The 72,089-nt window shown below is 39.5% G+C and overlaps 1 long non-coding RNA gene across 2 annotated transcripts; it reads right to left on the reverse strand.

Moving 5' to 3' along the window:
- Window positions 1-4,735: 4,735 nt before the first annotated feature.
- On the reverse strand, window positions 4,736-42,573 carry LOC117074871. Of its 2 annotated transcripts, XR_004433742.1 has the most exons (5): window positions 42,488-42,573; window positions 31,274-31,425; window positions 28,238-28,353; window positions 25,826-25,869; window positions 4,736-4,843 (listed from the first exon to the last, which is right to left on the reverse strand). It is a non-coding gene; the product is annotated as an uncharacterized LOC117074871 (long non-coding RNA). The 2 variants fall into 2 exon arrangements; XR_004433741.1 differs by lacking the exon at window positions 4,736-4,843 and having other exon boundaries at window positions 25,612-25,869.
- Window positions 42,574-72,089: the final 29,516 nt, after the last annotated feature.

Here is a 72,089-nt window from a genome sequence, read left to right on the forward strand (position 1 = left end):
CATCATGTAGAGGAAAAGTGATCTAGTCAGGGTTTTAAGTCTAACCCTAATAATTGACCACAAATAACATGATGGATATGTTTGTGGAAATCGTCACTCTTCTCCCAACTCCCACATTTTATGATGACTTCTCCCATTTTCCCTTGATGGCCTATGTCTTCCCTGAAGATTTCATATCTCATGTTCAATATTTATTCATTCATTCCAAAATTATTTGTTAACATCCAACTATTAGTCCCACTTTGTTACTCTGGGTACAATAGATAGTGAACATAAGTTACACGTTGGGGAAAACAGATATGTGATTTTTTTCCATCTCTCCACAGCTTTTGACGTGGGTGAAACTTCTCTTGGTTTTCATCACACAACCACCTAATTTACTTCTAGTCTCTGCAGTTTCTTCTTTCTCTAATTTACACAATCATTCTTCTTTTTTCATTAATTACATTGCACTAAATGATGAAACTTCCTCAAATTTCAGTCTTAACCTGTCTCTCTTTTCAATTTCTATATTCAGGTAATTATACCCATATCAATGGTTTCCATTTTCATCTATTTACACAAGAGTCACACATGTGTTAATATTTCTCTGGCACAGACCTTTCCTGGGACTTCAAGACTCATATAACAAGTTATACCCATTTTCTACTAAATGTTCCTGCTTGGCTATCTCAAAGGCGCTTCAGGCACAGCATAACACAAAACTGAACTCATTGCATCCAGCCCCACACTACACCTCCATACCTGGTTTTCTTCTAGTGTGATCATTATCAGTGAACAACATGAGCTTGCACTGGTAAGCAAGCCAGAAATCTAGGAGTCATCCCTGACTCCTCCCTCTTCCTCACTCCTGATATTGACTCTAAAACCATACCTTGTCAATTTGACTTCCAAAATATCTTCCAAATCTGTTCACTGCATTACATCTCCTCTGTTGTATCCTAATCCAAGCTGGTCACATCTCTTGACTGAATTGTGGCAATAATTTTTCCATTTAAACCATCACTTATCCATTCTCTACAATGCAGAGTGATCTTTTCCAAAGTGCAAATCTGCTCATTTTATTACTGATTAAAACTCATCTAGGAGCTTCCTGTCAATCTCAAGCTAAAGATCCAAATGCTTGACATTGTCTACAGGATCCTGCCTTTGTCTGGATCCCACCTGCCTACCCAGCCTCATATGAAGACCATCCTTTCACTTTCCCTCTGCTACCCCACCACACTGGCTTTTTTTTTTTTTTCTTGAATAAGCATTTTCCTCCAGCAATATGGCCTTGAGACAACTTCCTTGGACTCAGACAATCTCCCTACCCATATCATTCCTCTTTTGCCTCTTCTTTTAGAGTTTATCTCGCCGTGTTGCCCTTTATCAGCAACCTTAGTGTGACCTTCATTTTGAGGTCAATTATCTCTTTCCTAAGTCTCTGATCTTCACATTTATCATAGTTGTAAATTTGCATTCATTTGTAAGACTCTGATTAATGTCCATTTCCGTCACTAAACTGCGAGCAGCCTATGAGAGCAGGAACCACGTCTGCTTTTATTCCATCTTTGTATCCTGAGTCTCTCACTCATTTAACAAATGTTGTGAGGATATGCTAATAACAAGACAGAGAAGTTTCCATCTGTTGTGGTGCTTACACTGTGGTGATAGATAATGACAAATGCAAAGGACATGAGATGGAAGCCAACAGCTGGCACAACACCAGGCTCATTAGTAACATTCAGTAAAGCATTTACTGACTATTGTTATAGCCAGTTGGCAGATAAGCAGAGCTCACTGAGGAGCCACTAACCCAGGCTTCTCTTCTTCAGGCTATGAGAGATGGAGACGATGGGGAGAAACAGGTGACGTGAACAGTTCCTGTTGTAGTTGCTATTGACTGATAGATCTTCAGTGCTGCTTTTCAAGGAAATAATATATGATGCACTGATTTTTGGAATTTCTATTGTGAGACAGCGATCACTGTTCTTATTGACAAGAGTGATTCAGTAACTTGCAGACAACCAGACCCTGGTCAGGCTGAAGGAATAGCTGCACCTGCTGTAACTATTACTGTCTTGCGCAAATTATAACTGACTCCGAGACATTGCTTTGAACTAGGCACAGTAAAATTAAAACTGTTTTCTTGATTTAAGGTTGTCCTTTCAAAGTTAAGCTAAGTGTGTAAACAAATTCATAGTATCTTGAGGATACTTTGAACATAAAATATAATGTTCAAGTCTAGAATCATCTTATATCTTCTTCTTCCCAGCCCTTGGGTACTCTTGCAAATTGAAGTTGTCCTCGGTTATTTTTCTCCTCCTCTAACTCTGGAGTAACAATAAAATTGTATGCATCAAATGATAGATAAGAAATGCTCTTCCCCAGGCAGAAAATGGGATCAAAGCAAAGTATGTTACTCAAACCTTCCGCCTTTAAAAAGCAAGTGTTTCTTCACAGAATGAACTAAAATATTTAAGGTTTGGAGAAAATAACGTCTGAAAAATCCTTTAAAGTTGTTGTTCAATTGCATAAATAAATTATTCTGCTTAATAGAAATTTTAAAACCATTAATTCTCAGGTTTTTCAAAATGATTCTCTCTCTCTCTCTGTGTGTGTCTGTGTGTGTGTGTGGTGTGTGTGTGTGTATGGAAATTTTCGAAAGACTTTTTAAATAAAAGGGTCTGTGCATCTTTCATTTTGGAAGGTGACTCTTGATGACAAGACTTGAAGATGCTTCAGTTACTCCTGATCACTCTCATTAGTGAACTAATAATCATTACCCTTAAGTTAACCGAATTAACTTATTCAATGGCAGTTCCTTTGAGAAAGTTATTCTCCCTGAACCTCAACAACCTAGCCTTAATATGGTGATAATAATACGTCCCTTACATTTAGATAATGCTCAACAGCATCTAATATATCACCTACAGATCAAAGGTAACCAGAGAAGATAATTAATGTTACAATGCTATCTTTATAAGCATAAGACTTTACAGCTGAAGGAAGGCATTAGGGAACGTATTTAGATCAAATACACAGCCCACAGTGTTCTGACATCTCCAATCAGTTTATTCCCTGTGAGTGGGACCTAAGAAGTTGTTCCCCACACACTGGGACGTGTTGGAGGTGAGGGGAGAGGGAGAGCATCAGGATAAATAGCTAATGCATGTGGGGCTTAATACCTAGGTGATGGGTTAATAGGTGCAGCAAACCACCATGGCACATGTTTACCTATGTAACAAATCCACTTGTCCTGCACATGCATCCTGGAACTTAAAATTAAATTAAATTTTAAAAGAAGAAGTTGTTCCCCTTTCTAGCTGATCATCAGAATCACCTGGAGAGCATTTTTAAAAGTAAACATCTCAAGGGAATCTGATAGCCAGATTTGGAAGCACTGAGCTTGACAATATACTATAATGACTAATATTTTGAAGCATTTTTCACATATTACTTCGTATAAAGCTCATGACAACTCATGACTTTTTAAGTACCAAAGCACCTACAAATATAAAGTATAATTATTTAAAATGAGAAATTGTGTTTTATTGTGGGGAGGGGTTGTGTGTCCTGAGTGTTTTTATTATACAGTAAAACCAAATTTTAAAAAATGGGCATCTGAAAGAAGATGTGTAAGTGTCCTTGGTATGCGTAGTGTGTATATAGTATGTGTTTATAACAATATTAGAGCTATGTCAGGCAAATAAGACTTTGATGGCACTTGTTTTGTTGTTGTTGTTTGCTTTTAGGGTTTCAAAATGGTTGATTGAACTCAGGTTGAGTGTTAAAGAAAATGTTTTAGTTTTAGGCTGGGTACAGGGGTTCACACATGTAATGTCAGCAATTTGGGAGGCCAAGGTGAAAGGATCCCTGGAGCCCAGGAGTTTGAGATGAGCCTGGGCAACATGGTGAGACCTGATCTCTAAAAAAAAAAATTAAAATTAGTTGGGCATGATCTTGCACACTTGTGGTCTCAGCTACTTGGGAGGCTGAGGCAAGAGGATTATTTGAGATCAGGAGGTCATAGCTGGAGTGAGCTGAGATCATACTACTACACTCCAGCCTGGGCAACAGAGCAAGACCCTGTCTCAAAGAAAAAAAAGTAGTTTTAAATCTGAATGCTGGAAGAAAATTCCGTCTGCTAAACTAAAGAAAACATCTATCTATTGACTCATTTAGGAAAACTACTATCATTCTTTAATTTTATATGTAGCATAATGAACTATTCTAAACTTGCTTTTAATTAGAAACCATTAAAGAATTCCTACCTTTCCTCTATAAAATATTTTTAGTTGTTGATTGGTTTTAATATTTTCCATTCTCCTAAATCAGATTTTATTGTAGATGAGAGCACTTAGAAAAGAAGAGAATTAAAAGTCTATGGTTTTTAGTGCACATGCTAAAAAACAAAATGTTTTCTATGGTTACAGAATGAACTTTCATTTTTGAGTCTAGATTATAAGATAATGGCAATGGTTATGTAAAATGTGCATATAAATGCACTGCCAACTTTAAGAATGAGGTGCATTATACCTCATCTAGAGAGTAGACAGTGACCATTTAAGGTCCAAGAGTAAAATACTCCTCTATTATATTCTTAATTCTGGATCCTAAAAATTAGAAAACAGAAAGATCAAGAACATAAAAAGGACACACTCTCTGAGACTAAAAGCAATACACACAAAATAAATAAGATCCTTTGGCACTTAGAAAACATTCTAGAGGCAATTAAGAGACAGTCCGTTTAAAAGGTACTCACTGTGAAATTGGACGCTGACATTGTAAAGATATTCAGAAGGTATTGCAGTGAGGTAGAAAACTGAAATAAGAGTTGAATTTTGGGCCAATGCAGGCACTACAAAAAGGAAAGTTCAAAGACAATATTTTATCAGTTTCCCAAGCCATGTCCAGTGAATAATATAGTCTAGTTTTCTGTTTTAAAAATCCAAATTATGTAATCAAAAAAATCTAGAAAACAAAATGAGACTTTACCAGGCTAATATTCATTGGTCAAAGTTATTTCCAAAGAACATTTATTTTTTTTGCTCCAAGTCTGATTTTCACGCTATATTTGCTTATGCCATTTAGTTTCTTAAGTAGATACAGCCACAGAGAAACTTCAAATATAGTGAACCAAAAATATCTCCCATTGTAAAGCAATATTAACTTTCCAAATTACAAAACAATCTTTTGATAGTTTGCTTAGCATTAATAAATCCCTCAGAGATTGATTAAACAGAATATGTGAAAATGACCTTAGTGGTAACCATGACAACATACAGCAATCAAGAAGCACCACCTACATCTCCACAAACACACTCACACAATCATGCACACAAACATATACAAAGACCATCTTCAAATCTACAAGGACCTCAGGAAATCTTCATATCTGGCCAAACTAGGCTTCATAAGCAAAGGAGAGATAACATCCTTTTCAGAGAAGCAAATGCTGAGGGAATTCATTACCACCAGACCTGCCTTACAAGAGCTTCTGAAGGGAGCACCAAATATGGAAAGGAAAACTCATTACCAGCCACTACAAAAACAAACTGAAGTACACAGACCAGTGATAATATGAAGCATTCACATAAACAAGTCTGCAAAATAATCAGCTAGCACCAAAATGACAGGATCAAATCCATACATAATAATACAAACCTTAAATGTAAATAGGTTAAATGCCCCAATTAAAAGACACAGAGCAGAAAGCTGAATAAAGAACCAGGACCTATTGCTATGCTGTCTTCAAGAGACCCATCTCACATGCAAAAACATATAGGCTCAAAATAAAGGGATGGAGGAAAATTTACCAAGCAAATGGAAAACAGAAAAAAGCAAGGGTTGCAATCCTAGTTTCTGACAAAACAGACTTTAAACCAACAAAGATCAAAGAGACAAAGAAGGGCATTACATAACGGTAAAGTGTTTAATTCAACAAGAAGAGCTAACTATCCTAAATACACATGCACCCAATACAAGAGCACCCACATTCATAAAGCAAGTTCTTAGAGACCTTCAAAGAGACTTAGACACCCACATAATAATACTGAGAGACTTTATCATCCCACTGAAAATATTAGATCACTGAGACAGAAGATTAACAAAGATATTCAGGACCTTAATTCAGCTCTGGATCAAAGGGACCTGATAGGTATCTACAGAACTCTGCACCCCAAAACAACAGAATATACATTCTTCTCATTGCCACATATCACTTACTCTAAAATTGATCACATAATCATAGGTAGACCACTCCTCGGCAAATGCAAAAGAACTGAAATCATAACAGTCTCTTGGACTACAGTGCAATTCAATCAAATTAGAACTTAGGACTAAAAACTTCACTCAAAAACATACAAATTACTTGGAATTTGAGTAATCTGCTCCTGAATGTCCTTTGGGTAAATAATGAAATTAAGGCAGAAATCAAGAAGTTCTTTGAAACTAATAAGAACAAAGGTACAACATACCAGAATCTCTGGGACTCAGCTAAGGCAGTGTGAAGAGGGCAATTAATAGCACTAAATGCCCACATCAAAAAATTAGAAAGACATCAAATTAACCTAACTTCACAATGGAAAGAATTAGAGAAGGAAGAACAAATCAAACCCAAAGCTAGAAGAAGATGAGAAATAACAAAAATCAGAGCTGAAGTAAAGGAAATTGAGACGTGAAAAATTATTTAAAAGATCAAAAAACCCAGGAGTTGTTTTTTTTAAAAAAAATTAATAAAATAGGCCACTAGGTAAGCTAATAAAGAAAAAAAAGGGACTATGCAAATAAACACACTTAGAAATAACAAAAGGAATGTTACTACTGACCCCCACAGACATAAAACCAACCATCAGAAACTACTATGAACATCCCTATGTAAAGAAACTAGAAAACCTAGAAGAGATAAATAAATTCCTGGACACAAACACCCTCCCAAGATTGAGCCAGGAAGAAATTGAATCCCTGAACAGATCAATAACAAGTTCTGAAATTGAAGCAGTAATAATTAGTCTACCAACCAAAGAAGAAGAAGAAGAAAAAATCACAGCACCAGACAGATTCACAGTTGAATTCTACCAGATGTACAAAGAGCTGGTACCATTCCTACTGAAACTATTCCAAAAATTTAAAAATGAGGGACTCCTCCCTAACCCATTCTATGAGGTGAGCATCATCCTGACACCAAAACCTGTCAGAAATACAACAAAAAAAGAAAACTTCAGGGCAATATCCTTGATGAACATCAGTGCAAAAATCCTCAACAAAATACTGGAAAACCAAATCCAGCAGCAAATCAAAAAGCTTTCCACCATGATCAAGTAGGTTCCATCCTTGGGATACAAGGTTGGTTTAACATACACAAATCAATAAATGTGATTCATCACATAAACAGAACTAAAGACAAAAACCACATGATTATCTCAATAGATGCCAAAATGGCTTTCAATAAAATTCAATATCCCTTCATGTAAAAATTCTTGATAAACTAGATATTGAAGGAATATACTTCAAAATAATAAGAGCCATATATGACAAACCCACAGCCAACATCATACTGAATGGGCAAAAGCTGAAAGCATTCCCCTTGAATACTAGCACAAGACAAGGATGCCCTGTCTCACCACTCCTATTCAACATAGTGTTGGGAGTTCTGGCCAGGCCAATCAGGAAAGAGAGAGAAATAAAGGCATTCAAATAAAAAGGGAGGAAGTCAAACTATCCCTGCTTGCATATGATATGATCCTATATCTAGAAAACCCCAGTGTCTCCCCACAAAAGCTTTTTAAGCTGACAAACAACTTCAGCAAAGTCTCAGGATACAAAATCAATGTGCAAAACTTGCTAGCATTCTTATACACCAACAACAGTCAAGCTGAGAGTTTGAATGATTAAACTGCCATTCACAATTGCCACAAAAACAATAAAATACCTAGGAATACAGGTAACAAAGGAGGTGAAAGACCTCTACAAGGAGAACTACAAACTATTGCTGAAAGAAATCAGAGATGACACAAACAAATAAAAACATTTTATGCTCATGGATAGGAAGAATTAATTTCACAAAAAAAGTCATACTGCCCACAGCAATTTATAGATTCAATGCTATTCCCATCAAACTACCATTGAACTATTTAATAGGTTAAACTGTTATTCCCATTAAGCTACCATTAAACTATTTCTATTAAACTACCATGGACATTCTTCATAGAACTAGAGAAAACTATTTTAAAATTCATATGGAACCAAAAAAGAACCCGAATAGCCAAGGCAATCCCAAGCAAAAAGAACAAAGCTGAAGGCATCATGCTACCTGACTTCAAACTATACTGCAGGCTACAGTAACCAAAACAACATAGTACTGATACAAGAACAAACAGATAGACCAATGGAACAGAATAGAGAACCCCGAAATTAGACCGCACAGCTACAACCATCTGATCTTTGACAAACCTGACAAAAACAAGCAATGGAGAAAGGATTAACTATTCAATAAATGGTGCTGGGAGAACTGGCTATCCAAATGCTGAAAATTGAAATTGGACCCCTTCCTTATACCATATACAAAAATTAACTCAAGATGGATTAAAGACTTAAATGTAAAACCAAAAACTATAAGAACCCTAGATGACAACCTAGGCAATACCATTCAGGACATAGGCACTGGCAAAGATTTCATGACAAAGATGCCAAAAGCAATCGTAACAAAAATAAAAATTGACAAATGGGATCTAATTAAACTAAAGAGTTTCTGCACAGCAAAAGAAACTATCAACAGAGTAAACAGACAACCTACAGAATAGGAGAAATTTTTTGCAAACTATGCATCTGACTAAAGTCTATTATCCAGGATCAATAAGGAATATAAACAAATTTACAAGAAAAAAAACATGATCAAAAAGTGGGTAAAAGACACGAACAGACACTTCTCAAAAGAAGACATATATGTGGCCAAAAATCATATGAACAAAAGCTCAACATCACCTATTATTAGAGAAATGCCAATCAAAATCACAATGAGATACCATCTCATGCCAGTCAGAATGGTTATTATTAAAAACTCAAAAGACTAACAGATGCTGGTGAGGTTGTGAAGAAAAAGGAATGCTTATACACTGTTGGTGGGAGTGTAAATTAGTTCAATCATTGTGGAAGACAGTGTGGCAAGTCCTCAAGGACCTAAAGACAGAAATACCATTCAACCTAGCAAGCCCATTACTGGGTATATACCCAAAGAAACATAAATCATTCTATTATGAAGACATATGCACATGTATGTTTATGGCAACACTATTCACAATGGCAAAGACATGGAGTCAACCCAAATGCCCACCAATTATAGACTGGATATAAAAAGTATGGTACATATACACCATGGAATACTATGCAGCCTTAAAAAAACAAGATTATGTCCTTTGCAGGGACATAAATGAAGCTGGAGGCCATTATCCCTAGCAAACTAACACAGGAAAAGAAAACCAAATACCTCATGTTCTCACTTATAAATGGGAGCTCAATAATGAGAAAACATGGACACACAGAGGGAAACAACACACACTGGGGCCTATAGAAGGGTGGAAGGTAGAAGGAGGAAGAGAATCAGGAAAAACAACTATGGGTACTAGGCTTAATACCTGGCTGATGAAATAATCTATATAACAAGCCCCCAGGATGCACCTTTAATTATGTAACAAACCTGCACATCCTGCACATGTACCTCTGAACACAAAAAAGTTTTTAAAACAAGATCCATACCAAGACCAATATCAAGGAATTTTTCCCTATGTTTTCTTGTAGGGGTTTTACAGATTAAGATCTTATGTTTAAATCTTTAATCTATTTTAAGTTATTTTTGTGTATAGTGTAAAATAAAGGTCCAAATTCATTATTTTGCATATGATATGCAGTTTTCCCAACACCATTTATTAAAGGAACTATCCTTTCCACATTGTGTATCCTTGTTGTCCTTGTCAAAGATTAGCTGATTATATATGCACAGGTTTATTTCTGGGCTGTTGATTCTATTTCATTGGTTTATCTGTCTTTTTTTATGCCAGTACCATACTGTTTCAACTACTGTAGTTTTGTAATATAATTTGAAGTCAGGAAGTGTGATGCCTCCAACTTTTTTCTTTGCTCAAGATTGCCTTGACTATATGAGGTCTTTTGTGTCTCCATAAGAAACCCATGAGATTCTGACACAGGTAGCATGATGGTTAATACTAAGTGTCAATTTGATTGGATTGAAGGATACAAAGTATTGATCCTGGGTGTGTCTGTGAGGGTGTTGCAAAAAAGATTACCATTTGAGTTAGTGGGCTGGGGAAGACAGATCCAGTCTTAATCTGGCAGGCACAATCTAATCAGCTGTGAACGAATATAAAGCAGGCAGAAAAATACAAAAAGAAGAGACTGGTCCAGCCTCCCAAGCTACATCTTTCTTCTGTGCTGGATGCTTTCTGCCCTTGAAGGTTGGACTCCAAGTTCTTCAGTTTTGGGACTTAAACTGGCTCTTCTTGCTCCCCAACTTGCAGACAGCCTACTGTGGGACCCTGTGTTTGTGTAAACTAATACTTAATAAACTCATATATATAGATATATATAGATATATATGTATATATATAAACTATATATAAAGTATATACATATATTCCTATATGTATATTCCCATATATATGTACCATATATATGTGCATACTTTGCAAAAAATTTCCCCCATTCTGTAGGTTGTATATTTACTCTGTTTACTCATATATATATGTGTGTGTATGTGTATATATATATACACACACATACACACAAATATATGAGATATATACACTATTCTTTCTGTCCCTCTAAGAGAACCCTGGCTAATAAATGTAGTCTGAGCACCACTCTTTGAAAATACTCCTATAATAAGTCCTACTCATCACAACACTTGGTGCAGTAGCAAGGTCTGCGGCAGAGACCTACCAAATCACAATTCAGTTGAGGAAATTCCACATCCTTCACATCTGTATCTGTGGAATCTATAGCTCTCTATTCCACTGAGCATTCCACATGAGATAAAATTCAGGGAGAACATCAGCAAGGAGCTCCATAACCATTCTCTATACTAACCTCAATTCCATTCTAAACTAGCTTAGAGGATAGTAGTCTAGACAAAAGTGTTCAGTGGGACTACCCCAAAAGAGAAAGACTCAAATTAGTCATGGTTTAACTTTCTACACACAGATCCTGATAGAAGAGTTCTTGACAAAAGCAATGGTATATTTGTGTAAGGCATAGAATTTTTGCTATATCAAATTACTGAATTCAGGCATATTTCTCTATGGTCATTCCAGCCTTCCGCAAGAATTAACGTGCCTCATTTTATAATTTTAATGCATTAAGTTTGAAGCATAATATTTAAAGTTTATGTGTACAAATTTTACAGCAAAGGAAATTTTATGACAGAATTAGAAAAACATCCCCAATTACTTAATTTTAGAAGGGAAAGATTAAATTAGCACACCGAATTGAAAAACACTCTTTCAGCAGAAGTAATATTAAGAAATGAGAAGAATTTGGAATCAATGTATATGTCAGTTATTATATGACAAGATCATATAAAAGTGATCATAAAATCTTGAACTCCTGAAATTTTCCTAATAATTTCAGCAGAGTTTTTACCCACAGTACATTTCACACCCTCACCACAATAGTGATCTGTCTGAAGTCTTATATTTTCTTTCTTTTTTTTTTTTTTTTTTTTTGAGACGGAGTCTCGCTCTGTCGCCCAGGCTGGAGTGCAGTGGCCGGATCTCAGCTCACTGCAAGCTCCACCTCCGGGGTTTACGCCATTCTCTCGCCTCAGCCTCCCGAGTAGCTGGGACTACAGGCGCCCGCCACCTCGCCCGGCTAATTTTTTGTATATTTTAGTAGAGACGGGGTTTCACCGTGTTAGCCAGGATGGTCTCGATCTCCTGACCTCGTGATCCGCCCGTCTCGGCCTCCCAAATGAAGTCTTATATTTTCTACTGCTATATTTATACTATCCTTCAGCCGAACCAGCGTCAATATGAGGAGGCCAGGACAAAAATTAATACATAAATAAGACTAGCGGCATCTTGCCACATTTTTTCTTTTATGGTTGATTATAACAAACAATATTTTTGAATTTTATGATGTAATAATCAATAGTTCCCGTTAAAGGTATTTTATTCAAGTTCTCCACACAAATCTCAGGCCCTTCACAATTCTTGACACACGTAACTACTGTCATCATCAGAATTGTCATATAAAAACTCATTATTTTCTAGTTCTTTTGATTATGAGACACCACATTGATTTAATAACAGCATGTGGCAATAGATTAAGAAGGGGAGAAGACTACTACTTAAGGTACACATTTGATATGCAGTATATTTTAATTTCAAAATAAGTAACAGTTTATAAAAATGCCAAAGTCAAGCAAAACTGTTGTGTTCAGTGTGAATATTTAGTTAACCTAAAATCCTCAAAAATAATCTGACATTCTCATTCATTCTTTTATTTGACAAATATTAATAGATCCCCTATTATATCACTATCCAAGGTGTTGAGAATATAACATTAGAATAGAAAAGAATTTCAGCAAATGATAAACAAGATGAAAAGCAAACTATATAACATAATGAACTATTGTTGGTGCTAAGAAAAAAATACAGTAGAAAAGAGAATAGGAAATGTTGGAAGAGGGCATTAAATTTTTTAAAATAACTAAGAAGAGCTTTACTGAGAAAATGATAATTAAGTAAAGACATAAAGAAAATCAAAGACCCAGCCTTAAGGATATCTGAGAGCAACATTCAATAAGAGAGAATTACAAATGCAACAACATTGAGATAGACATGCTAAGAGGCCAGCATAACTAAATTAGATTGATTGAGGGGGAAAGCAGGAGTACAAAGCCAGAGAACTATTGATAGGGGGCTTTGAGGTGGCATAAATGAGAGAAAAACCATGTTGAACTTTGAGGTCTTTGTAAGAATTCTGTGTTTTCAAGGCTGAGATAGGAAGTTAATGGATAGCTTTCAAAAGGGAAGACATATAATACATCTATGTGCTTCAGGGTTCACCAGAGAAAGAGAACCAATAGAATGTGTGTATATATGGAAAGATACTTATTTTAAGGAACTGGTTCACACAACTGTAGAGGTTTGGCAAGTCCAAAATCTGATAGGAGAGGCCAGTAGGCTGGGGACTCAGGAAAACGTTGCAATTCAAGTTGAAAGGCAATCTACTGTAGAACCAGTACCAGGCAATGTTGCGGATGAAGTCTGAGGCAGTCTGCTGGAGAATTTTCTCTTGCTCAGAGGTCAGCCTTTTGCTCTATTTGGGCCTTTCACTGATTGGATGAGTCCCACCCACATTATAGTGAGCACTCTACTTTACCACAAACTCCCCGATTTAAACTTACATTTCATCCAAAAGCAACCCACAGAAACATCCAAAATGTTTAACTAAATATCTGGGCACCATGCCCCAGACAGGTTAGCACATGAAATTAATCATTACAGCATCTGAAAAGATGAATGAAGGGGAGGAAAGAACAGCATTGTTCTGTTTGGTAAAGACAGCAGAACTGGCTTTTATGGATGGAAGTTATAGTTGGGTAGATCTAAGTTTCATATATTAAAAAATCTTTCATAAATAATTTATGGAAAAGCCTGTGTGACATTTGGAAAATATTATTACTCCATTGTTAGGGGGCTGAACTAAGTGAACAGGTTCCTTTATTACCTGTCAATCTCATGATTCTGTGATTTGTTCAGGTGACGTACCTACAAGCAAAGTTCATCACAACTTTTCAAAATCTCTTACTCTCAAATGAAAACTTTTTTTCAAGTTTAGCCAAACGAATATCTTTCAGGGTAAATTCTGAAACTTGATTCTTAACTATAGCAATCATGTACCAACTGCCTTAGCTCAGTAGACAAGCACTTAGCCCATAACATTCCACTCTTGGCTCCTCAAAATTAATGTCCTCCATGTACGTGAAATACGTTCCTTCTATCCCAAAAGCCTCAAAAATCTTAATTCATTCCATCATCAACTCCGAAATTTAAGGTTCAGACTTTCATTTAAACATCATCTAAGTCAGATATGGGGTAAGACTTGAGGTACAATTCATCCTGAAGCAAAATTCCTCTGCAGCTGTGAATCTGTGAAAACAGGAAACTTACGTGCTTACAAAATACGATGTAGTGGCAAGCAAAGGTTAGATATTACCATTTCCAAAAGGGAGAAATAGGAAATGAGGAAGAGATCATGAGTCTCAAGCAAGTCTAAAATCTAGCAAGGCAAATTCCATCGGCTCTTAAAGCTCAAGAATGATCCTTATTGGCTCAATGTCCACTCTTCCAGACCTGCAGGGGTGGCAGTGTCACCCCCTTGGCTCAGTGGAACTGCTTTGTTCCTTTGACTGGACATGCCACCATGGTGGCACTGCCCTCCCTTTTTTTTTAAGGCAGTCTCACTCCTGTCACTCTAGCTGGCGTATAACGGCACTATCATGGCTTACTGCAGCTTCGACTTGCCAGGCTCAAGTGATTCTCCCACCTCAGCTGCTCAAGTAGCTGGAACTACAGGAACACACTACCATGCCCAGCCACCAGGGAAGTGGGGAAAATCCAGCAGTTACAGGCCTCATCCAGCTCCTACATATCCCAAAGGCCAACCTCACGCTTGCTGTGCCACTATCTACAGCACCAAGTTTGTTTCCAGGCCGTGGGTGAACAGGGCTGATAACTTGCTCCAGGCTACCAGCCTCCCAACTGTAAAAGCAAGCAGGGCTTTCAGGTTTCATGACTCCCCACCTGCCACAGCTTCTGTGCTGTGTCTGCACTCCAAATTCACCCCTCTCTCAAGTTCCATCCAGGAAACTTTGTGTTCAGTTGAAGCTGTTACAAAGTTCAGCTGAAAGTTTCCTTCTCCCCCTGGTCTTTTCCCAGTTCCTCCGGCAGCCTTCCCCAAGGACCTCTGTGAGACAAAGTCAGAAATGGCTTCCCTGGGGACCAAGAGAGCCACAGGGCTCTTCTCGCTGCTTCTTCTTCCCTTGTATTTTGCTTAGCTCTCTAGAATTATCTCAACCCCAGGTAAAGTCAAATCCTTCTCTCGTGATCTGGACCTTCACGTTCCCCAGTGAGAGTGTGTGCTTGCAGGTGGATGATCCCCCTTTCACACTTTCACCCTTTGGGCACTCACAGTTTTTTGACTGTCTCTTGGGGCCTGCAAGAGGGATTCACTTCCTTCAGAGGATCCGTGAATTCTCTCAGCTTTCCTGGTATGTTCCTGTGATAGTTCTAGGAGCAAAATATCATGATGTGAGTTTCCACATGCTGTTCTGTCTGTCTGAATGGGAGCTGCAATTTAGTCCTGCCTCATGTCTACCATTTTCCCCAACCTGTCTCTATTCCTGCTTTTAGCAATAGGAAGACTCACAGAGATAGAGTAGCCTAGACTTCAACCAGCTTGTCATCTCCAATCAATTATTTGTGGATACATTGAGCACTGTGCCGAGAGGCTCAGCTATAATGTCATGATCTGTGAGTAATGTCTGCCATGACTTTGATTATATATTTTCCACACACCTATCATAGGTGTAAAGGGCTATAAACCCAGACATTAATAATTAATAATTTATAATACTTTTAAAATAATTTTTAAATTAATAATAATTTTTTTTCTCTCTGCTAGTTTATTGGTTTCCATTCTTGAAAAGGTGGTGTCAGAGCCTTTCATTCTGTGCTTTATTTAGAAGGGACGTTTTGTAAAATTCAGAATTAAACATTTACAAGCAAAAAATCCTTTGATTATATTGATGCCCTTTATAGCAAAAATGTAATACTTTACTAGTCTAACAGATTCTCTCTCTCTCTCTTTTTTCCTGCCTTAAAAAGTCACAAACAAAACAAAACAGAATGAAATAATAACTGTAACAACAACAATAACAATATAAGAAAAAACAAAACACAAAATTCCTGGGAAACAGTAGAAAAGAAAATAAAGAGACGAGGAAGAGCTCTGAATTCTGACTTGCTTTATATTTGCATATGTAAATAGTGTCTCAACATACATCCTATCTCAACAATCTATTTGAAAAATGTGATCATATTTTATACAACTTGAAACTCATTTTTTCACATAATAATAATAAACATCTTTTCACATCATCTGATAAATGTATAGATAACATTTTAATAGTCAAATACTGTTACATTAAAGATATATAACTTATCTAACCTACCCCTAATTATTGGACAGTTATTACCTTGTTTTTGCTGATATAAACAATAATAATAGGCTAGAGTAATTTTTCTCTCTGCTAGTTTATTGGTTTCCACTCTTGAAAAGGTGGTGTCAGGGCCTTCATTCTGTGCTTTATTTAGAAAAAAAAAATTGTAAAAAGGGAGCCCAGAGGGAGCCCATCTGAGGCAAACCTGGATGAACTGACACACAACTCAGAGGAGAAAGTAAAGGACTATTCTGTATCATCTTCCAAGCTTGGTACATCTTGAACATCTAGTAGTAAAATTTTCTCAATGAACTTAGCCTTATTATCTTTCAAGATGTCACTAGCGTAACTAAAGGATATGTGTGCTTATGGGTGTGTTTTCAGAAAGAAAATCAGAAACAGTGTCTACCAAAGTGTTAACAGTAATTATCCAAGAGTAGTGACATTATGCATAGTTCTTAAATTATTTTTGCTTATTTATATTTTTTAACTTTTTTCTACAACAAACACGGAGAGTTTTAAATGAGATTTTTAAAATTATAACTATGATTTTAAAAGAGAAAAATCAAACAAAGGAGATTTCAAAAAAGAAGATTCCCATAGTCTCCCATGTTTTCTCCTTCATGGCAGGTAATAGAACATGTTCTTACTTCTGGAAACTGCAAAGCTGGAAGGGATCTTAGAGGTGATATGTTTCCTCCCTCTCATTTTATACATGAAGGAATTCAGGTCTAAGATGCTTAGTATTGCTCCCACTCAAGGTTCACAGCAGCAGAACAAAAAGTAATTTACATTTGTTGATTCTTAATGTAATACTTTTATAATGTGACAGAAAAGACAGCATCATAAAAGTTTAAGATTCTACAGTGTCTCCAGTTAATTCCATCCAAAAATAAAAAATTAAAATAGGAGGTTTATTGGCCAATAACAAAAGAACGGAGGCAGCAAAGCTGGCAATATATGTTCAATCAACTTGGAGATATTGTCTTAAATTTATGGCCAATCTTCTGGAATATATTGAATGGATATATAGCTATAAGCTACCCTCTTTAAACACTGATTTCTGCACTATATTCTCGCCCTTTATAACAACTTCTTCAGTGAAGCCTGCCCTGTGATTAGATCCTCCTCATCTGTCCCAAGAGAATAAAGCAAAAATATTATTAAAACCTTAGCTTGTTTCAGTGTCATCTCTTAAATATATCTGTTCCTGACTCATAGGCAGGATTTTCCTTTTATCTATTTCTTAGCCATATGAATGAAGCTTTAAAGAAAATTTTACACTGATGCGTGCCTCCAACTTGCCTCAGGTAAAATGAATGAGACAACATCTACACAGCACTTTGAGCTCCCCAGACAGGCACATCAGAAATGAGCAGTAGCCTTGCTCTTGTCAAAGATATCGACTGAGCCTGGCAAGACTCCAAACCATAGAATAATTTTCCTGACCCCTCATCTGTATCTCTCAACTAGGTACAGAAATTGAAAATAGGAACCAGTCATTTGGGGTAAAACATATGCCAAAATAGTTCTGCAGTGTGGGTAAGAAAAAGGGTGAGATGTGCAAAGGGGAAGCTCTCGGAAAGCAGAGAGTACAATTAAGTCAACTTTCAAATTCAAATGTACTTCTTCCTTTCCCACATGTTCTAAATCAGACCTCTTTCCCATAGGGCTGCAGATGGTGCCTCTAGGGCTGGCTGTCACTGATCTCTGAAGGGTAAAACTGAACTGAAACCTACAAGCCTCACACCTGTGGGGTCAGCTTCATTAACAACTTTGACTTTTGCTCGTTTTCAAGAGCTGCCCCAACAAATATCGCTGCAAACAAGGTGCACCCTAACCCTTTGGTGATATATCACCGTCTCCTTGGCAATCTAATTTTAAGTCTCACTTCATGTTGATCCAGGACAGGTATCTTTAGTCAGTCTGAAACTCTCTTTGTAAAACCTGAGGGAAGTTTAACTACTAATTTACAGCGTGGACCTCAATTAACATCTTCTGTTTTTAAAAATGACTTACATTGCCACAAAATAATAGTTCTATCTTCTCAGACGGATTTCATCACCTCAATTTTCCAACTTTTGACCTGACTACAGTTAAAGCATGAAAAAGACACATTGGTAAGGCCAGCTAGTGGTCACATCACACGTAAATTACCATTTTCTACTGTAGGAACTGTCTCCATCTGTAGGAAAAACCTGAAGAATCCTGTAAATAGCAGAAATATTATAACAAATCTTCAATGAATGGAGGAAAGTGGTGGAATTAAAGGTAGAACTATCAGAAATTACTAAAAAAATCAAAAAGGACTTGTGAGGCTTGTCCACAATACTTATCCCCATTTTACACAATGAAAAACCCTGATACAAAAAGGTTAACTTGCCCAACATATACAGCTAAACTATAAAGATTTCTATAAATACATTCTCAATATGTGAAGCACATTATACACTTTGTTGAAGCATTTAGTATTTAGTGATTATCATTCTAACAATTTAGGAGAACATACTTTAAGAAATAAGGAGCAAAAACATTCATTTTGAGCAAGGCCTTGGGTTGGCAGTGACTCCAGATAACAGCTTTACTATTCGACAACAGCTCTTTGAATTGTAGAAATAGTCCTTAATCACAGGACAAACTTGGCTCCAGGGTGGAAAACATTGTTTTGTTTTAATTCCAAATATCTATTAAGTACCTACTATGAACTAGTCCCCAGTACTGTGCTGATAAGCCACAGATGTGCCCATCCCTTCTTTTTGCAAAATTCTGAAAATCTAATAAGGGTAGAGAAATAACCAACTTTTCTATTTTATTCTGCATTACAATCCAATGCAGAATAAAAAGATTTCCAAATAGAGCTACAAGCAAGGAGCATTTGGAACCCCAAGGAAGGAGCATGATGACCCAGGAAAATGTCAAGAATTAGATGTTGAGCATTAGCCTTTCAGCCACAACCACAGACAGGAGCACTGTCTTCCAAAATAAAGAGTAAGGTATGATTACAGGACTAAGCTGAACACAAAATTGGCCTCTAGATGGTCCTGGTGAGGTGAAAATGGCTAGAGGAAATTCATCAAGATTACCTGGAGAAAGTGGCCAGACACACATTAAGGAACAATAGGGTTTGGTGCCCAATAGTAAAGAAGAGCTTGCACATTGGACAGCCAACGGGAAAGAAAAAAGGAGGGAAGACAAACAAAAAACAACATGGCCAAAGCTTTGTTTAAATAATTTAATCAGCAGCTTCAATTTGATCCAGAGATAAGTGGGGATGAAATGAAACAATGAGAAGTACCAGAATAGAAAACTTGAGTCATGTGATGATCTCATTAGCATCAGTTTTCTAAGTGTTTACTATGCATAGGATGTTATGATCAGTGTGAAGTCTGCAAGGCAGATCTAAGGCAGCCTTTGCCTTCAAAGAACATTTAGTTTAGTCAGGGAGGCAGAAAAAATGCCAGAAGATGTCCATACAGATGCTAAATAGGAGTTATATCAAAATAAGTGCTTTGGGGTCAAGAGGCAAGGAAGACAGGAGTTACGGTAAACAGAGGATGGCATAACTGAGGCTCAAGAGAGACAGGTAGGAATATGGAACACTCTGTAGTGCAAGTAAAGAAAGAGTAACTTGAGATTATGCTAAAGTACTATAAACACACACAAACAAAGCATAACATTCTCTGGGACATAACATATTCACCCACAAACGCTAAAACCATTTGGGCCCCAGAGGCTTTACCAGGATGTGAAGTTGCTACCAGATTTTCAACAAGTAAACAACAATTTGTTGAAGGTATGTTGTACATGCTAAGATAATCTTTTTGTCACTTACACTCACCAAACTTATACTATTCTGACCAAAAATCAGGTTCCATTTTAGAAACTGGAGAAAGATGCATCTGGCATGAGTGACATGATTAATTAGAAACATCTCCTATGGCAAAATGATTATTTATAAAACTGTGCATTTCATGTTGAATGAATCAGATTGCATTTATGTATTATAACTTTCAGAGAATGCCGTATAGCTAGCATGTGGTGGGAGTGGTCATGTATTTAGAAAATGTGAAATCAATCTCTTTTGTTTAGAAAATAGCATAGAAAATTGCTTTGCTCATTTAGAAACTGCTTTATGCAAATATGTGTTGTACTTATGTAGTAAATAATTCATTTAGCTTCCAATGCAATCAAGATTCAATCATCTCCCAAACATCCTACTTTTTGAAGTGCTAAATGTATTTCATGCTTTCTATTCAAAATGTAAATAAAATACCTATAAAAAGTTTCGAACCACTCTTTTTTAACAGACATTACAAAGTACTAAGAAATCATCTTAGTACTCTGCGCTTGGCAATCAATAAAATTGTTATGATAAAGATATTTGGATGGAGGTGACAGTAAGCATTTACCATCGGTAGTAGAGAGAATAATGGGCCCCCAAAGATGTCCACATCCTAATCCCCTAAACTTTTGAATATATTGCCTGATATGGCAAAGGTGACTTTGCAGATACAATAAAGTTAAGGATCTCGAGATGGGAAGATGATCGTGTATTACACAAGTGGGCCCAATATAATCATAAGGGTTCTTAGAGAGGCAGGAGGATCAAAGTCAGATAAGGAAATGTGACCATGGAAAACAAGGTCAGAATGAGGTGAAGGAGAGGCCACGAACTGAAGAATGCAGCCAGCCTCTAGAAGCTGGAAAAAGCAAGGAAACATTCTCCCCTGAGGTATTCTAAGGGGACACAGCCCTGCCAAACCATTTTAGATTTCTAGCAATGTCCAGAAAACAGTCTGTAAAAGGCCAGACAGTGAATATTTTGGTTTTCTGGGTCATATAGTCCCTGTTGCTCCTAAACTCTGCTGCTATAGTGCCAAAGAAGTCATAGAAAAATCTTAAAATGAATGGGCTGACAAGCTGTGTTCCAGTAAAACTGTATTTTTGAAAAGAGCGGTGGGTCATCTTATCTTTGGCTTACAGTCTGACCCCTGAACTAAGGTATTGAAATCAACCAATAGTAACAGACAAAGTTAAAAACTTCTCCATTAGAAAAAGGAACACTCATACACTGTTGGTAGGAGTATAAATTAGTTCAGACATTGTGGAAGACAGTGTAGTGATTCCTCCAAGACCTAAAGGCAGAACTACCATTAGATCCAGCAATCCCATTACTGGGTATATACCCAAAGGAATATAAACTGTTCTATTATAAACACACATGCAGCTGGGTGCAGTATCTCACACCTGTAATCCTAGGGCTTTGGAAGGCCAAAGTGGGCAGATGACTTTAGGTCAGGAGTTCAAGACCAGCCTGGCCAACATGGTGAAACCCAGTCTTTACTAAAAATACAAAAATTACCCACATGCCTATCATCCCAGCTACTTGGGAGGCTGAGGCACAAGAATCATTTGAATCTGGGAGGCAGTGCCTGCAGTGAGTTGCTATCATGTCACTGCACTCCAGCCTCAGTAATAGAGCGAAACTGTCTCAAAGAAAAGACACATGCACATGTTATGTTCATTGCAGCACTATTCACAATAGTAAAGACATGGAATCAGCCTAAATGCCTATTGATGATAGATTGGATAAAGAAAATGCAGTACATATACATTATGGAATACTATGCAGGCATAAAAAATAATGAGATCATGTCCTTTGTAGGAATAGAGGTGGAGCTGGGAGCCACTATCCTTAGCAAACTAATGCAGGAACAGAAAACCAAATACCTCATGTTCTCAGTTATAAGTGGCAGCTAAATCATTACAACACATGGACACATAGAGGGGAACAAGAGACACTGGGGCCCTGTTGGAGGGTGGAGGGTGGGAGGAGGGAGAGGATCAGGAAAAATAATCAATGGGTACTAGACTTAATACCTGCGTGATTAAATAATCTGTATAAGAAACCCGCATGGCACAAGTTAACCTATGGAACAAACCTGAACATGTACCTTGTAATTTAAAATAAAAGTTAAAAAACAAGAGTTTGATGTATGGGAAATATTGGAGTTCACGGATGGAGCCTTTGCCTAAGCAAAAAAATGAACCATGGGGACTTGACATCAATATATCAGAAGAGTTGAAAAGATCAGTATGAGAGATCTGCTATATAAAATTAAAGATGCATTTATTGCCAGGCCTAGCCAAGGATTAAAGGGAATCTGAATTTGTTCCAGAATTGTATCTGTTAAAATGCATTTCTACCAGGGACTTTTATTCCCCATGCTCCTTCCCACTCCAGATCATCTCAGATTTACTCTGACAAGAACATTTTAAGTCCCAATAATTCTTTACTCTTACTGTTGCTATGACAAAGCTTAATTTCAGCTCACAGATTGGGCTCATTGCCAACACAGAGAGAAGGTTGACATACACTGCATATCTTCCTTTGTTCTTTGTATATAATTTAGTTTCAGCATTTTTCACTCTAGAGCACATGAAATGTTTGAACTCCAATTATCTCCACAGAAATGAAGGCTTCCCCTTCCCTTATTTTATAGTTCAGTGGGGACAACATATCCAGTGTGATGGCAAAAGATTTTTTAAAATAGGGGAAAAAGCTCTCTGCAATAAATGAGTTATTGATAAATAATTCCTTCCGATAATTTTTGTTGCTGCTCTACTCAAAATAAATCACATGAAGGGTTCAGGAGAACAACGCAAAGATTCTCATTTTAATTTCAGTCACTCTTCTAAAGCCCTGAGGTCATTGTAGAGTCCAAAATTGGGTAGAATAGTGACTTATCTTGCTCTCTACCACTACTCTGTTTCCAGGCATTTCTCTATCACTTTCCATCCACCCTGCTGAACAAATCAATCATTCAGTGAGAAGGTAGCATAATTTATAATACATTTTCTGGGAGGGGTATTTATCTCATCCCCAGACAATGATAACTTTTCCACTGGCTTCTCTATTATGACCTCATGTGCCTTCTTAGCATTTCAGTTCCTTAATATGGTATTGAACAGGGAGAAGAATGAAAGGACATGGAAGAGCTCTGTGAAATAGATGCACTTAAGGGACAGAGACACTTGCAAATGCACAGGAGAAGAGAGATCTCCTTACGTTCTAGCACATTAGAATGATGTCAGAGAAACCGCAAACTTGTAAGACTGAATTGGGCAGGATTTGAGACTGTACCTATATCACAAAAACATGTTGAAAGGGTAACAGTGCCCAAGCAGACAATTTTGATTAAAACAACTGCAATGACAGACATTCAACATAGACGTCAATAGACTTGGACTGAGTGAAGTGACAAGTGCATACAGACTGAATCTTAAATCTTTTCTACCCATACAAAATTATCTATATATGTGTATGTATATATGTGCATATATGTATGTACATGTGTGTGAGAGATATAGATAGATAGATAGATAGATAGATAGATAGATAGATAGAGATAGAGATAGAGATATATAGACTTTCCTTAGATGGCAGGGAGTCCAGGGTGATGTGTTTGGATGCACATTTTAGTTTTCTCCCACACAGAATCTAACTTCATTAATGCTTTGATTCAATCAGCATTGACAAGTGACAAGTGACAGATATATATATATACACACACACATATATATAAGGATTAAAATCCTGCACCTTGTTTTATAATGGTATACAGGGATTATCCCAAACTATTAAAAGTAGCTAGGGGTGATTTTATCACTATATATTTCTATATTTCTGTAAGTTGTTTAGTGAGTTATATAACTTTCAGATTAAAATATTAACATTAATAAAAATCCTCCTCTTCATTTTTTTTTTTTTCTTAAAAATAAGGTAAGATCTCAGGAATGCCTGAAGTATCCTGCTGAGGAAAGACTATAAGCAGAAAAAACAACTGCAAACAGGTGTCTTGTACTTATGTAGGGGAAAAAAGGGGAAACTCCCAAGCCTTGATCCTGTGCCCAGAGTAAGTGCAGATGGAGCGCAGGAAAACAGAGGGGGTCTTGGCCAACCTGAGAAGGGGCAGAGAGGAGTGGAAGCCCAGACACATCGGGAAGAGGCAGAGGATGTCGTCAGGCTGGACGTGCCTGCTCAGACTCTGCTCTTGCTCCCCACTCTCTAAGCCAGGAGTCCCCCCTCCCCATCCAGCGTCCTTGGATTCTCTCCTAACTCACCATCTTAAAAGTCTTATGAACTTGGCTGGATGTGGTGGCTCACGCCTGTAATCCCAGCACTTTGGGAGGCCGAGGCGAGGGGATCATGAGGTCAAGAGACCAAGACCATCCTGGCCAATATCGTGAAACCCCATCTACTAAAAATACAAAAATTAGCTGGTGTGGTGGCACACACCTGTACTCCCAGTTACTCGGGAGGCTGAGGCAAGAGAATCTTTTGAACCTGGGAGGCGGAGCTTGCAGTGAGCCGAGATTGTGCCACTGCACTCCAACCTGGGGGACAGAGTGAGATTCCATCTCAAAAAAAAAAAAAAAAAAAGTCCTATGAACTTATTCAGACTGAGATGTGACTGCTATGGGTTAACCCCATCCAATGTGATATAGCAAGAGGATTGTTACAATTGTTACAAAGACCATTGTGAGGAATCTTGCAAAAAGAAGAAAGGAAAAATTTGGAGAAGAAAGTATTTAGGGTGACACAGGGAGCCCTCTGGGACTGCTCTCTCCCTCCTACATGGACACAACTCTGTTAAAATAATGTAGGTGGTGCTTCAGAGTTCAAGTCCTGGAGCCAAATGGCCACAGTTCATATGCCTGGTTCTGCCTCTTGCTAGGAGTGTAAACTTGGATAAGTCCTTAATTTCATTTGCCCCAGAGTGAATCTATACAAAGTACTTTGAATAGTGCCTACCACACAGGACAGAGACAATGAATGTCATCAATAATTATTATCACAACATATACAGAGTGCACAGTTTCTATCTCCCAAGAGAAATGGGAATCCTTGAGAGTAGGACCCATGTCTGGTCATCTTCGAGTCTAGTTCACACAAGGCAATCCATAAATGCTGATTGAATCCAGGCGTTAATGAAGTTAGGTTCTGTGTGGGAGAAACCTAAAATGTGCATCCAAACACATCTCCCTACAACCTAAGAAAAGCCCAGTGCCACTCCCTCCAGAAAGTCTTCTCTGATGGGGTCCTAGCCAAAGCTATGGGCCCTGATGGGAACTCCATCTGCACCCTGCACTTCTCCCTTATCACCATTTGTTGAAAACCCTTGTTCGATTCTTTTTAATCACAAGAGAAAGCCTCTTGAGAGCAGCAACCATTTATCATGAAATGTAATCACCACTTTTCCCTAGTTCCTTGCACAACATTACTACATAGTAGATGTTCGATAATTATGTTTAAGTAAATAAAAATAATAATATTACAGTAAGTCCTCACTTAATGCCCTACACAGGTCCTTAAATAACTTTCTTTTGTTCAATGTTGTTTCATTAAAACTGATGAGAAAAATGGCTTTGTAATACACCATTTCACTTAAAGTAATGGTTTCCAAGAATCTGACATTAACGGAGAACTTACTATGCTACTATTCTGTAGAGTCTTATATTGTACAAAATACTCATCTAATTCTCATAGCTAGTGGTACTTTTATTAACCCCATTTTACATACCACAAAAATCAAGGTTCACGTGAATGCACCGCTGCTCTCCACCTGGGTGATGGGAGTAAAACCCTGTCACAAAAAGAAAAAGAAAAAAAAAAAAAAAAAGTCAAGGTTCAGAAAGAGAAATTATTCTGTGATCATATACACATAGGATGTAAACCCAGGTCTGTCTGGCTCAGAATTTACTCTGTTACATGAAGTCCTCTCTGAAGAGCTAGATCCAGGCTTACACACAGAAAACTAAAGGGAAAAGTAGTGTTCATATACAAATTCCTTTCAAGCTCTATTATTCATATTTCCCCAATCTAACTTTGCACTTTAATTAAATACTGAATTTGATGGATAGGTTTTGTGTAAGTCTTATTGCTAAGGAACTCTGAAGAAAGAAAACAGGTCAGCATATTTTAACAGTTCTGTTTTGAGCAATGTTGGTGACAAAGGAAAAAAATCAATAGAGAAAATTGTGCATTAGGAAAGAAACATCAGGCTAATGGTGAATCAGAATGTTTTGAGCAAAAACCAGACAAAACCGGATTCTCCTTATGCCTCTCCACCATTTAATTCTTCAAAATCCTTGAATTTTTTCAAGGGGAAATAATATGCATTGGTTTGAGTAAGAGCGAGAACAGATGTAAACCATGTCTTGCAAATTTGAGTTTGTACCCAAGAACTTCAGTTCCCACATCCTTACCTGCAGTCGTTGTGATTTGTGCTATGAGAGTGCAAATATGTCCAACAAGAGGGAAATAGCTCTCAGCTTGCAAAAACAAGCTTCTACAGGGAGGTTCCAGAGAACTGAAATGATGAGGCTGGCACCTGAGAAAGGCTACAATCATCAGGGAGTTTTTGAAGTGTTCTAGGAATTTTTGAAGTGTTCCAGCAATTTGATGGATCTCTGAACTAGAGGGCAGAACACTGATTTCATTTTCATGCTTTACAATGACACTCTATAATGTGATGTGGTGTGTGTGAATTATTGCATGTGTGATTTTGTGTGTGATATGGTGTGCATGTGCATGTGATTGCATGTATATAATGTGGTATATGTGCGATTAAGGCTTGTGATTATGTGTGTGTAAATATATTGAGAATCTATGTCAGAGACAGAAAGCAATGACCCCTATGCTCAGGTAGGGGAATAGACTGCAGCAAAAGATTCAACAACACCCAGCAATGTACTGATGAGTGTGAGCAAAGCAGGAGTCCCAAAGCCAAACGATACAACTTCTTACTGCAGAAAACACAACTAGGCTTGATTTAAAAAAAAAAAAAAAAAAATCTTACATAATTTATAGCAAAATGAGATATTGGTCTTTGTCTATCAGTTTGGCAAAAGTTAAAAAAAGTTGATAATAGCCAGTGTGGGCAAGATGTGGGAGACTTGACATTTGTGTACATATCTGGTGGGAGTGTATTTAGTACACTGCTGGAGGGCCAATGGCAAAATGTTCAATGTAAATTATACTTACTCTTTGGTCCAGCAATTCCATGTTGTTGGAATTTATCATAGCAAATGAAAGGGTAAGTGTGGAAAGATGTAAGTGAAAAGACACTCCTTGCAGCACCATGTGTAACAGGAGCAGTATCATGAACATAATATTTGTCGAATAAATAATAATACTTGTATTTGAAGGATGAGCTGTAGTTCTGTAGGTAATGATCCAGAAAGATGTCCAATATATACACAGTGTTAAGGCAAAAGATAACCTTCCATGTGTTTTTGTCTCAAGAAAATAAAATTGTGTTAACATTTATAGAACATATTTGGAATGATTAATAATCAAATATTAACAGTGGATTATGATTGAAGGGGATGACACTGGGAATAGGGAAAGAATTTTACTTTCTATTCTATACATAATTATTTTTTCCAAAAAAAGTATATATTATGTCTATACTTGTGGGGAAATAACAGTAAGGATGTTTCTATTTAGAAACGAAGGAAGAAAGGATGCTTTTGCAAATACCTATGGAAGAAGAGACTCAGTTTCTATCTCTCCATTTCTGATCTCAGGCTATGGCCAAATTTCCAGGCTATGCAACCAACTATAAATTCAAATCACCAGATTTCCAAATCTGTTTTCCCATTGATTCATAGGCTGTTATTTCCTGTGCAGCCTGTGTATCTGCAGCCATCTGGGAAAAACAGAGCTGCCGCAGTAGACAAGCAAGGTAAGTCCTTTCCCAAGAGCCCACCTCGTGCTTGCTGTCAGATACAGCGAAAAGGAGAGCTTTGGTTGTAGAAGGCCTTATAGGTGGTTTAATTTTTTGGATAGTAAAAATGAAAGCAAGGAGTACCTATGCTCTTATAAACAAATCATCAAAACACATTATTAAGAAGGCATGCTATTTAGCATAGAAATGTACAGACCACCTTTTTATACAAAGCAATAATATTTAGATTTTAAAGTGTATGTAGATAATAAAAAGTACCTACTTTCAACAACGCTGCAGTTCTATTCCATTGTTTTGGACTTTTCTGCCTGTGACTTGCTGAAATAGAGCCTTTCATTATTCATAGCATGTCTTCTCATAAAATACCATACTTCTCCTCTGTGCAAAAACATAGCTTCTATTACAAGGGAAAAGGCACCTTAAATCTTACAAACCATAAAAAATTCATTTTGTATCACATTTTTAAAATTTATTATGAATTTAATATTTTTCCCTTGGCATAACCATTTTCCAAGTGGATTTTTTTTTCAGTTTTTTAATGTTAACCACTACTATTTCCTAAAACATTTTCTCTTTCTTTACTTTCTCTTCTCTACCATCACTCTTTCCTATTTCTTTGTAATCGGCAAATAAAATCCTAAGTATATTAGATCTGTTCTATTTAAAATAATTCTTGGAGAAAAGCCCTGTGGAAATTAAGGAATTATACAGGCCAATACTGTAACTCATCTATCTTATACATTTCTCATTTAGAATGTGAGTTCTTTTTGAAGTGGATACATCTAAATTTTCATGTTTCTTGTTGTATAACTATAAAAAGCAAGCAAGGAAAGAGAAGGAAATATCTTCAGACAATGCGAATTAATTGCAGTTGAATCAGTAGTCTTAATTCTCAGTTACAACCAAGGCATTTTTAGGATTAATATGTATAATTTTTTTTTTAATTCTGGAAGTAGATCTTCCTATGAAGAGAAACAGGAATTCATTGCTGATGCTAATTTCTCTGAGAAGACTACTGGTCAGTTCTACCTGGCATGCAGCTTCCTTCTCTTTGACAACAACAAAGACTATTTTAGTCTTCCCGGCATCAGCGCTTTGTCAGTAATCTGAGGGACAAGAGGATGCAGTAAAGCAACAATAAGTAACTATGACCTCATATGCGAAGCCTAGAATTATAAGAAAAGAGTCAGAAATACACTCCATATTGTCATCATTCTTCGTACATGCTCATATGTGGGGCATACACAGATGGGCAAATCAGGTCCCAAGCAAAATAGATTACATATGATTCTGAATTAGGTACAGCTTTGTGACTTTGGTGGCTAACTCACTTGAATCTGACATGTAGCAGCTCTCAGCCTCAGTCTCCCTCAGATATTTGAAGCCTTATTGTAAAAGATTCAAACACTACAGAGGCTTCAGAAGTGCTAGACTCTTCCTTCACCTCTTACATGTTTACCCCCACACCGAACGAGGATTGAATAATTTGTTGGGTTTCTGTGAAGGCCTTTTCTTCTTCTTCCTCTTTTTTTTATTTTTTAATTTTTTTTTTAGACAGGGTCTTGCTTTGTTGCCCAGGCTAGAGTGCAATAGCAAGATCTCGGCTCACTGCAACCTCTAGCTCCCAGGCTCAAGGGATCCTCCCACCTCACCCCACAAGTCAAGTAGCTAGGACCACAGGCACATATCATCATGTCTAGATGATTTTTTAGAGTCAAGGTCTCACTTATTGCCCAGACTGGTCTCAAACTCCTGGGCTCCAGAGATCCTCCTGCTTCAGTCTCCCAAAGGGCTGGGATTACAAGAGTGAGCCACCAGCGTGGTGGCTAGTTTTTTATGTCACCACTTGGATATAAATATAGAGAAAACCTTGATCTTTTTATTGTATGAATGGAGTAATACAGCTTTGGTGATTATGGTAGATTACATGGTTGTTGCCTACTATTGGGTCCTCTCCTTAAAAGGATAGCACACATCCTTGTCTATTGCAGTATGATTTGCAGATCCTCCCAATATGTACATCTGAGAGAGTGGAAATTTACATAGGCAATTTGAACTTCCCATCTGGATCTCAGGAAAGTCTGAAACAAAGTGATGTAAAAATTCCGGGAATTGTCATATGAATGATGGTGCTGTTCTCTAAATCAGGGAACCATGGAGAAGGGCCAGCATCCCAGTTACTGTGACTGTGTTAGAGATAGAGGAATAAAAAGTGCTTTTCCTTCTACATTAACACTAAACACATCCCACTTCACTTCTGACACCAGATGTGTCAGGGAGTTCCCCACACAGCAAGCAATTCTCCAGCAGACACCAACTGGGTGTCCTATAATTTAACTCAATTCTGACACTATCTCCTTGGAGTTAGAGTCAGATCCCACAGGTTAAGGGCTCAGTCTCACAAGATTTCCCCCACTTCAGGTGCCAGTTTCAAGTAGTAGGTTGTCACCTACACTTCTGACAAACCAGTTATACATCAAGGTTCCCAAAACCCCCTCCTTTGATTTTCTAGAATGGCTCACAGAATTCAGCAAAACACACTTTCTGGTTTATTATATGAATTAAAAATATGATAAATGATACAGATGAGCATCTAGATAGAAGAGAAGGTATGTGAGAAGGGGTGTGGCGCTTCCATGCCCTCTCTGGACACCATCCTCCAGGCACCTTCATGTGTTCAACTATCTGGAAGCTCCCCAAACCCTGTTTTTTGAACTTTTATGGAAGCTGTATTAGTTATAAATGATTACACCATTGGCCATTGATTATCAGTTCAGCCTTCAGCTCCTATCCCATCCTTGGAGGTCCAGTGTTGGGGATGGAAGTTCCAACCCTCTAATCACATGATTGGTTCCCCTGGCAACCAGCCCCCATCCAAGACTCTCCAGGATCCCACCCAGAGTTACCTCATTAGAACAAAAGATGCACCTTTCACTCAGGGAACACCTAGAGATTTAGAGCTCCATGTCAGATGCTCTTATAACTCAGAAAATTACAAAAATTTTGGGAGACCCGTCTCAGAATATTTGAGCTCTAACTCAAATATTAAAACAAAAGATTCTTCTAGTACCCCATCTCCAAAGGTATTAGAAGCTGTCTTAGGAACTGGAGGCAGAAACCAAATATATATTTCTTATTATAAATCACAATACCCCAAAACTTAGTGCCTTAAAATAACAACCACATTGTGTTGTGTTCTCTGACGGTCTGGGATTTGACGGGCTCCAGCGGGGCACTTCTCCCTCAGACTTTCTCACATGGTTTTAGGCAGAGGGTGGCTTGTTCACATATCTGGTACCTGGTCCCAGAGAGACTTAAGGCATCTGGTGGCCGGAGCAGCTGAGGATCCTCCCACGTTTCTCTGTCTCCATGTTGTCTCTCCACATGTTCTCTGCAGTATGATCACTTCAGCTGGGTGTCTTCCATGACGGTTTAGGGCTTCCAAGATTCCTGTCCCAAGAGAGTGACTCATCCATGAGCTGCATCCTCTTTATGGCCTCAGAAGTCCTATAGCATCACTTCCCCTGTACCCTGTTAGTACAAGCAGCAGTCACAGGCCCCGTAACAAAAATTCAGGGGGAAAGAACACAGATCCCCATCTCTTTGTGGGAGGAGCATCTTATTTTAAGAAGCACGTGGCAGATGGGATATATATCTCTAGCATCTCTTTGGAAAATATAATCTGCCACAACCAGATTTAGGAGCCTAGTAAAATAGGCGATAGGGATATTGTCAAAATGCCTGGGAATTAAAAATTATGATTGTCATTGTTAAAATCACAACTTAGTTAAACATTTTCACCCAAACTACTGGTAAAAGTAGAAATGATGAGTATAAAATTAAGCTGTAATCATGTATTTCTTTTCATTAATGGGAAGCATTTTACTTATCTTTATATCACTTTAATATGTATATTAATAAAGATTTACATGAATAAGTTCACTGATCTCTACTATTCAAAACTTTTTTCCTGATCTTTTCAGAAGCTGATTACTAAAAACATGTAAAGTTCAGTATAAATAAGATTAATGGGAAGACTTTATTAGAAATACATTGATAAATTGTTCATAATAAACCTAATTTCCTTACCTTCTGGGAATAGAGTAAACACATAACAGGAGAAAACAAGACTGTAAACCAAGTTATATATTCAGAAAGCTGCAAGTTTCTGGGATTCATGTACTATACAAAAGCAAAAGACACCATAGAGAATACAGCCATACATAAGAAAGTAATCAGACAGAGATTTCTGTCAGCGTTTCTGAATTATTTACAACAAATTGATCTCAGTTATTCTTTTAATGCAATTCAGAATATTCAGTTATAAAAATAATCATGTTTTCAATAATGAAGATAAGAACGCCCAAATCAAAATACTAATAAGGGATTTACAATTGCATGAAGGCTGACACATAAATTCATGGACAAAATTTCTAGTTATGAACTGTTCCATCAGCTACTGATTTGTTGTACAAAAATTCCTACATCCACTCTATTGGATTAAAGTTAACTGAACAATATAATGAGGCATTAATAGACACAGAAAGCATTTTGCCAATATTGTCATGTTTGTCCAATTCCTAATGAAACAAAACAGATGTACTATTGAATGTAAAATCCTAACCTTTATATTGGTATTGTATAGAAGGCATATTTTTAAAAGAACTAAACATCACATTATTTTCTATTCTTAAGTATTGATACCTGAATATTACATGTTAAGCATTCCACCTATTGGGTAACAATAGGATAAATAAAAGTTTATTTGCTAATTAATCTAAGATACTGTGATTTTGCCCATAAAAGTTCTAAAACTCATCTGCCAAACTCCCAGTTAGCTGGAAAATTTCACACCTGGCAGACTTGCCTTAATGTCCCTTGAAAGTAAAAGTGTTAGGTCATATAACTAAAAGATCTAGGATAAATCTTTCAGTGCAATCAGAGTCAGCAACTCAGATAATGTTATCATAGCCTCTCTTTCACTGCCTGTATTGAATGTAGTCTCTCTCTCTCAGAGAGAGCCCTTCCAGTGTCCTGGCTTGAAACACTGGGGTTTGCTTTATAACACTTCAGCAAGCAGGTAAAGAGAAGAGGAAAGGAGAGGGACGGGGAGAGGTGATGAGAGTGGAACAGAAGGGTCCGGGAAGGGAAGAGAAAGGAGGGAGGGAAAGAGAACTGGAGAGGGAGGGGAGAAAAGAAAGAAGAGTAGAGGAACAAGAAAAAGACAAATGCAATAAGTGTGGAAACATGTTAACTGTTGAATCTGGGTGATAAGTATTAATATGTAGGGATTCATTACATTCTTCTCCCTGACACCACAGTTTTTAAATTTTTCAAGTCTTTTTAAATTTAAGTTTTAATTTACGAAGCACTGATCCAGAAAAAATGAAGGACTACAACAAAGAAGAAGAAGGCACATGACCAAGCAGAGGAGAGGTCCTGCACAGAAAGATGGTGTGGTCCAAAGATGACCCTGTGCAACAGCCCTGGAGGGAAGTAGACTGGAGCGGAAGGATCAATGCACCAGAGTAAAGCGGCCCGGCAGTGAGGGCAGGAATAATTGACAGATCATCAGACATGATTAAACCATTTGGGGAAAGTTTATTAACTGAGTACAGGAGATCTAATGGAGCATTTGGAAAAGATAAGAATAGGTCTATAGGAGACTAAGGAGCTAAAACACATAAAGCAGTTTTTAATTCCAAAAAAAAAAAAAATATTTTTAAGTAACAAAAAAGGGAATATAGAGCATAATAAAGGGAATCGTAGTATATTAGCAGGCTATTCAGTAAAATATATTTTCTACATAATCATGTAAGGACTGATATGTTGTTGCTGTTGCAGTAAGATTATGGCCTAATTAATTATAGTTGACAAAGAAAGGGAATAAATTTCGCCCAATGCATCTGTAATCTCAGCACTTTGGGAGGCTGAGGCAGGGAAATACCTTGAGCCCAGGAGTTTGAGGCTGCAGTGAGCTATGTTCATGATCCTGCACTCCAGCCTGGGCAGTAAAGTAAGACCCTGTTTCACAAAAAAAGGAAAAAGAAAAAATTGGAGGAAGTGGTAGAGAGTTAAATCATCAGCTGTCATAAAAGGAAGTCATAGAAAATGTCTAAAACTTTGGAATCAAGTAATTACAATATATTGAAATTAATATTAGAACAGAGAGTAAAAAGAGTTAAAAGCGGTCTACTCTGATGTGGGAGAAATAGGGCACAAACTGCTACTTTTCATTAGAATCCTTGGGTAATATTTGTAACTATGCATGTATTGTATTGACAACATTTATTTAAGAGTAAAACTAAGTTTATGAACCAAGAAAAACCAAAATTGAAGTAATTAAAAAAAAAAATTGTCCTTGGAAATGGCTGGTTCAGTTTTATCCTTTAGCTCAAGGGTTTGAAAAGTACCAAAGATACTGGGGAAAATGAGCCCTAATGTCCACCTTTGACCACGGAAAGGCAGGCTCTCCAACAGATCACCATTAGGCATCAGTAAGTTCAGGAAAGAAATAATTCCCTGAGGGCTCTTAGTTATCCTGTCCCGTGGTGGAGAATAAGGGTGGTCTTAAATGAAAATGTTATTCCAATAAACGAATCACCCAGCTTATAGAATAGCTTAGAAATCCATGGAAGTGGCCGGGCGCGGTGGCTCAAGCCTGTAATCCCAGCACTTTGGGAGGCTGAGACGGGCGGATCACGAGGTCAGGAGATCGAGACCATCCTGGCTAACACTGTGAAACCCCGTCTCTACTAAAAAAATACAAAAAACTAGCAGGGCGAGGTGGCGGGCGCCTGTAGTCCCAGCTACTCGGGAGGCTGAGGCAGGAGAATGGCATGAACCCGGGAGGCGGAGCTTGCAGTGAGCTGAGATCCGGCCACTGCACTCCAGCCCAGGCGACAGAGTGAGACTCCGTCTCACAAAAAAAAAAAAAAAAAAAAAAAAAAGAAATCCACGGAAGTTTAATTGATTTGAATTAGGTTTTACAGACATAGTGTTATAATCTCAAGTATGCCTTTCTGAATCCTTTCAGGATTTTAGTAGCAATGGACCCAAGGGGTGGGAGTGTGAGCTTGGTGGAATAGAAAGAGCACTGAAACAGAAACCATGAGATCTGGTTTCTTACTCCAACTAAACATGCAACACTAGGATGTGACTTAAATGTTCTGAGCCATAGTTTGCTCGTTTTAATTCCCTTCGAGTTTGAAAATACTATGATTTGGAACTTGCTACCCATGAGAAATACTATAGTATATAAGTACAAAGTGGAAGCTTGAAATTATTTTGTTTTGTCTTCCTTTTCAATTTTAGGCCCATTGTCTCATGTTTATTTGGAAATGTGAGTATTCAGGATTTATAAAGAGAATATATTGAACATATAATAACCTCAGCAAAAATAGTTGCAGACAAAAGCTAGAAAGGGTTCTTAAGGCCAAAAGTAGCAGAATACCTTGTCCTTTAGCTTCCAAGTGCATTTTGACGTGAAAACACTCATAGAAAATGTAAAGGGCAAGATAAAACAATGGCCCTTGAGGAGCTATTTGGATCATTTAAGAAAGTTCAATTGAACAGATAATGCCGAAACATTGACTTACTCTCTTTACCACAGTCCATCTACTTAGCCTTGTGCTGCAGAGACTCAGAAAAAAAAAAAAAAAAACAAATTATCCTGTTTATGTGTGTGACCAGACAGATGCAGAGCAGTAAAATCAGTCAACACAATGGTACTAAATTTGAGGGCCACACTTACAATATCGCCAGGCTTTATTTGATTTCATGGTCTGTTTTGAGTTTCAGAAGTATTTTCCTCATTTTGCCTGACCACCCACACTTCTTCTGCTCCCTGTAAGTCTCCACCTCCAAGCATGTACAGTATATGTACCTCCCTCCTCCGTGTGTACAAACATTCATCACAGACAGAGTCCCAGCCATGTGTCAGGAGATGTGAGGCATTATGAATGAAGACAGGAGCTGCAGCCAAACAGGCAGAAGACAAGCTCCAATGACATCCCACTGTCTGCTCACTTTTCACCAGCACTATCCAGAGAATAGTTTTTCTCCTTCTGCCTTTTAAGTTCCAAAGTCCTTTTTAATCGTCTTCTGTGATACTGTTCCCCTGATGCCTTCTCTTGATTCAAGTCAACTAGCATATGAAACTGCCTCTGGCAAGATACATGTTCAGTGGGTTAATTGGCATATCATACATATCATACTGCTGGAAATAAGAATATGAAGAAATCATAGAAAAGCTACTGCTTATTGAGGGCTTACTAAGAATCAGACATCCTCTTGCCTGCTGCCAGGTAAGACATGACTTTGCTCCTCCTTTGCTTTCTGCCTGATTGTGAGGCCTCCTCAGCCATGTGGAACTGTGAGTTAATTAAAGCTCTTTATTTTGTAAATTAAAAAAGAAAAATCAGACATGATGATAGGTGACTATTACATAATACTTGTGTCATTATTCCATCTTTCAGATTATGAACTTGAAGCCCAGAATGGTTAAATCTCTTTGTCCAAGATCCCCCAAATAGAATGTGGCACACACAGGATCTGAATCCCTCTCCGTCAAGCTCCCAAAACCCCAGTGCTTGATTCTATGCTATTGTGGCAGCCACAAAAGGTGATGAGTCACTGCAGTAGCCAGCTTACTACACAGAACACACAGAGATAAGTGATGGTTTAAGTGAGCTTCACATGACTTAGAGTGGTTCACAAACCATAGCAACATAAAAATCACCTTGAGAACTTGTTTTTTTTTAAAAGTAGATTTGCAGGTTCTTCTCCAAGGCCCCTAACACAGACCTCTGGGGATAGAGCTTAGAAGATTAGCATCTTGAACAGTCTCCACCAGTGATTCTTAGCAGGCGACCCTCACACCATACATTGAAAAACACCAGTTTAACAGCCCTTGGCAAGCTGTTTCTCTAATCCAGTGGTTCTCAAAATGAGGTCCCCAGGCTAGCAGCACCTGGAAACTTTGTTAGAAATGCAAATCTTCAAACCCTACCCCAGATCTACTGAAGCAGAAACCCTGGGACTGGGGCCCAACAATATGGTTTAACAAGCCCTGAGGTGATTCTAATGCATACGAAAGTATGAGAACCAATGCTCTAACCTAATATGATCTTGACATTTTCAGGCCTGACCTACATTGCCAACACCATGGGAAGGCAGGCCTCCAAAACCTTCATGATTTTTCCCAGGGTACTCGACGAATCCCACTAACTCATCTCTCACCACGGACTCTAACCTCCTGTTCCCATCCTCCTGGATTCTAACCTTGTCATTTATTCTCTACCACCCTTCACCTGACATTCAGATTTATACATTTGGATCCATCCCTCTGTAATCATAATGTGGGTGTGTAAAAACTTGTCTAGTTCTCATGTCTCTCAGAGCAGGCCCCAGTGACGTTTCCTCTGGTGAGTGCCCTTGGCACTAAATGGGGTATCCAATTATTCTGTTTCACTCCAGCTTCTTTTGAGAACTCTTGAACTTGACATCTGCAGACTCAGTCTATCGTTGGACTCTGTAGTAATGTTGTTTGTTGTTGATATGGTTTGGCTGTGTCCCCACTCAAATCTCATCTTAAATCCCCATGTATTGTGGGAGGGGCCCAGTGGGAGGTAATTGAATCATGGAAGCAGGTGTTTCCCATGCTGTTCTCATGATAAGAAATGGGTCTCACAAGATCTGACAGTTTTATAAACAAGAGTTTCTCTGCACAAGCTCCCTCCTTTCTCTCTTTGCCTGCCACCATCTGTATAAGATGTGTCTTGCTCCTTCTTGCCTTCCACCATGATTGTGAGGCTTCTCCAGACATATGGAACTGTGAGTTTTCCACTAAACCTGTTTCCTTTGTAAATTGTCCTGTCTCGGGTATGTCTTTATCAGCAGCATGAAAACAAACTAATACAGTAATTTGTTACAGTAGCAATAAGAAGGAAACTAATACACTAGACATCAGCAAAATTAAAAATCAATGGTAAGAAAATAAAAAGTCAATCTACAGACTGCTATAAAACAAATACAGTGCATATATCTAATCATGGGATTGTACCTAGAATATATAAAGAAATCTTACAACTCAATAAGACAACTCCACTTAAAAATGGGCAAAAAATGCTAAGAGATACTTCACAAAAGAAGAAACCTGGATAGCAATAAACACATGAAAAGATGCTCAAAATGATTAGTTATGGAAAATGAGAAATTAAAGCCACGAGGAAATCTTACTGCACACCCATTTGAATGGTTAAACTTTAAAAGATTATAATACCAACTGCTGCCCAGCATGTGGTACAACTGGAACTCTCAGACAAAATCCGTGGGAATATAAAATGGTACAGGTACTTTGGAAAACACTTTGTCCATTTCTTATAAAGTTACTTGCATACTTATCTATGGCTAGCAATTCCACTCCTCTGAATTTACTCAAAAAAATTAAAAATGAAACGATATACCCATATAGTTGTGTATACAAATATTCACAGTAGCTTCATTCATTGCAGCCCAAAACTAGAAACAACCTAAATATTCAGCAACCAGTGAACAGACACACAAAATGTGTTAAACACATACCATAGAACACTTCTAATAAATTTTTATAGGAATGAAAATATTCCGTATCTTAATTGCAGTGATTCTTACACTGATATATGCATCTATATGTAAATAATAACACAATGAAATTGATTTTTTTAAACATAAAGATTAATAAAATGTTGGGAATTGGGAAGAAGGAGCATAAAAAGACTGTCAAACTAAGGCGGGGGTAGGGGGTACCACAGCGGGAGCAGCAAGAACAGACACACAAAATGTGTTAAACACATACCATAGAACACTTTAAAATTTAGCATTATGTTTCTGAAATTCATTCATATTGTATATATCAATAATTTCTTCCCTTTTATTGCTAAATTTTAAAACAAAAGTCTACACAAAATAATGTATACTGTATGATTCCATCTATATGAAAGTCAATAATACACATTTGGTGGAAAGTAGATTTTGCACGGGACAATTTTATACTGTATGATGTCTTACACATCAGAGCACTGAACTGAATGGACTTAATGAGAGAGCTACCTGGAGATATTGCCAACAGGAAAGAGCTTTCTAGAACTGTTTGAATAGTCATAACTCTATAACAAAAATAATCAAGAACACAACCTTTGTCTGAGCCACGGGGATGCTCCACTTATTGTACCATTTCCCCTTTGAAAATGGATAGCCTTGGGTTGAAAGAGGCTTCCCACTGATTCTGCAGTAAGTAAATGAAGAAATAAATTACTTCTTATTGGTGTTTATCTGAACTGGCTCAAGGCAATGTTGGTATTGTACCTTGCAATGACAGTAGAAGAATTTGTACATAGGCTAAGCAGTTATGCATACATTACAATTAATCAGTGTTGTCCTTAGGGATAATGATGCCCAGCTCTTTCATCAGAAGCTAAAGGAGTGTATTTGTATTCCTGCGTGGCCCTTTTGACTAGGGGGTAGGTAGCCAAGCTACTATTCTCTTGGAGATCTGCCCATCAAGACTCAAGATAATGACAAAAACCCTAGCAAACTTTCCTAACTGTTCTTGTTTGACTTCTTACTGGCCGCTTTCAACCCACGAGTGAAGAGAAACAGAAAGAGAACGTGGCTTCCTCTACTCACTCAGTCGTTCATTTAACTAGCAAAAGAGGGTCAGATAACCTTTACATTGAAATGGGCTGCCTCAGAATGTACTCAAGAAGAGGTGTGTACTTAACCATCAGGAAAGGGTGATTTAGGGAAGTGTGGTAGAGTGAGTAATGCCCCCCTCCCAAAATATGCCTGTGTCTTAAACACCAGGAAATGTAAATACATTGCTTTAAATGGAAAAATGGACTTTGCAGATATGATTGGGGTAGGAATCTTGAGATGGGAGATTATCCTGGATTATTTAAGTGGGCCCATATAAGAGGTCTGTATAAGGGAAGGGAGTAGAGAAACAGTCCGAGAAGGAGATTGGCTGATAGAAACAAAAACTGACTTATTTGCTTTGAAGATGAAGGAAGGGGCCACAAGCTAAGGCCTGAGAGCAGCCTCTGGAAGCTGGAAAAGGCAAAGAGAGGGATTCTCCCGAAGAGATTCCAGAAGAAATGCAGTTCTGTTAATGTCTTGATTTTAATCTATAAGATCCACATTTGGCTTCTGAGCTCCAGAACTGTAAGATGATACATTTATCTTGTTTCAAGACACAAAAGTTGTGGTAATTTGTTCTAGCAGCAATAGGAAACTAATACAGGAGAAATTCTAAATTCTATGAGGGTTAGACCAGGAGATATGTATGTATGATTCTAAATTACAAAATATAAAGTGCTAATTGATTAAGACTACTTCAAATTCTGTGCCCACCATGCTCTTTTCCAAACTCAAAACTCTGTCCCTCCTTCTTGTCACTGCTCTTGGTGTTTGTGTGTGTGTGTGTGTGTGTGTGTGTGTGTTTTCTACAATCCACCTCCATTTACAAACTGATGGGAAGCAAGTCAAGATACAGAAACAGAAAATGGATATAAACCACTCCTTTTCTATCTGCCCTCATTAGTTCTCCCCTTGCCCTACTTTGGCCACCAAAAACTTATATGCATTCATTCACTTCTTGTTTGCCTGTTATGTCCTGTATCCTTGTATCCTCTGCCCTGTCTTCATGTAACTTACAGTCTCACTCTCTACCTGCAACCTGTAGAGCATTTCCCATTCCCAAGAGCGTACCTACTGTTTCCATTACTTGAGACAACCGGCAGTTTGGCACAGAAGCTAGCTAGCATTTCTTATGAAATCTAGAGAAGCAATGTTGGTGCCCCATTCTAAGTGGGATCGAGACTGGGTTTCTAGAGGGCCAGTCTCATGTGATTCATATGAGTAATCATTAAGACATGAGTTCAGCTATGGGACAAAAGTAAAAGTTTGATCACTGATGTTGCCTCTGGGAAATCTTGGCCAATCAAAAATAAAATTCTAAGCCCCCCATCTGACGGAATGAACCTCCCCTCCTTGGCCAAGGGAATTCCGAAGAAAACTGAAAAACTAGTTCAGGTCACGACAGGAAATGAGAATCAGGCATGCCTCGTTATACTCTCCTGCTTTTGGAGTTTAGACACAACTGACCAATATCAACATGAAAACGGAGATCTTAAAACAGCCTCTTTGTAGCGATGACATTGTAGGCATTCCAACCTGCCTCTGGTATAGCATCACAGGACAGACAGTAGGCTCTGAAGGAAATCAAAGTATTTTATTCCCAAAATATTTTATTTCTTTGACATATTTTGAAATGACCCTGAAAAGCTGTTTCTTGTGGGAGAAATTTGCATTCTGTAAAGAATCTCCTTCCATTACTAGGTATTTTCTGGAGAATCTGATGCCTTTTGAGATATGGACAGTGACATTCACCATATATTCTCTCTGAGGCCTGCTGCCTGGAGGCTTTATCTACTTGACAAGACTCTTGGCTTCCACAACCCCCATTATCTGAACTCAAGCTGACTTCAATCCTTCAGGCAGCACTTAATTCTTTCAACCAATTGCTAATTAGGAAATTTTTGAATCCACCTATGACCTGGAACCCCCATACCCCCTCTCCCCCGATCATGTCCCTTTTTTCCAGGCCAAACCATTATATACTTTATGTGTGCTGATTGATGTTTTTGCCTGTAACTTCTGTCTGTCTAAAATGTATAAAGCCAAGCTATAACTCAGACACCCTGGGCATATGTTCTCAGAACCTCCTGAGGCTATGTCATGGGCCATGGTCCTTAAATCTTGGCAAAATAAACTTCTAAGTTCATTGAGGAAAAACAAACAAGACAGGAGGTGTTTTTGTTGTTGTAAAAAAAAAAGAATAGAGACATTAATTCAGCATTACTATGCACCAAAAAGATTACACAAACATTCATTTTATCTTTAAGTAGCCCTGCAAATTGTTATTTTTCTCTTTATAGATGAAGACACTGAAGGACAGAATTGTTAACTTGCCCAAGGTTAACTAATAAAATGGCAGCACTAATAACTAATAAAATGGCAGCACTAAGACCCAAACTCGGGTCCTCCCCAACTTTCTTTTTAGCTAAGTAACAACTAACTCCACAAGAACGTTGGGTAGAATGAAACACTTCCACATCCCCTTGTGTGACCCATGGTTGGCCCCCTGCTCTTTGGTGCAGTCTCCGACTACTTCCTCCTAATTCCAACCCCACCTGCTATTTGAGGGTACATTTGTTTCCTGTCAGTCAATGAGCAGGACATGGAAGCTATCTCATTTAGCACTTAGCGATTCAGTATTTTGTAACAAATGCAAGCTCTGTTGGGTTTTCCTCAGGCTCCAACTCTGCAACCACTTTGTCAGGTCTCCCATCAAGCACAGGATGCAGAATGGAAAAACCGCTTCTCCGTGAGAAGCTAAGTCTCAAGGCCAGAATCATTTCCATGGATGACATCAACAGCTGCAGCTCCGCAGCCTGAATCAGGGATGACTTACAAATGAGGGCAGGCTATTTGCAGCTCTCCAATTCCACCATTCTCCATGATTCTCTCCTCTGGGATCAGTAGGCCAAGCTTAAGCCCTGGAGAGAAATGACAAAATGAGTCTGGATGCCTGGGAGAGACCTTGAGGCCAACCTGAAAATGGCCTCCTATTTTCTTTTTATTTATCCCAGAAAGACATCAAGAGAAATACACTGCTCTTCCGAACCCCAGATTCCCAGAAGAGACCAAAAAAACACACGAGTAACCATTGCTTAAAAATCAGTTTTGAAATAGTGGCTCCACAAAATATTGAACACGCAATTTTATATTTCTTGATAAGTTGAGGTCAGAAAGTGTCACCATAATTGGTATATTGTATTTGCATCCCTAGAGTCTAAATGTGTGGGAATGGGGGTAGGGGAATTAAGAACTCTTGTTTCTGTAGCTTGGTTTGCTAGCAGCTCGTTTATGCTTGATGACCAGACCCGTCCACATATGCATGTAATGTTGTGCCTCACTAATGCTTCCTGACATGCTGTTGATTTAAGACTAAAATCCCTCACAATAGAGAATTTCACTGCTCTCCAAAGGTTCAAAAATAATGATGTGTTGAGGATAAGGATGCACAGTGCATTTTATTCTTCTTTCTCCAACAGAGAATTGGGGCGGGGGGTGGGGGAAGTTATTTAAAGGCAAAGATAAGAAAAAGGCACTTTCATACAATTACAATTTCAAAGGACTTGCCAAGAAAATATTTTCAGCTGCCAAGTCAGCAATTTTCCAAAGATTTCCTAACAGAGAAAGAAAGATTAATGGAAAAGAAATTATCAGGGGAAATTTAACTATAGTTTAAAGACCAGCAGGTGATACACAGCACAGTATTACTTTTTTATTCATTATTTGCCCCAGAGACACCCCCTAAAAATCTAACCAAACTGACAGACAGCAGCCCCACTCTGACCTTATAAATACCAAATCTGCACTAATAATCTCAGTCTGCGCTTCTGTGCTTTGCCCCACCACATCCAGTACTGGTCTTCAAAGCACACGGCAGCACCCTCACTGATTTGCAGATAAGGTAGTCTGGAGCTTCAGGAAACAAAAACCTTCCCAGGAACACAGGAAAGCCCTGTGAGGAGAAAAACACCTAAAGCCCTCCCCTCTTTCACTCTCACCCTACTCCTGAACCCTCATCCCCCACCCTCAATCCTCCATCACTAGCTAAATTCCTCTCTGACCTCCACCAAATGGATCCTTCGGTAAATCCAAACAATGGGAAACGGTGACCAGGTTTGAGCCATTGTTTTAGTGTGATTCCTAAATTTTCCTTGGAGATTTTAATTTCTGGACTTAAGATTTATACCTCAGGGTGATTTGGTAAACTTTTTTTTCTTTTTTTTTCTTTTTTTTTTTTTTGGAGACAAGAGTCTCACTCTGTCGCCCAAGCTGGAGTGCAGTGGTACAATCCCGGCTCACTGCAACCTCCACCTCCTGGGTTCAAGTGATCCTCCTGCCTCAGCCTCCCAAGTAGCTGGGACTACAGGCACCTGCCACCATGCCTGACTCATTTTTTGTATTTTTAGTAGAGACAGGGTTTCACCACGTAGCCCAGGCTGGTCTCGAATTCCTGAGCTCTGACAATCCACCCACTTCAGCCTCCCAAAGTGCTGGGATTATAGGCATGAACCACAGCGCCTGGCCATGGTAAACATTTTTTATAGCAAAATGTGCAAGAATCTTGGCAAATTGCCATGGGAAATATAGGAGTTCTATTCCTGAGCTTATTAACTTTCAATTTACTCTACAGTAGCTTATCCAGCTTGTGTGTTATTTATATTTTAATTCTCCTCTCTCTTGCTGTTTACCTTTTTAGTCATTTCAATGTCTTCAAAACTTTCACAAGAGCATGGCAAAGAACATATTTCACCATTTTATAGTACGGAGAGAAATTTTAAATCCTAACTACTTCATCAGTTTGATACTATATATGGTGAGAAAAAAGTATAAGTCACAGCTACAATTAAAATTGGAAAATTTTATATTTTATTTATTTTGCTATTAACCTTTCAAACATTATTTGTGAGGAGTCTACAATATGTAAAATATTGTGGAAAAAAATTACATGATAGAAGGGAAAAAAGAAAAACATACATGGCTTGCAGATTGATAATCACATCTTATATTTGTTTAGTAGAATTTGCAAAGTGTTACTATTTATTCTTTCATGTATACTGAATGATATATGATTTATATATTAACATATATTATTTATTATTATATTATTTAGTCCTTCAATAATATATATTGAATGTCTACTATGTATCAGACTCTGAGATAGGTTCTGTATATACCTTAAATTGCTCACTAGCAGAAATTTTAGTCTCATTATTTTCAAGAAAAGGTCCACCACCACAGGGCACAGTGGCTCACGCCTGTAATTCCAGCACTTTGGGAGGCTGAGGTGGGCAGACCTTGAGGTTAGGAGATCAAGACCATCCTGGCTAACATGGTGAAACCCCATCTCTGCTAAAAATACAAAAAAATTAGCCAGGCATGGTGGCAGTCTCCTGTAGACCCAGCGACTTGGGAGGCTGAGGCAGGAGAATCGCTTGAACCTGGGAGGCAGAGGCTGCAGTGAGCTATTGCACCATTGCACTCCAGCCTGGGTAACAAAGCAAGACTCCATCTCAAAAAAAAAAAAAAAAAAGAAAAGAAAAGAAAATGTCCACTACTTCATAGCTACCATTTTACTAAGTACTTAGTATATGCTGGTACAATATTAGGTACTTTACTAACAATAAAGACAGCCAAAATTCATTGAGCTCATCAGATGCCAGGTTTTGCATTAAAAGACAATTCTCAAAGGTTCTTTTACATTCTTACACATCTTGTAAACAGAGGCCCCCTCACTGTTTATGTTCTGGGCTGTTTTTTCTGATGTTTGTAGAGCTACAAGCATTGAGAGATGGAGATATCTTCTTCCCAATCAAATAAAAAGGTTTACTTACTGCCCATTATTTTAAAATGGGGTTCCCATCAATCAACGAATGGATGAAGAAAGTCTGGTATATATATACCATGAAATACTACTCAGTCATAAAAAGGAATGAAATAATGGCATTTGTAAGCAAACTGGAGGGAATTGGAAACCACTATTCTAAGTGAAGTAATTCAGAAATGGAAAACCAAACATCGTACATTCACACTCATAACTGGGAGCTAAGCTATGAGGATGCAAATGCATAAGAATAATACAATGGACTTTGGGGACTCAGGGGAAATGGTGGGATAGTGGTAAGGGATAAAATACTACACACTGGGTGCAGTGTACATTACTTGGGTGATGGGTGCACCAAAATCTCAGAAATCACCACTAAAGAACTTATTCATGTAACCAAACACCATTTGTTCCCCAAAAACCTATTGAAATAAAAGACAAATTTATGAAAAGAAAAGAAAGAAAGAAAGAAGAAAGAAAGAAGAAAGAAAGAAGAAAGAGAGAGAGAAAGAAGGAAGGAAGAAGAAAGAAAGAAAGAAAAGAAGAAAGAAAGAAAGAAAGAAAGAAAGAAAAAGAAAGAAAGAAAAGAAGAAAGAAAGAAAGAAAGAAAGAAGAAAGAAAGAAAGAAAGAAAGAAAGAAAGAAAGAAAGAAAGAAGAAAGAAAGAATACATTGGGCATAAAAAAGTAAAAATAAAAAAAAAATGGGGCTCCCTGAAGTCAGACTTTCTCTCTGTAACATTACCCCACTGCATGTGCAGGCATCATCTGGCCCTCCTAGCTTTGCCTTCTGGGAAGTACAGCTCAAGTGACCAGCATAATTTCTGATCCTCTGGCTACCACTGTGGTTGTGAATAATGAAGTCGTTTGTCTCTGACCCAGGAGTCTTGTGTCTTTTGGCAGCATCCATGGACATGTAGCAGGCTAACTTGTTAGCTTACAAGTAGGGTAAAACCTCAGATCCTTCTTAGTTATTGACACTGCTAAGAATTTTACATATGGATTTCCTTGAATTTTCTCAGCAACCTGTTCATATTATTCCTATTTTATAATAAAGATTCTAGGCTTAGATATGTTAAAGAACCTGCTAAAGGTCACATAGCTGTCTTCTCCCTCTGATTTCCCAATATTTTTTGTTCATAGTGAATGCCCTGATTCCAGCCCAAGTTGAAAGAGTCTAAAGGTATGAGGGTGAGAAATCCTTCTGAGAATCCTCAGAAGTATTTGGAAACAAATGAAAACATATCCCATGCTCATGGATGGGTAAAATCAATATTGTGAAAATGACCATACCGCCAAAAGCAATCTACACATTCAATGCAATTTCCATCAAAATACCATCATCATTCTCCACAGAACTAGGAAAGCTGATCCTAAAATTCATGTGGAATCAAAAAAACAAACAAACAAACAAAAACCCTGATAGCCAAAACAAGACTAAGCAAAAAAAAAAGCAAATTCTGGAAGCATCACATTACCGGACTTCAAACTATACTACAAGGCTGTAATTACTGAAACAGTGTGGTACTGGTGTAAAAATAGGCACGTAGACCCATGGAACAGAATAAAGAATCCACAAATAAAGCCAAATACTTACAGCCAACTGATCTTCAACAAAGCAAACAAAAACATAAAGTGGGGAAAGGACACCATATCCAACAAATGGTGCTGGGATAATTAGCAAGCTACATGTAGAAGAAGGAAGCTGGATCTTCATCTCGCACCTTATACAAAAATAAACACAAGATAGATCAGAAACTGAAGTCTAAGATCCAAAACCATAAAAATTCTAGAAGATAAGATCCAAAAAACTCTTCTAGATATTGATTTAGGCAAAGAGTTCATGACCAAGAACCCAAAAGTAATGCAACAAAAACAAAGATAAACAGATGGGACTTAATTAAATTAAAAAGCTTCTGCACAGCAAAAGAAATAATCAGCAGAGTGGGAGAAAATATTCACAAACTATGCATCTTACAAAGCACTAATATTAGAATCTACAAGAAACTCAAACAAATCAGCAAGAAAAAAGCAAGTAAACCCAACAATTGGGCAAAGGACATGAATAGACAATTCTCAAAAGAAGATATACAAATGGCCAACAAACATATGAAAAAATGCTCAACATTACTAATGATCATGGAAATGCAAATCAAAACCACAATGAGATACCACTTTACTCCTGCAAGAATGGCCATAATTTAAAAATCAAAGAAATAACAGATTTTGGAGTGGTTGTGGTGAAAAGGGAACACATTTACTCTGCTGGTGGGAATGTAAACTACTACAACCACTACGGAAAACAGTATGGAGATTTCCTAAAGAACTAAAAGTAGAACTAGCATTTGATCCAGCAATTCCACCACTGGATATATACCCAGAGGAAAAGCAGCATTATATGAAAAAGACACTTGCACATGCACGTTTATAGCAGCACAATTTGCAATTGCAAAAATATGGAACTCGCCTAAGTGCCTATCAACCAACAAGCAGATGAAGAAAATGCAATATATATATATATATAAATGTGTATATATGTATATGTGTATATGTATATATACACACATATATGTATGTATATGTATGTATATATATGTATATGTATGTGTATATATATGGAATACCACTCAGCCATAAAAAAGAATGAAATTATGGCATTCACAGCAACCTGGACGGAGTTAGAGACCATTATTCTTTTTCATGCAACCAAACACCACCCGTTACCCCAACACTACTGAAATAAAAATATAAATAAGAAAAGAAATGCCTCTGAGATAATACACTGACTAAAGTGCAGAAGCCAGTAGGCCTGGAAGGGAAGCAATGGGACTTTTTCCAGTGAAATGAGTTGTTTTGGTTCTGAAGGCCAAATCAAGCTTTGCACTCGACTAAAGTACTGAGGCAGAGGGAGGTAGGAGAGAGTCATATTTTGGAAAGTGATTCTATTGAAAGAGATGTAATAGGAAAAGGATCAGACCAGGCTTGAAAGAAAGGAGGGGAACCAAAGTCAGAGGAAGGAGAGACAGAGGCATAGATAGAATCAGGGAGGCTATGATTGCAGCTCACACATTAGCTTCACCTTTCAAGCTCACCCAAAAACAAAATTCACCCATCAGAGCTCAGAGTAAGGTGGCCTATCAAATGCTCCCAGATATGTCTCATACTGAGAACGTGCTCTGGAAATAAACTAAGCCTATCAGTTGTCAAATTTGTTAGCCTAGAGTTGCTTTCCCATTTGAATCAGAGAGGTGACAGAGACCACATGGATGAGCTTCTTACTATCCTCTCAAACACAGGTGTACTGGCCAAGAGAACAAGGGTTTGAACACTTCTAATGCTAAAAAGCATTGTGTGCAATGAGAGGAACCCTGTTCTCATGAGAGAAAACAGAAAGTGGGTCCCTAAAGATTTAGACTTCTGCCCCTAGAAGACAGTTTGACAGTCAGACAGGCAGAATGGGTTATCAGCATAGTTTTCAGTAGGGAAACAGGGCATGCCATTCAATCGAATTATTTTCCTCAGATATGATGGCCTAGCATGTCCAAAACTTGGATTGCACTCAGGGGTAAGCCAGAATCCTGAATACCATATTTAGAATGATTTAACATTGGGGAGAAAAAGGGGGGTGGGCAGTGTGGGGAGCGTTATGTAGCATCAGAAGTCACAGACTGCCAGTCTGCATCTGCCCAGATCCATGGACACTCTTGCTTTCTACATGTTAGACTTTTGTTGTGATCCTTTGGGAAAAACTCACAAGTGCTATTCATAGCCTTTGATCTTATATATACATATCGTGGCAAAATAGAAGTTATAATTAGGAAGCAGAGTTCAAGAGGTAAAGGTCAGACAATGCACTAAAATACTGCTTAATACACACAGCACTGTGGAAAAGTGCTGATACTGGAGAAATGACTATTGATTCAATCCTGGGCTTCAAACCCCTGCTAATGCCATAAAATTTAATGGATTACAAAGGGAACAGACACAACACAAGGAAAACTACGGGAAGCACAACTTCAGCGATTTTCTTAATTAAGGCAAGTTCAGAAAATATACACTGATTTTTCTTATTAAGCCAATCCTTTAAAGATCAGAGCAAAATGGCATCTTTATTTATACTTACCTAATGCAGCTTTCTATCCCCTCTTCTTGAGGAGAATTTACTATTCACATAAGGAATAGCCTTGGAGATTTCAGGGCCTTTCCTTTATGGCCAGCAGCATTTGGGCTTTGAAAAGTTCAAGCCAAATGTCCCCACAGGCCTCCATCACACTCCCTGCCCTGTGCTATCAATGTGTCCAACAGCAGCAGTGGAGGGCCAGCAGTGGGGTCACCTCCAGCCTATTGTCATTCTCTGTGATTACACAAGGCCTTAAGAAGGACAATCAAGGGCAGATCTTGTTCTCTTTGTGCTTTGCTTAGAGAGGAGAATGATTGTAAATGGTCTTCACAACTCCTCTCAGAATACGGCAGAAGGACCATGCCACTCCGTGATGGCAGTGTGTTGAATTGCCTCCCTTGCTTTCATCCTCCACACAGCTGCCAGGGTGATCTAACTGAAACAAGCCTCAACTGTGACTTCACCTTACAAACAAACGTTCTACTGAAAGGACCACAGAGCGGTCAATCAATGCACAGCCTAGAGTACCAGGCTCAGGAAAAAGACGTATCAGGGGAGACAAGGTACAGCCAAGACCAGGCCACAGGAATGGTCTGCTTAGAACTTTGCTCTAGACACCACCACCTCTGGCAGTGCTACAGCTCACCACCATGTTCACACTCCTCTCTTCTCTCCCTCAGAACTTAAGGTCCCAGGCCACAGCATCCATCTGGCAGAGACAGGTCACACGCCTGTCCCCAACCTGCCTGATAGCTGTAGGAGGGGACATCTATCCTTATAGGAAAGAATGCCTATAGGAAAGAATATCCACTTCCATGAACAGGAAGCATATGCAGATGCCAAGCAGCCACAAACGCAAAACTCTTCAATACATCTTCATTGCCTGCAGCATAAAGTCCAAGCCTTTTAACCTGTCATAATTGTAGGGTGAGGATGCCTCCCAGTTTTCCTGAGCGGGTCCTAGTTTTCCGGTATTTGCCCTAGGATAATTATTAGTGAGACTGCTTTCACTCTCCAAAGTGTCTTGGCTGGGTGTGGTGGCTCACGCCTGTAATCTCAGCACTTGGCAGGCCAAGGCCAAGGCAGGAGGATCACTTGAGGCCAGGAGTTCAGGACCAGCCTGGCCAACATGGAAAAACCCTGTCTCTATATTAAAAATCCAAAAAGAGGCCGGCGCGGTGGCTCAAGCCTGTAATCCCAGCACTTTGGGAGGCCGAGACGGGCGGATCATGAGGTCAGGAGATCGAGACCATCCTGGCTAACACGGTGAAACCCCGTCTCTACTAAAAATACAAAAACTAGCCGGGCGAGGTGGCGACGCCTGTAGTCCCAGCTACTCGGGAGGCTGAGGCAGGAGAATGGCGTAAACCCGGGAGGCAGAGCTTGCAGTGAGCTGAGATCTGGCCACTGCACTCCAGTCCGGGCGACAGAGCGAGACTCCGCCTCAAAAAAAAAAAAAATAAAAAATAAAAATAAAAATCCAAAAAGAAAAACAAAAAATAGCCAGGCATGGTGGCACAGGCTTATAGTCCCACCTGCTCAGGAGGCTGAGGCAGAAGAATTGCTTGAACCTGGGAGGCAGAGGTTGCAGTGAGCCAAGGTCAAGCCACTGCATTCTAGCCTGGGTGACAGAGAAAGACTCCATCTCAAAATAAAGAACATCTGGGTTTAGAAAAATGGTACAGTCACCCTACCTTTAACACTCTTCATGATAAGTCACCTGGCTACATTTCCAGCCTCACTCTTCATTATTCCCTACTTCAATTTTATCCACTAGCATAACAAAAATGCTTATGGTTCCTTACATTCAAAGTGTTGTTTTTACTTCCAAGTCTTTGCTCACATTTGCTCTCTGTCTGGAGTTTCCTTTACATTGTGTCCATCATTCCATTCTTTAATATCCAACTCTTCCCTGCATTAAATGGGTTGCCGAGCTATGTGCCCCTCCCCACTCATGATCTTCTGTCCATACAAATATGGATCCTTGTGCTCATCAAGTTATATTGTGATCAGCTGTTTAGAAACCTAGATGCTCCTTTACACTGTAAGTTGCTTGAGAGGAGGTGTGACATGCTTATCTTTGATCTATCAGGACCTAGCACAGTGCCGGACACATGGAAGGTAGAGCTCCCCAAAATAACTCATGAATGAATGAACCGTACAGATTTGAAATAAGAGATGAATTGGGAAAAGACCAGAGTAGGGTAGTAAGTGGAAAGAAGAAAGAGTCAAGAAAAATTATAAATGAGAATGGCTTGAGTGGTCAGCACAGGAATTTGCTTCAAAGGTGGCTAGTAGTCCATATCCCAGGTCCCAGTCATTCCACAAATCAAACTCAGTGCTCAAAGGGGTTTGCTGATGGGTGGGAGGGAGCAGGGTAGAAGATTACTGTACCCAGTTGATTTGTTAGATTTTAGAGCAAGACTCAGCCAAGATATGAACATACAGTAGACAGGTCCAGACCCTAGGGAGCTAAGCAGAATGTTGGCCTCTGCAGGGGAACTAGGGTGCAATCCAGAGACAGGCCACATGCATAGGAGGATAAAAGAATCCCAAGGCCTGGGAGACTCACGCATACCCCAGTTACTCCAAAGATAACAAGCAGCCTAGAGTAAGACTACTTAATAACGTTCCAGCTGCAATGATCAAGTCTGACTTCAGGCCCTGACCCGATGAAATCTGAGGTTAAAAAGTCACAGCACTGACCGTCTAGCAGGCTGGCAAAGGCAGAGACTGTCACCTGCAATTAATGACAACCGCAAGCAAAGCTTTAGATAAACAAGATCTATTTGGAGGGGGTGGGAGCATCCATATGCTTACCCTCTGAAGAATCCAGTGCATACGTTTTGGTCTATTAAACTACATGTTTATCTTTCTTCAAGGCAAAAGGGAACATCTGTCACTGAGCCCTTGTACTTAATTTCCATTGTGAACACTGGGCTTCATCAGACGCCGCAGTCAAATCACAGTAGAAAGCTTGCAGGGCAGGGTAGCAAGAAAAGCCCCACAGAATTGCCTTTCACAGTTCAAAATGGGCTAGCACGTGTCCCTAATTTGTGTCCTCTGTCCTGCACTTCGTTGTCTGAGCTGTGCTCTCTTGTTGTTCATTCTGCTCTCTGTTTGGTCTTCTCTGGGAGCAAACTAGCACTTTGCTCTCTCACTTGTAGCATTGGTGCTTCTTGTTGGGGAGGGACCAGAGACTGAAATGGTTAGGAGACTGCAAAAGAAACATGAAAAACTCTGTCTGTTGCTAGCTGATAGGTTTTAAAGTCACATCCAGCACTAGTCTCAGCTCTCCCATTTGCTAGCTACATGCTTTTGAATGAGCTTCATCCCAGAGCCTTTATGTAACTGACTTTGCATTGACACAGATTTTAGCACATGGTAAACATGTAGTAACTATTAGCTGCTTTATGAACTTGTGCCCAAGGTGTATCGAGTAGTATTGGCCTCTAAGACATATAGCTAGAGGGAGAACAATCCTTCCTCTACAAAGCTTTGGACTGCATGTACCTAGGTCTGTATCATCAATACTTTTTAAAATCGAACTCCAAAGCCCAGACTCTAATACTTCCAGAGTCTGGATGATAACCAGAGAACCATGATTTCATCAGTAAGTTTGCTTTAAGCCCCTGACATTTTAATAAACTTTCTATTTTCCAGGATGTTTCTTTATTATTTTGAAGCCTAACCGAAGGAAAATAGCACCTCTAAGTACCTCCCTAACTTTCAAAGCTCCCCTGTAGGAAAAATCAAAAACTCTTATTCAAAAGAGATGTTGTCTGGTTGGGCAGAACCAAGCTGTCTCACTGGCAAAATTCCATCTGCCCTGAACCATTTTTTTTTTTTTTGGCCTGTAAAATTACAGATGATTAACTTGTCCTCTAATAAATACCAGCAAGACTTTCCTATAGAAAAATGTAAACAGTTAATTTTGAACTATATTATAATTATTACAATCACCCTCATGCAAAATACAGAAATGCATGCCATGAGCCTCAATTTCTCCACTCTAAATGAAAATGGACCAGTTTGAAGACAGTCAGACTGCAATAAGCTCATGTAGGCTGGCATATTTGGCGTCTCTCTCTGAGGCCTGCCTTCCCGCCCAGGCCATCATCTCTGACTTGCCTGTCTAGGACAGCCCAGACTCCTGGTTGTCACATGTTTCTGCTGCACATGATTCACCAGCACCTTTATGAAATCAGGGTGCTCTCCTGGGTCAGGACTCTGGTGTTTGCTGAAGTTTCTATCTAGTTCTCTGGTCCTTACTTTCTGACTTTTAAAAAAATCTTTATTATGGAAAAAAAATCTAATTACACAAAAATAGAGAACAAAGTTTAATGAGTCCCTGTTCGTCCATCACACAGCTTTCACAGTTATCGTCATCTAGCTGATCCAGTCTACCTCCACCTTTTCTATTTCACTTGAAAATGTTAAAGAAAATTCCAGATTTTGTATCATTTCACTTCAATGGGTAGCTTTAGTTTTTGAACATATACAATTTGAAATATCTACCCTAGTTATGAGATGATAGGATCTTTCCATTGATGTGTTTTTGTTCAAAGTAATAAATACCACTGCTTTAATAGGCCATTACTCCATCCTGACTTTTTAAAGGTCAAATGATTCTTTGTGTTCCTGGTCATCACATACTAACTCAAATAGGTTAAACAAACATTAATCTTCAAAAAACAATCACAGAAAGAGAACCTCCCATCTGATCTACATGACATGCCCATTGGGAAATTACTAAGCATATTTCAAACTACATAGACATCTACTCCTAAAATCCTATTAGGTAATTATTCACATAAAAATTAACTATTAAAAAAAATTAGCCAATCATGGTGGTACATGTCTATAGTCCAGAGTACTCAGGAGCTAAGGCAGGCGGATCACTTGAGCCCAGGAATTTAAGGCTACAGTGATCCATGATCACACCACTGCACTCTACCCTGAGCCATAGAGTGAAACTCTGCCTGGGAAAAGAAAAAAAAAAATTAACAATTCAGGCTCTACTGTCTTTACCTACCAAGAAGTCAGATCTCCGCATTCCTCAGTGATGCACCATTAGTCCAACTTATTCTATTTATTAATACCGGATACTTTGTAACTGACAAAGCGTAAGTCTTAATCACTAGAGAATTAAAAATACATCTTGAGACTAATATATCAATGTATCCACTTTCAGGGTCATGTCTTACATAAGCAGAATAATCCAAGCAGATCTGGCTTAAAAACGTACGAACTTAAAAACTCAGTTCCAATCAGGCAGGACCCCCCGGAAGCAGCATTTGCTATGTCTTAATGTTCTAATTAACCCACGTAAAGGTAGAGTTTTATACTTCAGAAGGCACTCAGCCACTCGATATTTATTCTTTTAAATCAGTAGTGGAAGCTAAATTGGTGCTTTCTTTATCTATTTGTTTTGTATTCCCAGCACAGTAGGAGGTAAGAGTAGTTCCAAGGAGAATGGGGCAAAGCCCAGAGGCCAGCCCTCAAACTGAAGAAACACAGCAGGAAGCTATGTCTTTCCAAAGCTATGTGGTTCCGAGCCCACTCTTATGGCATCCAGCTTTTCCATTGTGGTTTTGAAATGCTGGCGTCTCCTCCTAGGTCCTCCATGAGCTCACACTCAGAACTAAGAGTTATATTTGTCTTAGTAAATTCCTATTTTCTGACACTAACATTCTTGTTATGGCTCTTCCATACTGGCATCCCCTCCAAGCTCCCTCTGCAGGAGGGAGGTCTGCAGGTCACCTTTTGTCCTGTCTCCTGTCTCCTGTCTCCTGTGGAGCAGACATCCTTTCAGCTTCATTATCCCCCTCTGGATCCAAGCAAACCAACTTCCTAAACACTGAGGGACTTAGAGGCCTTTCCCTCCTTACCTAACGTCTACCTTTTCCTCCTAAAAGTTTCTCTTGTTGGAAACCCTTCATGGGACTAAGCCAGCTTTGCAATTTAAGATGCTGAGCTGCTCAACAGGAGAGGTCAAGTGACAACAGAGTGGAGAAATCAGGAGAGCACTTGGAGAAAGAGCCAATGGACAATCTCGTCCTTAATCCCTCCATCTTCTTATGTCCTGTGATCCTTTTTTGTCACAGCTTGGGCAGTTTCCTATTACAATTACACTGCATTTCAGCATCAGACAGCTCAGCTCTTTTCCTTTTTAGGAGAAACTAGGAGACGCTGTCCTTCTACAGCCCCTGACCCAGCAGTTCCCCTGGCCTCTGGAGCTCCAGCCTACTGCCATATCAACAAGAGTTTGCAGCTGGAAGACCCCTGAAGTTCTCTAAGACTGTCTTTTCACTCACTACCAAAATAACTCCCCTTTCAGCAACACATATAAGTCATCCTGACAGCTCCAGGATTTATCTAAAGAAAAGGTTTAGTGGTGACAATCAACCTGAAAAGGGAGCTGTGGGACTGGGTTTGAAACTACATTTGCATAGCAGGTCCATGGTTTAGGAGTGGATGATATGTTCCAAGTGAGTTTTTGAGATACTACATTTTTGTAAGGATATAATCCACATAATATATGACATTGTTTTAATTGTCCTTATCAAAGGATGGGTGGTTCATGAAGATTATGAAGGTAAAAGGCCCTAAATCGTCCCTTGACTACCACCATGGTTCCAGTCCTTCCTTAGAAACTGAATATACAGAGTGAAAAGTCGTTTCTTCACTTCCCCCCCCACCCCGCACAATCTTATGGCATTTCCTCAGGGCTGAAGACTACAAGCCAGCTTGGGGTAACACCGCCATGGAGGTGCTGCTGAGCCCGCACTGTCTGAGGCGGATGCTTAGCAAGGGAAGTTCCCCACATGCACCCATGGATAGTGAAAAAACACAGGGGCTCAGATCCAGCTGCCAGATTTACTGAATCAAACCTCAAAGGCTGAGGCTCAAGCACAAGTGTCACAAGCACCCCAGGTGCTTCTGATGCATAGCCCTAGACAAGAGGCCTGGCCTCATGAGAAAAATCAGGCAATTCGAGTGGGGCTATCTAGGATCAAGCCATATCTCTACCAAGCATTATTCACATGGCTCAGAATAACCCATTAAACTCCAGGCACGTTTCTCATGAGTAAAATGAAGACAATAATAGTGCCTGCTCTGCTCTCCTCTAAGGTCATTATAAGGAGCAAATGAAATGACAGTTGTGACATGTCTGTATCCCTTCAAGCTCTGCAGCTCTGTCCAGTTGACCACTTGAGGGACTTGTACTCTCGCCATCCCAGGACCTAGAGGCCTTCCTGGTCTATGATCTCAGGAAGGCATGCATTTCCCTTTCTCACTGTTGGATCTCAGCTATTTCCATTGTATTAGTTCATTTTCATGTTGCTAATAAAGACATACCCAAAACTGGGAACAAAAAGGTTTAATTGGACTTACAGTTCCACACGGTGGGGGAGGCCTCAGAATCATGGTGGGAAGGGAAAGGCACTTCTTACATGGTGGCAGCAAAAGAAAATGAGAAAGAAGCAAAAGCAGAACCCCTGATAAACCCATCAGATCTCATAAGACTTATTCACTATCACAAAAATAGCATGGGAAAGACTGGCCCCCCCATGATCCAACTACCTACCCCAGGGTCCCTCCCACAACATGTGAGAATCCTGGGAGATACAATTCATGTTGAGATTTGGGTGAGGACATAGCCAAACCATATCACTCCGCCCCTGGCCCCTCCGAAGCTCATGTCCTTACATTTCAAAACCAATCATGCCTTCCCAGCAGTCCCCCAAAGTCTTAACTCATTTCAGCATTAACCCAAAAGTCCACAGTTCCAAGTCTTATCTGAGACAAGGCAAGTCCCTTCCACCTATGAACCTGTAAAATCAAAAGCAAGCTAGTTACTTCCTGTATACAATGAGGGTATTGGTATTGGGTAAATACAGCAGTTCCTAATGGGAGAAATTAGCCAAAACAAAGGGGTTAGAGGGCCCATGCAAGTCCGAACTTCACTGGGGCAAATTTTAAAGCTCCAAAATGATCTCCTTTGACTCCAGGTCTCATATCCAGGTCACGGTGATGTTAAAAGTTTCCTCTGGTCTTGGGCATCTCCGCCTTTGTGACTTTGCAGGGTACAGCCTCCTTCCCGGCTGCTTTCACGGTCTGGCATTGAGTGTCTGCGGCTTTTCCAGGAGCACAGTGAAAGCTGTTGGTGGATCTACCATTCTGAGCTCAGAGGACGGTAGCCCTTTTCTCACAACTCCACTAGGCAGTGCCCCAGTGGGGATTCTGTGTGGCGGCTCCCATGCTACATTTCCCTTCTGCACTGCCCTAGTGGACGTTCTCCATGAGGGCCCCGCCCCTGCAGCAAACTTTTGACTGGGTATCCAGGCATTTTCATACATCTTCTGATATCTAGGCAGAGGTTCTCAAACCTCAATTCTTGACTTCTGTGCACCTGCAGGCTCAACACCACGTGGAAGCTCTGGCTTTGTGTCATAACCTTATTCGGAGAGGCCTTGATCGCTTTTCACTCCCACCAGATATCACACTGGACCATTACATTGATGATATGCTCATTGGATCCAGTGAGCAAGCAGAGGCAAACACACTAGACTTATTGGTGAGACATTTGTGTGCCAGAGGATGGGAAATAAATCTGACTAAAATCCAGGGACCTTCTACCTCAGTAAAAGTTCTAGGGGCCCAGTGGTGTGGGGCCTGTCGACATACTCCTTCTAAGGTGAAGGATAAGTTGTGCATTTGACTCTTGAACCAAGAAAGAGGCACAATGCTGAGTGGGCCCATTAGGATTTTGGAGGCAACACATTTCTCATTTGGGTGTATTACTCAGGTCTATTTGTCAAGTGACCTGAAAGACTGCCAGTTTTGAGTGGGGTCCAGAACAGAAGAAGGCTCGGCAACAGGTCCAGGCTGCTGTGCCAACTGCTCTGCCACGTGGGCCGTAAGACCCAGCAAATCCAATGGTGCTTGAAATGTCAGTGGCAGATGGGGTTGCTGTTTGGAGCCTTTGGCAGACTCCCATAGGTGAATCACAGCGGAGGCCTCTCGGATTTTGGAACACGACCCTGTCATCTTCTGTAGATAACTACTCTCCTTTTGAGAGACAGCTCTTGGGTTGTTACTGGGCTTTGGTGGAAACAGAACGTTTGACTATGGGTCATCAAGTCACCATGTGACCTGAACTGCCTGTCATGAACTGGGAACTTTTTGACCCATCTAACCATAAAGTGGGTCATGCACAGCAGCATTCCATCATCAAATGGAAGTGGTATATATGTGATCAGTCTCGGGCAGGTCCTGAAGGCACAAGTAGGTTACATAAGGAAGTGGGTCATATGCCCATGATCTCCTCTCCTGCCACCCTGCCTTCTCTCCCCCAGCCTGCACAGATGGAATCATGGGAAGTTCCCTATGATCAGTTGACAGAGGAGGAGAAGACTAGGGTCTGGTTCACAGATGGTTCTGCACAATATGCAGGCACCGCCTGAAAGTGGACAGCTGCAGCACTACAGCCCCCTTCTAGGACATCCCTAAAGGATAGCGGTGAAGGGAAATCTTTCCAGTGGGCAGAACTCGGTTGTGCAATTTTCATGGAAGGGTAAATGGCTAGATGTGTGATTATATACTGATTCATGGGCTATGACCCAATGGTTTGACTGGATGGTCAGGGACTTGGAAGAAGCATGATTGGAAAGTTGGTGACAAAGAAATTTGGGGAAGAGGTATATGGCTGGACCTCTCTGAGTGGCCAAAATCTCTGAAGATACTTGTATGCCATGTGAGTGCATGCCACATGCACCAACGAGTGGCCTCAGCAGAGGAGGAGTTTAATAATCAAGTGCATAGGATGACCTGCTCTGTGGACACCACTCAGCCTCTTTCCCCGGTCATCACCCAATGAGCCCATGAACAAAGTGGCCATGGTGGCAGGGATGGAGGTTACACATGGACTCAGCAACATGGACTTCCACTCACAAAGGCTGACCCGGCTACAGTCACTGTTGAGTGCCCAATTTGCCAACAGCAGAGACAAACACTGAGCCCTCAACATAGCACCATTCCCTGGGGGTGATCAGCCAGCTACTTGGTGGCAGGTTGATTATGTTAGACCTCTTCCATCATGGAAAGGGCAGAGGTTTGTCCTCACTGGAGTAGACACTTACTCTGGATATGGGTTTGCCTATCCTGCATGCAGTGCTTCTGCCAAGACTACCATCTGTGGACTCATGGAATGCCTTATTCACTGTCATGGTATTCCACACAGCAGTGCCTCTGACCAAGGCACTCACTCTGTGGCTAAAGAAGTGTGGCAGTGGACTCATGCTCATGGAATTCACTGCTCTTACCATGTTCCCCATCATTCTGAAGCAGCTGGATTCATAGAACAGTGGAATGGCCTTTTGAAGTCACAATTACAATGCCTACTAGGTGACAATACTTTGCAGGGCTGGGGCAAAGTTCTCCAGAAGGTCATGCATGCTCTGAATCATCATCCAGTATATGGTACTGTTTCTCCCATTGCCAAGATTCACAGGTCCAGAAATCAAAGGGTGGAAGTGGGAAGCAGCACCACTCACTATCATCCCTAGTGATCATCTAGCAAAATTTTTGCTTCCTGCTCCCGTGATCTTACATTCTGCTGGCCGAGAGGTCTTAGTTCCAGAGGGAGGAACGCTGCCACCAGGAGACACAACATCGATTCCACTAAATTGGAAGTTAAGATTGCCACCTGGACACTTTGGGCCCCTCCTACCTTTAAGTCAACAGGCTAAGAAGGGAGTTACAGTGTTGGCTGGGGTGAGTGACCCAGACTGTCAAGATGAAATCAGTCTACTCCACAACAGAGGTAAGGAAAAGTATGCATGGAATACAGGGGATCCATTAGGGAGTCCCTTAGTATTACTATGCCCTGAGATTAAAGTCAATGGGAAACTACAACAACCCTATTCAGGCAGGACTATAAATGGCCCAGATCCCTCAGGAATGAAGGTTTGGGTCACTCCACCAGGACAAAAACCACAACCTGCTGAGGTGCTTACTGAAGGCAAAGGGAATACAGAATGGGTAGTAGAAGAAGGTAGTTATCAATACCAGCTACGACCATGTGACCAGCTGCAGAAATGAGGACTGTAATTGTCATGACTATTTCCCCCTTCTTTTGCTAAAAAGATGTTTGTGCATGTATATATACACTTGTACTAAGAAAAAAATCTTTATTTCCTATTCTTTTATCATGTGACATAAGATTTATTAACTTCAATCAGCACGTAAGTATTGTTAACTTTGTGTAATAGTATTTGGGTTGGGGATTGGTGTGTTTCCAGTTGTACAAAGGATAGCTGTATTATATTAGGCATAATTATGACCTTATTATTGTCTTTATTTGAAGTTTATGTATGACCTCAGGAGATGCGTATAGGTTCAAGTCGACAAGGGATGGACTTGTGATGGTCAACTTGATTGGACTGAAGGATACAAAGTATTGATCCTGGGTGTGTCCATGAGGGTATTGCCAAAGGAGATTAACATTTGAGTCAGTGGGCTGGGAACGGCAGATCCACCCTTAATCTGGTGAGCACAATCTAATCAGCTGCCAGCAAATATAAAGCAGGCAGAAAAACAGGAAAAGGAGAGACAGACCCAGCCTCCCAGCCTGCATCTTCTCCTGTGCTAGATCCTTCCTGCCCTTAAACATCAGACTCCAAGTTCTTCAGTTTTGGGACTTGGACTGGCCCTCCTTGCTCCTCAGCTTGCAGATAGCCTATTGTGGGACCTTGTGATCCTGTGAGTTAATACTTAATAAACTCCCCTGTGTGTGTGTGTGTGTGTGTGTGTGTATGTGTGTATATATATACACACACACAATATGTGTGTATATATGTGTGTGTATACACACATACACACACAAAGTATCTCCTATTAGTTCTGTCCCTGTAGAAAACCCTGACTAATACATCCATTGCAAGGAAAAGACATTCAATTGACCTCAAAAGATGAGTTTGTTTGTAAGCACAGATGTGGAGCAGAGCAGAACTAGAACTGGACTTGGAACCAGGAAGCCATCAGAAACTAAGGCAATTCTAGTGATCATCAATTATCTCTAGTACTTTCCTCTTGGTAATATAGTCTCTGGCAGGAAATCTTTGCCAGCTCCTGCTTGTCCTCTCTTCATAACCCCACATGAACCCTCATCAACCTCATGGAGCTAACTCTACCTCTAAGAGCCTCTATGCATACTTTCAGCTTCAGCTACAGTCACCGACTATCTAATATTCTCAATATTTTTCATTTCAAACACCTGAAAGAAGAAATACAACTGGCATGGCAACCTCTATCTAATGTCAAGTCAATAATCTAGTAAGTCACTAGCCAGTCGTGCATCAAGTGCTCATCTCTGTCCAAATAATAGTTACAAAGTAGGCGGGGATGGGAGGAAAACAGAATGGCCCTGGCAGCACAGGAAAGTCTGCTCAGCAATGGCTATGCACAGATCTGTTTCACTGAGGAAGGACAGAGGGCCAGCAGCTTCCATGATTGACATCTCTAATGTAATGCTTTAGTTCTTTTGTCCTCAGGTACAAAGCAATGAGACAAAATGTTCATTTTGGCTGTAATAAAATAATAAGATTACTTTCCTAGAGTGTGAGGTTATAAAAGATTATAAACTATACCCAGGTCAGCAATTTCAGCCACAGTTAGAACCCAGCTTTGAATTGCCTGGGCTTATTTAGAGTTCTTGAGCTCGAGATATCAATATTCAGTCACTTCTGCTGCCTCTTGTGCCTCCTGGAACCCAATGCTCCGTTGCTGGTTCCTTTGTTTACCCCCGCCCTCTGTACTTCCCAAATGCAAGGAAAATCCTTCCTAAACTTCCCAAGCTGTTGGGGATTGTTAGTCATGATCCACAAAGCTCACTCAAGGATAAATACTGAATTCAAGTTTTCCTGGTTGTCTGAAGAATGTGCTTCTCGTGGTGGCTCATGCCTGTAATCCTAGCTCTTTGGGAGGCCACAGCAGGAGGACCACTTGAGGTCAGGAGTTCTAAACCAGCCTGGCCAACATGATGAAACCCTGCCTCTAGTAAAAATACAAAAAAATTAGCCAGGCGTGGTGGCGGGCACCTGTAATCCCAGCTACTTGGGAGGCTGAGACAGGAGAATTGCTTGAACCCAGGAGGCAGAGGTTGCAGTGAGCCAAGATCATGCCACTGCCCTCCAGCCTGTGGGACAGAGTGAGATTCAGTCTCAAAAAAAAAAAAAAAAAGTGCTTCCACAATCTCCAGTTTCTGTAAGTATCCTTCCCTTTCCCAAGCTTGGAAATAACTAAAGGCTCAGGTAACAATCCCAATATAATGCTATTTTCCAGGCCACAGTGAACCCTCATCAGTATTATACTGAAAAAAAAAGAAAAAGAAAAAGCCTTTATCCATCATACTTTCACCTCCAGCTTGCCTCCTGTCCCCAAAACCCCAGTCTCCCGCAAGCTACTGTGGACTCCTGTTTGCTGGTCTATTGTCCCAACTATTGCTATTCTTTACTCTGCCACATGGTGGCACTGTTCTCCGACAGCTTCTCCCCTACACCTGGTTTAAAAGATGATGATGTCAGGGTTGTGAGAGTTTCTCCCTCAGTCTGGTGTTGGAATGAATATTGCTCTGTATCAAACTTCTAAATGCAGGTTTTTCTCTCTGTTTTTATGGCCCTTCTTTTAAGGATCTGGATAAAGGAATGTTTGAGCCTCATCTGCCTTCACTGAACTTAAAAGAGCACCCTCTCCCTCTGAACGTGAACCAGGACCTAAAGACAAGATCCAGGCTCCCTGACTCTCCTAACTTAAATTCAGTTCCCTGACTCCTGCGGAAGATGTACAAGCCGATATCCTCAGGTGCATCCTTTAGTCACAGTTCAAACTAAAAACTACATCCAACTAAAAGGCTTCTGCACAGCAAAGAAACAACAGTGTGAAGATACAATCTACTGGTTGTGGGAAAATATTTGCAAGCCATACATCTGATAAGGGATTAGTATTCAAAATATATCGGAAATTCGAACAGCTTAATAGCAAAAAACAAAAAAAAATTTAAAAATGGGCAAGGGACTGTAATAGACATTTCTCAAAAGAAGACATACAAATGGCCAACAAATATATTTAAAAATACTCAACATCACTAATCATTAGGAAAATGCAAACTAAAACCACAATGAGAAATCACCTCATACCTGTCAGAATTGCTATTATCAAAACAGGCAAAAGGTAACAAGTGCTGCTGAGAATGTGGAAAAAAAGGGAACCATTGTATATACTGTTAGTGGAATGTAAACAGCCCTTATGGAAAAATGTATGGAAGTTCCTCAAAAAACTAAAATTAGAATTACCAGGTGATCCAACAATCCCACTTCTGAGTATTTACCCAAAATTGAAGTCAGTTTTTTGAAGAGGTCTCTACACTCTCAAGTTCATTGCAACACTATTTACAATAGCCAAGTTATAGAATTAACCTACGTGTCCAACAACAGGTGAATAGATAAAGCAGATGTGGTAAATACACAATGGAATACTATTTAGCCTTGTAAAAGAAGGAAATTCTGTCATTTTCAAAATATGGACGTAATTAGTGAAATAAGTCAGGCAGAGAAAAACAAAAAAAAATTTAAAAATGGGCAAGGGACTGTAATAGACATTTCTCAAAAGAAGACATACAAATGGCCAACAAATATATTTAAAAATACTCAACATCACTAATCATTAGGAAAATGCAAACTAAAACCACAATGAGAAATCACCTCATACCTGTCAGAATTGCTATTATCAAAACAGGCAAAAGGTAACAAGTGCTGCTGAGAATGTGGAAAAAAAGGGAACCATTGTATATACTGTTAGTGGGAATGTAAACAGCCCTTATGGAAAAATGTATGGAAGTTCCTCAAAAAACTAAAATTAGAATTACCAGGTGATCCAACAATCCCACTTCTGAGTATTTACCCAAAATTGAAGTCAGTTTTTTGAAGAGGTCTCTACACTCTCAAGTTCATTGCAACACTATTTACAATAGCCAAGTTATAGAATTAACCTACGTGTCCAACAACAGGTGAATAGATAAAGCAGATGTGGTAAATACACAATGGAATACTATTTAGCCTTGTAAAAGAAGGAAATTCTGTCATTTTCAAAATATGGACGTAATTAGTGAAATAAGTCAGGCAGAGAAAAACAAAAAAATATTGCATGTTCTCATTCATATGGGGAATCTAAAACACTCAAACTCAAAGAAGCCGAGAGTAGAATGGTGATCACAAAGGTGCGGGGTGTGGGGGCTGAAGCGCGAGTGGGAATGGGGAGATGATAGCCAAAGGGTGCAAAATCTCAGACAGGAGTAATAAGTTTGGTTTGGTTTTTATTTTAATCTGATGCATGGTGTGGTGGATATAGTTAATAAGAGTGTATTACACATTTCAAAATTACTGAGAGACTAAATTTCAAAGGCTTTTACCGCACACACAAAAAATAACAATTGCAGCGATAGATACACTAATTGATGTGATTTAATTATTCCACATTGAATTCAAAAATCATGATATCATGTTGTACCCCATAAATATATACAATTACAAATTGTCCATTTACAATTTTTAACAAAATCATTTGTGCCATTTTCCCCAGGAGGCTCCCCGCTGGTGACCGCTGGGATGTCCTCCCTCCAGCCCTTCACCACACTCAAGATCTCCCTCCACCCTCTCTTCGAGCGTATAGGGAGAAGAGCTAGGTTTGGCTTCAGACCTGAAGCTAAATTCTGGTTCCACCCTTACTGGTCACTGGCCAAATTCTCCTTGCTAACTCAGTTTCCTTAGCTACAAAATGAGGATAACGTTAGTAAACTCTAGAATTAAATGAGGTATCATATGTAAAGCCCCTGACATAGTACTTGGTATATAGTAGATGCTCAAAAAATGCTAGTTCCCTTTTCTTCTCCTTTATTCAAGCCTGGCTCCTACATTCTAAAATCTCTGTTTGTCCAGGCTCCAGGGCCCCTCAGTCTAATCCACTTTCCATATATAGTTCTATTTGTTGACTTATCTAAATAGCAATTACCCATATCATACACAGAAGATAAAGGTTTGACTACAGGATTATAAGAAAATGCAAACTTGTATTTTTTAGGATACAGTTTTAAATGATAAGACTTATTATTATCCAAAATAATACTGGCTTCAACCAGATTACAGTTTTTTCTCTCACAAACTGGAATCAGGTGGCAGTAGCTCTGCATGCGGGAACCCAGGCCTTTTATGTTGTCACTTGTCTATCCTAGAGTATTGTGCTTATCTCTAGAGTCCAAGATGCCTGCTCCCGTATCTGCATTGCAGCCATCAGAGAAAGGGAAAAGCACAGGAGAAGGACAAGCCACCTCCCCCTCTTAAGACACACAAGAGTTGCACAGGTCTCACTTCCTTCATATTTAGAACTCAGTTACACTCAGCTCCAAGGAGGCTAAGAGGTCAAGGAGGCTGCTATGTGTCAGCTGAAAAGCCTATTACTATGGAGGAATGGGAGAAAACTGGCAGTTTCTGCCACAGAGCTAATTAAGACTTTTTCTCCACCAAAACAAATAGCAAAGCCAGGATAATCCATGGAAGCCAAAAAGTATCCAAGCTGCAAGTAATGACCCATTTGTTTCAAACAAATCCATAAAGAAAATTTAACATCAGCCCCAAACACATATATATATGACAAAGACTTTCAGCTAAATCAAGGGAATGTGGCCATATAAGAAAACATTAAACATTTTATCCTATAAAATCACCAATCCTTAGAACTGGTGGGAATCTTAAAAGAGATTTAGTACAAACTTCTACTCTATGCAAGAATTCCCTCTCCAGTAATCTTGACTAAAGCTATCACCAAACATTTTCAGGTGATGACTTGAAGGTCCTTCGTTGCTGGGAGTTGTGGGCAAAGGCAGAAAGAGGGAACCAACAGGAGACAAGGTTCACAGCCCGCACTTGGAATGCAAAGCCATGGGCAAGGCAAGGTGTAAAAGCCTCAATTCCAGGATCAGCCAAAAGTACAAAACACAGAGGGGGGCAAGGGATTTTCGTTGGTTCAGGTCCAGAGGTAAGTGTGCAAAAAGGATATATCTTTCCTGCAAGAAGGATATATCTTTCCTGTTTTGGAAGCCCCAAAATATACAATTTTGCCACAGGTGTTTATGACTAAAAAAAGTAGCTCTGATAGGCTGGGCGCGGCAACTCATGCCTGTAATCCCAGCACTTTGAGAGGCCGAGGCTGGCGGATCATGAGGTCAGAAGATTGAGACCATCCTGGCTAACACGGTGAAGAAACCCCGTCTCTACTAAAAATACAAAAAATTCTCCGGGCGTGGTGGCGGGCGCCTGTGGTCCCAGCTACTCGGGAGGCTGAGGCAGGAGAATGGCGTGAACCCGGGAGGCAGAGCTTGCAGTGAGCCGAGATCGCGCCACTGCACTCCAGCCAGGGCTGCAGAGCAAGACTCCATCTCAAAAAAAAAAAAAAAGAAAAGAAAAAGTTGGTCTGATAATATTGAATTCAAAGGGCTTATAAGACATTTGGGTGGAGATTTCAAGTAAACACCTAGAAACGTCTATCTGGGACTCAGGCCTAGAGGTAAGTTTGCAAAAAGGATGTATCTTTCCTGCAAGAAAGCTATATCTTTCCTATGTTTTGGAAGTCCCAAAATATACAATTTTGCCACAGGTGTCAAAACTGTTTGTATTTCATTAGCTGTGCAAAGGTTAGGCTTGAAATAGAGTTCGAAGAGCAAAAAGATATAGAAGCAGGAGAAACCGGGAAATAATCTTGCTTTTAGAGAATGGAAAGTAAACAAAAGAAGAAAGAGGAAGAACAGTTTTTAAAATAAATAAACAGAAGAAAGGAAGGAGAGACAGAGAAAGAAGGAAGGAAAACAGGTGGCTTTCGTATGAAGTCCATGGAAACTAAATTTTAATAGTCATTCTAAAACTCAGCAGCCGGGTCTGCTTTCTAGGGCATCATTTTGGGGTGGCATTTGTTCTGCATGATGCTGTAGATAAAAACTGGAAGGAGCACCTAGCTCAGAAGGATTCCATGTCCCTTTGCTTTGATGAAATTTCCCATCCAAATCACAGGCTGGTTCCTACCCCATTCAATTAATTACAGTGCCTCGAGGCTTTACCACAATGATGGAAGCTCAGGTGGGCTCATGACCCAAGCCAGGCCAGTATCAGTCTCTCCGTGAGGTCTTTTATAAAACTGGAACTAGAATAGGGAAGCTTTTCTCCTCATGCTCTGTGTTCTAAGAATGTGGCCCTGAAACAATCAGTGGACACATGGACACATCCCCTGCCCATGTATAAGCCCGAGCCAATCAAACCAAATAGCAAATAGCAAAGCAGAGAGGTACAGACACAAGTGGAGGGAAGAGTCCTGAGTGAAGGCGCTGTTTGATATCGGTGAAGGGTGTACATTCCCACAGGAGCCCTCCTTATGGGGCCAGGGATTCCCCAGGTGCCAGCCCAGTAAGGTTTCCTGAGGTCAAGCTTCGACCTACAGTTGGACCACACAAGAAGTCATTTTTAGTCGTAGCTGAAGGATCTGCCTCATGTTTTAGAGGGGATATAGTTAAGAGAAGAAGGATCCCCTCCCTGAAGCTGATTAAATGAGTGAATAGGAGTTACCAGCAGGATACATAAGTGCTCAGGAAAATGGAATGTCACTAAGGTCACTGGCAGTGGAGGCAGCAGTCTGGTAATGAAGCAAGAAAACAGGATATGGAAAAAGGCAGTAGCCTGGGGTAACCCAACTTGAGATGGCAAGAGGGGACGTACAGAAAAATGACACAACTGTGTTATTTGAGGTGGCAGGCTTATAAAAACATATAAGTGATTTTAAACATTTATATGTTTTTAAAACATTAAAAACATTAAAAATGTTTTAAACACAAGCATAAAATGCTTATAAAAACATATAAATGATTTTATTTAGTCATATAAATGTCATATTATATGACAGAATAAAACAGAATTTATATGACAGAATAAAAATGTATGAAACATAAAATAACTCCCTGGAAATTTCCAAAGATGTTGGGAAAGAAAATTCAGTGAAACACTAGAATTCCTACAGGCAAGCATAATAATTCAAATATAAAAGGTTATTGTTGCGATTATAGCTTGGCAAGGGTTAGGATACACAGATAACAAGGAAAATGTCTCCAAGGGTTGGTGTAAGTGAGGTCTCATACTCTAGACAGAAAGACAAAGATGAAGATCAAGAAAATGTCATTGGATGGAATGACCTCTTTTATTAGTGACCTTCAAAAGAATTGTTGAAGTAAAATGTTGGGGCAGAAAACAAATGTCTTGACCTGGGCTTAAGACTTACACACCAGAGAGGGTGCTTTAAGAAGCTAATGAGGCCAGACACAGTGGCTCATACCTGTAATCCTAACACTTTGGAAGGCCGAGGCGGGTGGATCATCTGGGGTTAGGAGTTTGAGACCAGCCTGACCAACATGGTAAAACCCTGTCTCTATTAAAAATACAAAATTAGGCCAGGCGCGGTGGCTCAAGCCTGTAATCCCAGCACTTTGGGAGGCCGAGACGGGCGGATCACGAGGTCAGGAGATCGAGACCATCCTGGCTAACATGGTGAAACCCCGTCTCTACTAAAAAATACAAAAAACTAGCCGGGCGACATGGCGGGCGCCTGTAGTCCCAGCTGCTTGGGAGGCTGAGGCAGGAGAATGGCGTAAACCCAGGAGGCGGAGCTTGCAGTGAGCTGAGATCCGGCCACTGCACTCCAGCCTGGGCGGCAGAGCGAGACTCCGTCTCAAAAAAAAAAAAAAAAAAAAAAAATTAGCCAGCCATAGTGGCACATCCCTGTAATCCCAGCTACTTGGGAGGCTGAGGCAGGAAAATTGCTTGAACTCAGGAGGCAGAGGTTGCAGTGAGCTCAGATTGTGCCATTGCACTCCAGCCTGGGCAGCCCTCAGAAAAAAGGGAAAAAGAAAAAAGAAAAGAACAGAAAGAGAGAGAGAGAGAAAAGGAAGGAAGGAAGGAAGGAAGGAAGGAAGGAAGGAAGGAAGGAAGGGGAAGGGGAAGGAAGGAAGGAGGAAGGAAGGAAGGAAGGAAGGAAGGAAGGAAGGAAGGAAGGAAGGAAGAAAGAAAGAAAGAAAGAAAGAAAGAAAGAAAGAAAGAAAGAAAGAAAGAAAGGGAGAGGAGAGGGGAGGGGAGGGGAGAGGAGGAAGAAAGAAAAGAAAAAAGAAAAGCAAATGAGGTGACTTCTGGTAAATCACTTAGCCCAGAGCAGAGACAGGATGGCAGGAGCAAGGGACAAGTGGTGACAGAGGGAGAGTTGACAGAGGTAAACCAGGCAATAGGCTCCTCCACTTGGTGCCACAGGAGGAGCGTGTTAGGAAAGAAGTGGGGAAAGAAGAAATCCGTCTGTGTCTCTAGTCAAGTGATCTTCAGGAGTGGATGCTCACACTGCCATACAACACCCACATTGAAACAAAGTATGAGGCAGAGAGAGGGCATCTTTTGTTCCCACCTTCCTCCTAGAAAGAACACACACATACAGAATTCCCTAGAAGGCTCAGATAGCTTTGTGCTCAGAGATATCAGTAATAAAATACTACATGTGGGGGAATTATAAAGTTGGGCAATGGTCACTAGCTAAATGGATAAACAAAATGTATTATATGCATACAATGAAATATTATTCTGCCTTAAAAAGGAAGTACGTTTTTTGATACATGTTACAACATGGAGGAACTTTGAAGACATGCTAAGTGAAATATGCCAAACACAAAAGGACAAATATTGTGTGGTTCCACTTACATGAGGTAGCTAGAATAGGCAAATAAATAGAGACAGAAATAAAATTGGACATTACCAGGGGCTACATGGAAAACAGGGGAATTACTCCTTAATGGTTATAGAGTTTCTGTTTCAGTTGATGAAAAAGTTTTGGACATAGTGGTGATGATTGTAGAACATTGTAAAGGTAATTAGCCCCACTGAAATGTACACTTGAAAATGATTAGAATGAAAAATATTATTTTATATATGTTTAACACAATAAAAATTATTTTAGGCCAGGCACAGTGGCTCACGCCTGCAATCCCAGCACTTTGGGAGGCCTAGGTGGGTCGATCACGAGGTCAGAAGTTCAAGGCCAACCTGGCAACATGGTGAAACCTCGTCTCTACTAAAAATACAAAAATTAGCCAGGTGTGGTGGCAGGCACCTGTAATCCTAGCTACTCAGGAGGCTGAAGCAAGAGAATCACTTGAACCCAGGAGGCGGAGGTTGCAGTGAGCTGAGATTGCGCCATTGCACTCCAGCCTGGGTGACAGAGCAAGACTTTGTCTCAAAAATATATATATATATGTATATAATATATAAATATATAATATATATGAATTACATATGTAATATATAATTTAGTATATATTATATTTATATATAAAATATATAAATATATATTTTTTTAAGTTGGACATTGGATGTTGAGTCTCTAATTAACTAGTTTATCTCACTGCAGCATGAAAGAGCAAATGCATCAATAGCCAGATTTTCAGAAAGTCCCTGATTGGCATTGGATAGGCCAGCTCAGAGAACTTCTTTCTCTCTAAACACTACCCTTTCTCCTTTCATCTGGCTCCATGGGCCTTTTAAACTTTCTGTTTCTTCTCAGAATTCTCTAGTGTCCTTCAATTTCAAAGCTGCTATGTTTTTCCTTGACATAACTTCTAAGCCCACTCTTGCAAAGGTGTTTAGCCTCTGGCATGACTTATGAAAATACAATCAATCTCACCTACCACCATTTCCAGTGCTTCATAGTAGGATGAAGGTGTCCCAAAGTAGAGCAGTGATTACAGTTTCTCCCTAAATAGCTTAATAATTATTATAACACATAGCCCATCCCATACTGCAAAAATTAACTGTCCTGGAAAAATGAACTTGCATTGGTTTTTCTTACACGATCATGGCTTACCTGATAGCATCATTCTTACATGATTTTGCTGGTATTTATCCTTTTCTTCACCTTCAGTTATGTTGTAATGATCTCTTTCACCAGCTGCACTGACAGAAACCATTTCTCTTGTTGAACTCCTGAATGATTCATGTAGGGGTTGGGGAGTGAGATGGCAAAAAGAATGGGAAGGGCAAATGGTATATATATGCTTCCAAAATAAAATGGAAGGATACAATATGAAAGTAAAAATACATGGGTCAATAATGGAGAAGAAATGAGATATTTTTTAATGGTGAGTTGAGATGGCGTTGGAAAGATTGGCTGAAGATAAATAGAAATATCAAGGTGGAAAATAAGTCAAGAAGATCAGGTAGCATGGTCTCAATCATCTGTAAGCCAGACACTCTGGATATCACTGTTCAGCAAACTATGAATCCAAGTTTCTCCATCTTGCCAGCAAAAAGTATCATTTGTCCTTTATTAATATTAATTCAGCATTTATATGGGGTTTGTTTTGTTTTGTC

The sequence above is a fragment of the Trachypithecus francoisi genome, unplaced genomic scaffold, assembly GCF_009764315.1.
Source record: "Trachypithecus francoisi isolate TF-2019V2 unplaced genomic scaffold, Tfra_2.0 Lachesis_group5, whole genome shotgun sequence".
Classification (NCBI taxonomy): domain Eukaryota; kingdom Metazoa; phylum Chordata; class Mammalia; order Primates; family Cercopithecidae; genus Trachypithecus; species Trachypithecus francoisi.